The sequence below is a fragment of the Bidens hawaiensis genome, unplaced genomic scaffold, assembly GCF_021521415.1.
Source record: "Bidens hawaiensis isolate Kalapana, Puna unplaced genomic scaffold, B.hawaiensis_p1.1 tig00000888_1, whole genome shotgun sequence".
Classification (NCBI taxonomy): domain Eukaryota; kingdom Viridiplantae; phylum Streptophyta; class Magnoliopsida; order Asterales; family Asteraceae; genus Bidens; species Bidens hawaiensis.
Genome location: NW_027491051.1, coordinates 1,959,530 through 2,031,618, shown reverse-complemented (window position 1 = coordinate 2,031,618; position 72,089 = coordinate 1,959,530).

Sequence of the window (72,089 nt, the reverse complement as noted above, 5' to 3'; positions counted from 1 at the left end):
TGGTCTTTCCTTCTTTCTTTCCTAACCCAAGTCCATAACCCATATTCATTTACCCAACACTAGCCCAACTCGTATTCTATTTATCTAAACCGATAACGACCCACTAAGAAATAAAGAAATTTATTTTTATTATAATAACCGAAAGTAGGATGTTACAAATAGAGTACATCAAAAACATATTTTCAACAACCTTCACACTAATTAGTTTAAAGTTTAAACTTACTTTATCCCCAAACAAACACAACTCTCACCCAAGAGACCCGGGTTCAAATCTCGGCAACAAAGCCTTCTCACACAAAAACCAAAGAAAAAAAAAGAACTCACACATTATTGTTGGAGCTCGTATCAATAACAATAAACAGATCTCAGATCTGTATCTATACTATCAATACGTTTATGGATCTAGCTCATAATTAACCTTGATTTAATGTTATATATATGTGTATATATTATCAATAACGTTAATGTGAAGCTTGAGAGAGAGTAATTGCACAAAACTTTTCTGAATAAGCTTATTACTCTCCAAAACTTTTCTCAAAAACTTAATTACAAGTGAACAGTTGTTCACTATATATAGAAGGCGACCTGGTTCGCTAACATCCCCTAGCGAACCAGCTTCCCCTTCGTTACATAACTTAACATAACGAACCACCCCCTGATTCATTAACATCCCCTAACGAATCAGGTGGGAATACATTAATATGTCTTAGTTCGCTAACATACCTAGCGAACTAGACTTAACCTTAACGAACTTGTCTTAGTTCGCTAACATCTCTAGCGAACTAGACTCAATCTTAACGAACTAGTTAAGAATAAACATTAAATATTACATTAAATATCAAATAAACATTAACGATAAATACAAAGACTCTAGACGCAAAACCGTGCACTAACAGACACCCCCTCGTCTTGAGCTCTTTGTCTTTAACTTATTTGAAACGCTTGGACTGCCAGTCTCTGCAACTATGAATTCCATGTTCGTGACACACACGAACGACTCGTTGGAATTGCATAGCCAGGTCGTAATCTTCTTGGCGTTCAAACAAAATTTGCTTCCCGTGTAGCACGTCGTTGTCTGTCTCTGATAAATTAACCAACCACATCAGGTCGATTATCTTGATGAGCTAAGTCTGCAGTCCTCGACCACGAACGATAACGGCCTCGCCAGTACGATTGTCATAGTACCAACGGTTGAAAGACAGATAAATATCTTGAGGCATTGTCTTCAAGGAACCCTTTTCATTGTCTTTGGCGGCTTCACTTTCAAGACAAGTTTCTTCCAGCCGGTCCTTGGATCTATCTTGTCAATGCGTTTACGTCTTGGAACCTGGGGCTTGAAGAATTTGAAGCCATGATTGACCTCGAACATTAAGTGTTGATGAAACCACTCAGCCGTTTGGTGACCCCCACGATTGATAAATGGACGTCTCGCGAGGGTACGTACATCCCAACGCGGTAGAGTTAAAACATCCATTATCCTCTCGTAATACTGGACACCCTTTTCCCACTTAACAATACATACCTTAAGGTCTGAATCATAGAGCCAGGAGACAATATCACCATGTACCTTAGAAACAGTCTTGAAGGTAGTCACCTGATTTGCCTCAATCCAAGCAGCAGCGGTATCCTTTCTTTCTTGATCAACATACCGATAAGCACTGATGATCTTACCCACTTTCTGACGTTTGAACCATCTTTCTATGTCATCATCAGTCACTTCTTTGAGTGAAGGAACTGTTCGCTGCACAATCTTCTCAAGTTCATCCTCAGTCTCTTTAATTACATCTTCGTGAAATACCGGAGCACATTGATCAACGTTTGCATGTTGTTACAAGTCCGGGTACTCTTCAGCTGTCACATCCTCCATCTCAATCTCTTCATCCTTATAAATAAAATCCGTATCCATAAATAGCGGATCAACATCCATTTTTTCCTCATTGATCACTTCAACATCGGGCTCAGTCTCTAAAGCAGTCAACTGATCGTCATTTAGCCCAAGCAGAATCGAAATCTGCTCCCGTGTCAAAGATCTAACCACAAACTCACCGACCTGTATCTCATCTCTGTTCACCACACTTCTAACCATCCCTGATCCATCAATAAATATCACTGTGCTAGCCTCAATCATTTCTATTGGCTTGGCAGCTGTTGGATCTTGATATGAAATTATTTGCTTGTTTGAATCATCAGCGCCACTAACACCAGCACCAGAGGATGAACCATGCGATTGTTTAGGCTCACCTCCTGCATCAGATTCGTCAGGATCATTATCGTCATTTTTGAGTTTCTTGAGGGCATCTTCTTTACAAGTTAACTGTAAAATCAACTCTTCTTGTTCCTTTAATTTCACCCCCTGAGACTCAACAATCGTACGTAACGACTTAGTCTCCTTATGACAGAAAGAAATATAACTCATCATTCGTCGTTGATTCTCCATGAGTCGTTCTTGAGTTTGACGGTCAGCTGCCATTTGATTTTCATATAGATGTAGCAGATTAAGCAGCATTTCTGTTTGACGACCTGGTGGCAAATTGTATACAGATGGATGAACAGGTTGAACAGGTCCTTGAGGCCGAGTGATTCTCATGAATGAGACATCACTAGGCGGAGGTGGAGGAAGAGTAGTTGTTGGCAGAGGAGGAGGTCTCATTGAAGTTTTGGAAGATACTGTCGACAACACAGCAGGAGGCCTTGGTATCTCAGTCAACGCCATTTGAGGAATTAAACCGAGCCTCTCATGTGACACCATCGTCGTTGTCAAGGTAAGCATCGGAGTGCTAGTAGTTAGTGGCACCGCCGAGCTTTGAGTAGTTGATTGACGAGGTGGTGATGTTCCAATAATTACTCCAGCCCCAGCAGACACACGGGGCTTCTTTGGTTGTTCACTAGTAGCTACAGCTTTACCCTTTCGTTTTCTTTCTAGCTGAGCTTTCATGGTGGCAGCTAGAGCAGCATCGACTGCATCTTGTTGTTCTTTAAGAGCTCGTTCACCAGCTCCACCATCACCATCACCATTGTCACCATCATCATCTCCACCATCATTGTTCCCACCTTCTCCCCCTTCACGCTCGGAATCCGAATCATCATGGATCCAGCGCTCATTAGGAGGACATACGTAATCCGGATTGATTATATGACCAATCATCCGTTTGTCCTGTGGTTTGTCTTTTCTATAAATTAACATACGATGCACCGTTTCAGCTTTCATATGTTTCATATCAAGAACATCGTTCACCAACGATCGATCAATCACCAAATTCGGTATCAAATCCTGAATGATTAGTTGTAAAAAGCGAGGATACGTCAAGAACTTCTTTGACGGTAGAGTTTGCTGAACTTGATCTTTCAGATGATCAAAGATGAGTTCGGAGTAGTTGAAGGGCTTGTTCAGGATTAGAGAAACAAATGCCGATTGCAAACTTAATCTACATTCATCAAAACCACCGCGACGTCCACTCATACAGTGAAGCAAAACATGCAGCAGATACTTGTATGGTGGACACAACCCATTCTTGTTCAACATAGACCGACGAATATCACCCCCATAATTTAATCGTGTGAATAAACCCCTAACCAACGTCCTGTCCAATTCACTCGGGTAATCATCAGTATCGTCAAATTGAAGTACCCGACGAATGAACTCAACATCAATCGTAATAGGAATCTGATTAATTGTAGCTCGAACCCAGTTATCTTCCTCAACATATTCCTCCGTGTTCCAAAATTTTCTGATTATACTAAGATACACTTTCGGTTTAGCAGTGATTGCAAAGTGTATCTTTGAACGGCGTAAGAAATTCAACATAGCTCCAAACGTTCTTAAATCAGTCACATCTTGATCAACATAAGCACATATGTTGTGCTTCTTGTCGAATGGTAATAAAATCATTTCAGCTTATTGATCTTGTTTTGTGGTTGTCCTTGTGGAGGTTGTTCCTGTGACGGTTGTTCTTGTGGCGGTTGATTTTGTTGTTCTTGATCAGCCATGATTCACTGTATAAATAAAATCGAATATGAGAATAGAAATTAGGATATATAAACAAAAATATGAGTAATTAATCTTATTTACATATTTTAAACGATTTAAATTGATATATATTTGTATTATTTTTTTTAAATGTCATTCGTTAGGAATCACACTGATTCGTTATACAAAGATAACAAATCAGGCGATTCGCTATCAAGTAAATAACTTAACGAACTGAACCTAATGAATCACCAATTAATTTTAATGAACTAAACTCTAGTTCGTTATATTTTAAGCGAATCAAAATCTGATTCGTGTAACATCTTATTCGCTTAGCTAGTTCATGTAAAATCTTAACGAATTGGACACGAAACAGTTCCAATTCGCTAAGACTAACGAATGGTCATAAATAAGACTTGTTCTTTGACTTCACAAAGTCAAGGTCAAAATTAGAATGAACAACAATAGTCAACATTATAAACCCAGATACAATTGGGCCATAACCATCGTTGAAACATCAGGATAATCAGCTCGTTGAGCTCGGAATCATACTAGTAAGCTTAGGTAGATGAGATTGAGGCTCAATACCTAGATGTACTGAGGGTTAAACGAACCAACTTTTAACACCAAATAACATGGAACAATAATTAATCCGGCAAACAACAATCAAATCTTGATTGAAGCCCACCAAGGGTATCGGAATGTGATTCCGATCATAATGACATCAAAATCATACAATTATGAACATAAATTATACACAAATGGGTTTCAAAAGTTCAAAAACCCTTAAACTCATGAAATTATATAATTTAACTATCAACACATATCCATTTTTGACGAAAATGATATCGCCAAGATCGGCTATACCTTAGAAACTCAAATATGTCCTTGAAATAATCAAACGAAAGGGTCGAAATTTCAAAGAGAATTTGAATAGGTTTCTTAAAGATGAAGAAAGAAGGCGAACAGTGGAATACTATTCGTTTTCTTGTCTTATATATCAGTGCACGTAACCCTAGGTACAACTTGTACGAATTAGACGATTCGTGTAATTTAAAGTTAGCGAATTAGTCCATTCGCTAACTCAATTCGTTACCTTATGATGGCGAATCGCTACTTGATTCGTTAAATTAAAGGTAGAAAATCGAGACATGATTCGTGTAATGATTCGTTAAATATGCATAATGAAGGGATGATTCGTTACGGAGTGCGGAAGCGAATTAGGTTAGCGAACCAGAAGCTAGTTCGCTAAAGAATCACCTAGTTCGTTATCCATAAATAACGAATTGGATGTTAGCGAATTAAACTCTTTTATTTAATTTTAAAATAAATAATTAAATGAATAAATTAATGAATTAAATAAATAAATTAAATTATCGAGAAACCCTTTTATCCCGACAACCAGATATGTTAAAAATGTTTCAGATTTCCGAAACATAACTTAAAGTTATTTAAAACTTTTGTATAAAGAAGACGAAAATATTTTTGGTATTTTGTAAAAATTTAAAGAATTAAAGAATGTATTTACAAAAGAATATCCAATCCTTTAAAAATAGACAATCTTTTTGTGTTTTTTTTTAATGATTTTATCAAAAGCAGTACATATTTTTGTATTTTTGTTGAGTTTGAGCAGAGAATCATATTGACCAACTTGCCCTTCCATCACAGTTTTATATTTCAGCGATATTATGATTGGCGATAAGTCGGTCATTGGTATTGTTGTCCAAATAAATCTAATAACACACATTCAAGTATTTTTGTGATATGATTAAATTGTTCAATTAAAGCACAGAATATCAGAAACTATCAGCCTCTAATCTCGGTTCAAGCTTAATTTGATTTTTGCCAAATCACCCCAACTTGACTTAAACCATTATATTGTTGATCAAATTTTGATACCAATTGTAGAAATTTTGAGCAATGCATCAAGTTTCCTTTACTGTGAGTGAGTATGCACGAGTCCATCTGTCGGCTTACATACATTGTATCCCCTGGGGTCCGTTTCTTAATGGTATTAAGACACACTCAAGGGAGGAACAATTGTATGACTAACAGCGGATTTTGATCAAGTCAGTAATTTAAATTGTACGAAGTACAGCGGTGATCAAGTTTAATGACTTTGGGTTTGCTCTAGAAGGCGAGTGAAATATTCATGCTTATGAATACCCAGACGGTTAAGCCGCATAAAGACTCACAATGTCCAGAATCTTAACGCTTGTTATTTGCTTTATTTTATTTTTGGGTGATCAACAAATATAAGGCTTGAGTATGACTGGTTATTACATTTCTGCCATCCTCACCAAGACTTTTACTAGAGACTAACACCCCTTTCAATTTGGCGTTTCTTTATGTTTATATCACATACTTTACTCTACTGGGTTGTTTTAAGACCCACCAATGCACCAATGCAATTAAGCACACAGTCTTTTAAGCTTACTTTTTGCTGAATTTGGGGTCAAGATAATCAATGTACTATCATGTTCTCTTTTTGCTTCAAAAACACAAAATTTTGAGGAGCATAAAATAAAGAAAAGATAAGTTTAATCGCCCCAGTTAACTTAAGTTTATAAATAAATGGCTAACCATCAATTCACAAGTGAATCATAGGACCAAGACATGCAAGCATGCTTCACAAACTTAAATAACCGACGTAATTTTCAGGGAGAAAATAATCTAAAAACGTCTGTAAAAATCTTTTTGGATTTTCTCTGTGCATACACTCAAACACAATATTTTTGTCTTTTTCAATTTTCTTATAAACAAAATAAATTCACAATCTTTTTGGATTTTCGAAATATTTAAAATGTTTTTGGTTTTTCTAAATATTTAAAATGTTTTTGGTTTTTCTAAATATTTAAAAAGAAAAACATTAAAGAACGGAAATCACAATATTTTTGAATTTTTAATTTTGGAATTTTTAATGTTTTTGGATTTTATCTATACAAACGAAAACATATTCTTTTTGTATTTTCTAGAATTTCCTCCCTAAAACCTAAAAACATAAAAAGTGAAGCTAATAAAGCAATTTAAAGATAATTATCCTAATTTTAGGATCTCATCAAGGGTCTTCAATCCATTTAAACCAAGCAAAAAATTAAAACGTGTTTTATCAAACGCTTTGGTAAATAGATCGGCTTTTTGAAAATATGTGTGCACTTTCTCAAGATCAATTAATTTATTTTCATAGCAATCCCTTATAAAATGATATCGAATTTCGATATGTTTCATTTTAGAATGTTGTACGAGATTCTTGGTGATACTAATTGCAGCAGAATTATCAATCAAGATGGGAGTAGTAAGAAACTTCAAACCGTAGTCTCGAAGATGTTGTTGTATCCACAAAACCTGGGAACAGCAACTCGAGGCTGCAACATATTCAGCTTCGGCGGTTGAAGTGGAGACCGTTGTCTGCTTCTTACACTGCCAGGAAACAAGCCGGTTTCCTAAAAATTGACATCCTGCAGTCGTTGATTTGAAGTTGATCTTGCATCCTCCATAATCTGAGTCTGAGTAAGCAGTAAGAACGAAAGTATCATCCTTGGGGTACCACAACCTTATGTCTGAATTTCCCCTCAAATACTGAAGAACTCTCTTGACTGCAGCTAGGTGAGTCACTCGTGGACTTGCTTGATACCTAGCACAAAGACAAACAACAAACATAATATCAGGGCGAGAAGCCGTTAAATACATTAATGAACCAATCATGGCACGATAAAGGGTAGGATCAACGGAATCCTCCAATTCATCCGGTGATAAATTGTGACCCACTGAAAGAGGAGTAGAAGGGATTTTTCCGGCAAAAATCTTGAATCGGCTCAAGACATCGTTCACATATTTAGTTTGGTGAATAAAAATACCATGAGCAAACTGGTGAACCTGTAACCCTAAAAAGAAATTCATCTCTCCCATCGAGCTCATCTCGAACTTTGTTTTCATGGACTTCTCTAACTCCTTACACAATGTGTCGTTTGTAGACCCAAAAATAATATCGTCAACATAAATCTGGACTAGAAGAAGATCATCACCAACAGTTTTATGAAATAAAGTGCAGTCAACAGTTCCTCGTTTGAAGCCATTATCAGTCAGATGGTCGGCGAGCGTGCCATACCAACCTCTCGGGGCTTGATGTAGACCATACAGGGCCTTGTTTAATCGGTATACACGGTCTGGATAATCAGGATCTTCTAAACCAGGTGGTTGTTGGACAAACACTTCCTCGTGCAATTCACCATTGAGAAAAGCACTTTTAACATCCATTTGATAGACCTTGATATTCTTATAAGCTGCATAAGCCAGGAAGATTCGAATCGACTCTAATCTTGCAACTGGAGCATATACATCTGTGTAATCAATACCCTCTTGCTGATGAAAACCTTGCACCACTAGACGTGCTTTGTTTCTGACAATCACCCCTCGATCATCCTTCTTACACTTAAATACCCACTTAGTCGGAGTGGCTTTCTTGACTCTAGCAGGTTTGTCTATTAAATCCCAAACACCCAAACGTGCAAATTGCTGTAATTCCTCTTGCATAGCTTCTACCCAAGAAGGATCTTCAAGTGCCTTACGAGCTGTCATTGGCTCAACTTGAGATAGAAAGCAATTGAATTTAGCAATATTCACAATTCCCGAAGAATGTAAATTAGTGTAAGCACACAATATGTTATTGTCACTTGACGAAGCAACTTGATGACGTGTACGAACGCCCACATCAAGTTCTCCAATGATATTTTCCTGTGGATGTTATCCATGAATCCGAAGAGTAGGATTTTCAGGAACAACAACATTATCAAATAAGTTAGTGTAATGGTCACCCAACTCGGGAGATGAAGCATTATCACTGTCAAGATCAGTAACTTGAATTTCAGCTTGATCATCATTAGAAGAAGTAGAAACACTATCAATAGTAACTGGAGAGGTACTTGAGAGTCTTCAGTTGGAGCATCTGGTTGAACTTCAACTGCATTTGAACTTGCAGATCTTGGAATTGTCAAATGATCTTCAAAATATGCTCGAACCAGATCTTCATCGATGTGTTCAGTCGAAAGAGTAAAGGAATTAAATAAACTATCGTAGTCAAACATCCAGTCTGGACCTTTCCCTTGAGGAGGAGTTGTGTACTTTTGACAGTCCACATGGTACCATTCTTCAACACAACCAGATGTGAAAGTAAACACCCGTTTCTTTGGAGATGAATATCCCAAGAAATACCCTTCGATAGCTTTTTCTTCAAATTTACCCGAATCCTTCTTCAACATTGTATACGGACACCCAAATGGTTCCAGGTACTTTAAATTAGGTTTTCTATTATTTAAGATCTCATAGCTTGTCTTCTTGAGTCGTTTCACTGTTAGAACTCGATTAAGCGTATAACAAGCTGTATCCACTGCTTCATTCCAAAATTGAATAGGAAGCTTTGAATCAGCGAGCATTGTACGTGCAGCTTCAATCAAAGTTCTATTTTTCCTTTCAGCAACACCATTTTGTTGAGGTACATAAGGTGCACTATATTCTCGGTGAATTCCCTTTTGAATACAAAAGAAATCCAATATAGTGTTTTTGAATTCAGTATCATTATCACTTCGGATCCTCCTCACCTTTTGTTTGTACAGTGATTCAATCTTAGTAATAAGGTTTTGTACCAAAACAGGTTTTTGATCTTTTGAACTCATAAATAACACCCATGAATATCTTGAATAATCATCTGTCAATACAAGTCTCCAGAAATACTTGCATGATTCACTGGACCAAACAAATCCATATGAAGTCATTCAAGAGGAGTATCAATGGAATTCAATAACTTAGAAGGACATGTCTTCTTCTTCTGCTTGCCCTTTTTGCATGCAACACAGTGAACAGATAACTTAAAATTCTTTAACGAGAGACCCTCAACTAAGTCATTTGCCATTAAATAATTCATCTTTCTGACATGTATGTGACCCATTCTACAATGCATAGAATCGAGTCTTTCTCGTTTGCTTTCGAGACAAAACATGTTTCGATCGATGTTGATATCTTAGAACTCATATTTAAGACATAAATATCATTTGATTGTGGTGATCGCATGACAACCATGTCCTCGGGAATAACATAACCCAGTTTCAAGATAAGACACTCTTTGTCAGTAAATATCGTAGTGTACTTGTTATCACAAATCTGCGATACACTCAATAAGTTATGATCAACCTTGTCACAATAATTCACTTTCTCAAACGTAATGTGACCATTTGAAACTTCACCCTCTTGTGTGATCATGCCCCCAGAATTCCCAGCAAACGCTACATAACCCCCTTGAATATTTCTTACGTTGGTTAATAGGTCGAGATTCCCAGTGATATGACGAGAACATCCACTATCCATGATCCAGTTTTCACCAGAAATGGTCTTGGATGAACCCTACACACAAACAAAAGTGATTAGTTCAAAAAGGCAGCCCAGGCCTCAGTCTTGGGCACCTTTTGGTTTTCTCTTTGATCATTAACTTTAACAGATTTCAATTTTTGTTCAGCCACTTGTGAATAAGTTACTGGCTTCTTAGACTTTCGTCTTAAGTACGCTGCCTGAACAATGTTTGAATTCTTGTTTTGATATATAGGTTCAGTTGGAATGAATTTTGGTTTCACTTGACCGTGTGTCTCATTGATATGAAACACCTTCCGAAGATTCATATCAGAGAACAAAATATGAGTATCATCAGTATACGACACAGGTCGTTTCAGAATCTCCTTGACCACTGGAATTGGCTTAGATTTGTCCTTGATAAAAGGATGAAGATTCTGATAGTTCTGCTGACTACAATTCCTTACAACATGACCTTGTTGACCGCATAAAAAACAAGTTCGCATGTCCACATGATGATGTTTAGAAGAAATTGGAATAAATGATGCAGATGGTTGATGATGACCCACATTTTTAGTCATGCTCTTAGCAAACTCATCAGACAATTCAGATTTCTTCTTTAAATAAAAATCTAAATTAGAACAGTTCGAAAAGCTTTTTAGTGTATCTGTTCTAGTTGACTTCACAAAGTTAATCTTTTTATCTTGTTTTAAAAATTGTTTTGCCTTAGTCAATGGATCAGATCGAACTGATGTTTTTGTTTGAGCATACACACGTTCAAGTTCTTGAATTTTTGAAGTTTCATTGACAAAAACACTCTCAATAAGTTCAGGTTTGATAATACTTATTGGAATATCTTTTTCAGTGAACATCGTATCCATTCCCTTTAACTTAAAAACTCTAGCAGCAGATGGCTTAGAACTAGAAGGATTAATAAACCACATTAAATCCTCATCAGAAATCTTCGGTTTTTCCGACTTCTTTGCCTTCATAGAGTTCACTTTCATTGACTTTTCCTTTTTCACTTGAGGTTTGTGTGAACCATACGCTGCTTCCTTAAATTCGTGAGGCTCGCACAGAATATGATTAGAACTAGGAATGTTCTTATTCTTGTGTATAATCTCAGGTTCAAACACATCCTCGATAATGACTTTGTCAACATTTTCAACAAAGACCTTTTTACTTTCCACATGAGGTTTTTGAGAAGCAACTTGGGGTTTGACAATTTCAGGTTTAACCAATTTAGATTTTTCAGAAATCATAGATTCTTTTTGAATCAAATCCTCTTCTTTTCTTGCAAAAGGATTAATTTTATAATCATTATGAAATGGTGGTGGGATTTCAACAAAACCAATACCTTTCTTGGAATCCTTTTGTTTTCCAGATACCTCAATAATTTCATTCAACAGAAAAGATGAATTTCTAAATTTCCCCAATTTGTTCTTCAACTCAAGAACCTCATTCTCAAGCTCAGTTATCTTAGAACGATGTTTCAAAATTTCCTGAAACTTTTGATCATTAATGGTCATTTTCACAGATAACTCGGCTTTGAGATCGTGGTTACTTGTCGACAATGCTTCAATATTTTCTCGAGATCTCATTTGAGATTCAATAGATTGTCGATAAGTATCCTTAAGAGAAGCAATTTCTCTTATAAGATTATCATTTTGATTTTTCAATACTTCTAACTTAGATTTGTTAGATTCACAGTCAACACATGATGTTTTAACACATGAAGCAATAGAAATAGAATTACTAACCTCATTGATCTTGGCCATGCAAGCAAACATTGATTCAGAAGGCTTGTCGCAAGAGTCGTCAGAATCAGATCCAGAATCATTATCGGAAGACATCTCACTACCAGTAGCATCTTGACAATCTTTATGTAACCCAAACATAGCCAAATTTGCTTGAACATCATTACATAGTAACCGTTGTGACCAATCAGTTCCATCTGCTAACATTGCTTGTGTTTTAGAAGGAGATGGTTTCTTTTCAGCATCACTTCCTCGTGGTGTAGAAGCATTTTGACTTTGACCACGAGGTCCAGTGTATTCTTTCCTTGGTTTCACATTCCTTCGCGAAATGCCCAAATTCTTGACAATTATAACACTTTACCTTTAATTTGTCAAAACCCAACTTCTTGTTTAACGCTGGAAGATCTTTTCCAGTTCTCTGCATGAATCTTTTAACTTTACGAACGATCATCGCCATGTTCCATTTCAAATCCATGATTTCTAGATCATCTGGATCTATCTGATCATAGTCCTGATATGTTAAATCACTTGTGGCAATTTTACTACTCACTAAGTTTTCATATGAAGACATAAAAGCCGTCAGAAAAGCAAAGTTTTGCTCAGCTTCCTTCATATTAACACTAGGTGGTGTAGCAAATGGATTGGTACTAGTTGAACTTCCAGAACCACCCGAATTACCAGCAGAATAGAAACAAACTTTTGGATCATTAAACGTAGTTGATTCTTGTTCAATTGCAGCATGAGTAAAAAAAGCAGTGATTGGAGAGATCGTTGAACTAAGAGGCATACTTCCACCATAGAAAGCTGGATCTTGATTTTCTTTGGAGGATTTTTGACACTTAAGATCATATTCTCTAGCTTCGATCTTTTGTAGAAATTCAAGTGCCGTCAAGTCTTCATTCAGAAAATAATCATTCTCTTTCAAAACCATTAGAAATGTTGAGTAGGAACTTGGAAGCACACTTTTAATAGTGTCAATTTTGTCTCTTTCAGAAATTTCCATTTTCATCTTGTCCATTTCAGCAATTAAATGACTAAATCTTGTAGTCATCTCTTCAACTGTTTCTCCTTTCAATAGATTAAAGTTTCGAAACTGAAACTTGAGCATCACTTTCTTACTCTCAGCTTTGTTTCCCATGCTTCTCATACGCAGATGTTGAAATAAAGACGCACATCTCTTGATACTACCAACTTGATGAAAGATATTTTCTGGTAATGCCATAGCCAAAGTAGAATATGCCTTTATCTCGATTTCTAAAGCTTTCTTCTCTTCTTGTGAGTATTGAAAAACGGCTTTAGGAGTATACCCAATAGTATCATCACCAATCATTGGTGCAACATAAACTTCATCAAGACAATATGAGCAGTCAGGATGAACATATCCTAAGTGAGCACGAAACCGAGGTTCCCATTTGGCAAAGTCACTGAACTTCATCAATCTTGGACATTTAGAATGTGAACCTTTCTCGGTATCAAGTTGCAACATCTGTTGCATTAACATGTTTTGAGACGCTAATGCATACATATCAGCCATCTTTGAAAAGTTTAAGTGTTTAACGAATCAAATAGTGAAATAGCTTAACGAATCAATGAACAGTTTTAGTGAACTGTGAACAGTAATAGCGAACTGTGAACAGTGTTTAACGAATCAACCCTTAACGAAGTTAAGATTGATCAGTAACGAATTACCTTAACGAATGAGGTAAATGTTTTAGCGAATCAAAAGTCAACTTAACGAGTCAACTTAACGAATCACAAATAAGGTTAACGAATCACCCAAATGACGAAACAGATAACGAATGAGATGAAGGTTTAACGAATCACAAGTCAACTTAACGAATTGATCAAACGAATTGACCAAGTCAACTTAACGAATTGATCAAACAAATTGACCAAGTCAACTTAACGAATTGATCAAACGAATTGCAAAGAATTAGTTTAGCGAATCAGATGATAATCAGCAACGAATCGCCAAAATAAAATTTGCAAATCACTAAGGAGTGCTTAGCGAATCAGCTACAGTGGATTAGCGAATCACACTATAGCGAATCAGGTTGTTACAACCGTTTGTAACAAACTCTGACACCTTATGCCACGTGGCAAAGGTTGTTATGACACAAATCCCAAAAAGAACACGTGTCACACGAATCGGTTAATCTAGTTAACGAACTAGATACCACGAATCAATAACTCACACGAATTGGCTAACGAACAAGGTAGCGAATTAACACTGTTGATAACGAATCACCAAGAAACATATAGCGAATCACCAGGAAGAAGATAACGAATTGCATTCATCTTCAAATCTCAAATCTTCAAACACATTTTCCAGAAAATTTGAAGTTTAAACCCAGAAACCCAACTATACCAAATCTGTAATACTACTTCGTTTCTCAACCAAATTGCACAAATAAACTACCAAAATACTCGTAAACCAAATCCGAATCCAATACACATTACCTCGTAACCGATTAACACCAATAACCAAACCAATTTGATAAAAAACAAACCCCTGTTTCGGATTTAAACCAAAACCAAAACCAAAACACACAAATCCAATCCAAATCTCAATTCCTCTAATCCAAACCTCTACAATACCTTAACCAACACGAATTCAATTCAATTCGTCCATAATTCAATCAATTCAAACACCAATTGATTCAAAATCAAACAAAAACTGAAAAAATTAATAATAATAACAATTAAAACACCAAATCAAGTGTAAAGAGCCCCAACCTGGCTCTGATACCACTTGTTGGAGCTCGTATCAATAACAATAAACAGATCTCAGATCTGTATCTATACTATCAATACGTTTATGGATCTAGCTCATAATTAACCTTGATTTAATGTTATGTATATGTGTATATATTATCAATAACGTTAATGTGAAGCTTGAGAGAGAGTAATTGCACAAAACTTTTCTGAATAAGCTTATTACTCTCCAAAACTTTTCTCAAAAACTTAATTACAAGTGAACAGTTGTTCACTATATATAGAAGGCGACCTGGTTCGCTAACATCCCCTAGCGAACAGCTTCCCCTTCGTTACATAACTTAACGAACCACCCCCTGATTCATTAACATCCCCTAACGAATCAGGTGGGAATACATTAATATGTCTTAGTTCGCTAACATCCCTAGCGAACTAGACTTAAGCTTAACGAACTAGTCTTAGTTCGCTAACATCTCTAGCGAACTAGACTCAATCTTAACGAACTAGTTAAGAATAAACATTAAATATTACATTAAATATCAAATAAACATTAACGATAAATACAAAGACTCTAGACGCAAAACCGTGCACTAACAATTATGTAAATTTTTTTTTTTAAAATTTCCTTCAGTAAAAAACTATTACTTAAAAAATCTAATAACTAAATAACAAATCAAAGTGTGTTCTTTAATTAAGTATGTTGCATATATTTCGAGTTTCAGAAACAAAACCAAACTTAAGAAAGAATATAGCAGCACATTGCATACACGGGCAGAAAGTCTGAGCAGCTGACAACTTGTGCTGATCATCTCGTCTCATAATTTGACCACATCTACAAGAATCGATAACGTAAAAAAATCGTTAGTAGCATTAAAAACAGTTGACAATAATAATGGATGTATTCGACATAGAAATAATCTGTCCAAAAGTAAATAAGAATAAAATAAAACTCAAAGCATACACAAGGCCTGTTTAATTCTGGATGAGATAAACACAGTAACAAACAAACACTTACCGTCGGAAGAATAAGTAGGAAAATTCCAATAGCCACCGGAATTCAAACGATTACCTCCACGGTTCCAGAGTTTTGGCCGGAATTGAGGTCTAGGGTTTTGTTAATTTGGGGTTATATTGCAGGGTTCGAAATCGAGCAATAATGCTTGAAAAAGGCAACGATGAAGACTGTCTTTGGTTGCAGAAGATGGCGAGCAAAGATTTGGGATTGGGATAATAGAAACCGCGACAATGATTTGGGATAAGGTGTTTGAAAATGGCCATTGTATGTGTGTGTGTAGAGAAGAAAGGATTAATGATGTTTTCTGACCCATTTAACCCATTTAACTATTTAAGTGTACCATGACCCACGAAATTTAAACTTTAAACGGGTCAAAACCGGGTTAAATTAATGAGAAGTCACCATTTAAGAATGAAGCAAATCTGGTGGCTCCAAAAAAAGGGGGAGCGATCACATCGCGACACCTAAGATTTTTGGATCTTCGTTTATATATATTATAGAAGATAGTATGGACTATCGAGTTTAATTCTTTTGTAATGAATATTTAGGGTATGCTTGGTTGGAGGTAATAGAATGAAAAAAGAATGGTTGGAGAAGGAACGGAATTGACAAGAGAATGAAATTGATCATTATCATTCTTTTGTCTTGTTTGATTAACCTATTGGAATAAAAACATTATTTTATGTTGTTTGAAATCCAAAAAAAATTGTATGAATGAAATAGAAATAATAAAACACTCATATCTCAATTTTTTTTTACCAAAATAAAAAAAATTGCAACGGCGACTGTGGCGGTATCTTTGGCAACGAAAATAGTGGTGGTCGGGTGGAAAGGGCGGTGGTTGTGGTGGTGTGGTGGGGGTGGTAGGGTGGCAACAGTGGCAATTGTTGCGGTGGTTACGACGACAATGGTGGCGACAATGGTAGCGTTGCTGGTGGTGGTGGCGGAGGTGGTGGTGGCGACGACGACGGTGGCGATTAAGTGTTGGTGGTGGCAATGGTAGTGGTGGTGGTTGTTTTTAGGCGGCGCTGTTGTAGAGAATGTAGGATGAAGAAGGAATGGAATGAAAAAAAGAAGGGGGATAGGAAAGAATGGTTTTGATGGAATTGGATTCCAAATGTAATGGATGATTCCATTCCATTAAGCAACCAAACACCATATTTTTCATTCTCACGCCATAAATCATTGCATTCCTCCTATCATTCCTACATACCAACAGCTACCTTAGTGTTTATGCATTTAGCTCAAACTAAAAGATTATATATATAGTGAAAATCCTAAGAGAACTCTTTGAAAATTGAGAACTATTTTAAGCCACAAAAAAACCCATTAAAATTATAAAACAAAAAAAAAACGAAATTTTTAAAAAGTAAAAAAACCAAAAAAATTTATTTTTTATCCCGGTTTCATTCAAAAACCCTAGTTATACACATATGTATATCTTTATTTAACCTTGATTTACATAATGTAAACATATGTACATTATCATTTTTTCTTCATTGTACATATGTGTATAAAGAATAACTTGTATAAAATTAAAAAAATACGTATTATACATTTATGTATAATATTTCTAAATCGATATATTTTTTTATTTTTTTATAAAATCGGGATGAAAAATAAAAAATTTTGGTTTTTTAACTTTTTTTTATTTTCGTGTTTTATTTTGTTTTTTTAATTTTTTTATTTTTCTTGAAAATAATTTTTTTTTGTGGTCCAAAATAGTTCTCAAAGTTCTTAATTTCAAAATAGTTCTCACATGATCCCAATCACACACACACACACACACACACACACACACACACACACACTAGCCTTTTCTTTTAAATTATTCGTTTATAATATTTATATATTTTTTCAATTTTAATTTTATTTATTGCACAGAGGTTAATAATATACTTAGTATTTAATGATAAAAGTGTTTCACAAATAAATGAGATGTTATAACCCGGTTTAATAGCTATTTAGGTTTGGTGAGACCCATAACCTGCTTATTTTTTTACTATAAAAATTGTTTTTTTTAATTATAAATAAAATATATATTTTTTAAAGAAATCATATATTAATTTTTGGTATATCCCTATTTTATAGGATTTTCATATCAAATATTTGGTGAGATTAATTTTTAATTTAGTGAGATGTTATAACCCGTTTAAGGAATATCTGGGTTTGGTGAGACCTATACCCGTGAATTCGGGTCAAATGCATGAGAATCCGTTACGGGGGTTGTGTTTTTTCTTTGTCTAATATTTATATTTTTTTGGATTTTAATTTTATTTAATATAAGAAAGTTAATAATTTACTTAGGGTTTGATAATGAAATGGATTCACAAATAAATAAGATGTTATAACACGTTTAAAAGCTATGGGTTTGGTGAGACCCATGACCCGCTTATTTTTTTTACTACTAAATTGTTTCTTAATATAAATAATATCTTTTTTCTTAAAAATATTGGATATTAATTTTTAGTATATTCTCTATTTTATAGGATTTTCATAACAAATATCCGGTGAGATTAAATTTTAATATAATGAGATGTTATAACCCGTTTAATGTTATATGGATTTGGTGAGACCTAGTCCCGTGAATTCGGGTCAAATACATGAGAAATCTTCATTTACAAATAAAACAATATGATGGCTTGAGAGAATATAAGAAGCAACCAGAGAACTTTTAAAAGTTTAATTTATATATATTTTAGATTAAAATTCTTAGTTCTGTAGTTGTTTTTTCTTTCCTTTTTTTTTGCACGCAACATGTATTGTAATTAATTTACATCTTCATATGTTGTTTTATATTATTTGTTTATAATATTTATATATTATTTTGAATTTAATTTATTTATTCTAAGGAAGTTAATAATATATTTTAGATTTGATGGTAAAAGAGTTTCATAAATAAATGAGATGTTATACCAATTTAAAAGTTATATGGGTTTAGTAAGACCCATAACCCGCTTATTTATTTATTTTACTATAAAATTGTTTCTTAATTATAAATAATATCTTTTTTAAAAAAATGGATATTACTTTTTAGTATGTCCCTATTTTATAGGATTTTCATATCAAATATTTGATAAGATTAATTTTTAATATAATTAGATGTTATAAACCGTTTAAGGGCTATCTGGGTTTGGTAAGACCCATACCCATGAATTTGGGTCAAATGCATGAGAAGCCTTCGTTAAGAATAAAGTCATCTGGTGGCTTTAGAGAATTTAGGGAGCTTTCATCTATATACACAATATTAAAATACATATAGGAATGATGATATGGTAATTTACCAAAAACTCTTAAATAATAGTTTTACCATTATTCATACACAATGTACAACATTGTAATGCAGTCTCCCTTAAAACCAAAATATCATGCGTCTGTGGATCTGTCGTTGATTTGAAATTCAAATAGCCAGCCCCTTTTGAAATAGTTTGAATACATAGCATAACTTTTCTCACCTTAAATCAATCGCCGTCTATTCTATTTCTCTCTCTCTCTCTCTCTTTGGTTGCCTCATATGATTCATCATCTTCACCCCAATAAGGGTTAAAGTTGCTCGATTTGACAGGTAGCCGCTGGTTAATTCTACTGTTAGGGTTATTTTGGCGAAGCGGAAGTCGAAGGTAAGTTAATTCTACCGTTAGGGTTACAGTTGATAGTTAACACCATTTCAAATTTTCTGAAATCGAAGGTAAGTTAATCTCTACATGATCTTCATCTTGCTAAACAACCAAGCTGATAACCTGCAAATGCGTATAAATTATATTTTTGTCAACAACACATGACACATGTTACGTGAGTAAAACACCAATTTAAGACACAACAGTAATAATATATAATAAATAAAGAAAGATGCAAACTGTTCCTGAGAGAATAAACAGTTAAAGCATAGCATATAAACACTCAACCAAACCATTAAGAAAGGGCTAAACAGTTGCCATGCGAATGGGCATTGGTTACCAAGAATGAGATGTCGGTGTTTGTCAATGCCTCGGACACCGGCCACTACGACGGTCGTATGATCATACTAGACTGAGATTATGCTGGGCCTCTCCGAAATGTATTCAAATAAAGCAAGTAAGCAAATAGCAAGTTAGGTATAAACTGATATACACACAAGGATTAAACAGTTGCGGTTTTGAATACTTGATAATAGATAAATACTGTAAATACGCATATGTCCCTAAAAGGATTTAAAATAAGTAAAAAAGTGAGTGATTACTCACCTGATCGGATGAACAAAAAACAAATGATGATGTGAGAAAGATAAATCCTTCGGGATACTCTGATAAGGATTCCTAGTTAAATAATAATATGAATTAATTATAAAATATATACAAGATTTAATAAATTAAGATTTCGATGTGATTAGAGTTATGATTGAGATTATAATATTATTGACCGAACGATTTATTTTCTGTATGGATTATTATTGTAAAGAATGTTACCGTTTCATGTTTATTCAGTAGAGTCATTATGTTTAATAATTATAAAATTTCCCTCATTTACTAGATAAATATATAAGATAATTTATAAACTAATAACTTAAGTAACTAGATTTTGATATAAAATATTGTTTGATCTCGTTAATCTGATACACATATCTCAGATCTTGTATGTATATAATTAACCTCTTAATGAAGGATATAGTTCATAATTAATCTTGATTGTATGTTGTATATATGATATATTAGTTGTATGTATGTATGTGTATAATATTTAATATGTTGATTGAAGCTTGAGAGTGAATATGGGCAGCAATTCGATAATATAACTCAAAACTTAACTTAAACAGTGGAATAAAGCCACTATTAATAGAAGATGGATCTAAATCGTTATACAATCCGTAACGAACTAGCATCCACTTCGTTACATACACTTAACGAATCGCCCCTGATTCGTTAAACATCCTTAACGAATAGGGAGAAATATTAACTTAAGTCTAGTTCGTTAAACATCCTTAACGAACTAGATGCTAATCTAACGAACTACATTAATAACTTAATATTTTATTACATAAATAAAACGATACATACATAAACGATAGATACAGAGACTCGAGACGCAAAACCGTGTACTAACAGACACCCCCTGGTCTTGAGCTCTTTGTCTTTTACTTTACTTGAAACGCTTGGACTGCCAATCTCTGCAACTATGAATCCCGTTCTCATAACATACACGCACAACGCGTTGGAATTGCATAGCCTGATCATAGTCTTCATTGCTCTCGAACAAAATCTTATTCTTGTGTAGAACATCGTTGTCGTTCTCGGTTAAATTAACAAGCCACATCGGATCAATGATCTTGATCAGCTCGGTCTTCACCTTTGCCCAGGACAATGACGGCCTCGCCAGTTCGGTTATCGTAATACCGGCGGTTGAAAGACAGATGCATGTGTTGATTCAAAGTCTTCACTGGTACCCGCTTCAAGGTCTTTGGCGGCTTAACCTTGAGGATCAACTTTCTCCAACCCATCCTTGGATCAATTTCATTTATACGTTTTCGGGTTGGAACCTAAGGCTTGAGGAACTTGAAACCAGAATTGACCTCGAATAACAATTTTTGATGAAACCAATCTGCTATTCGATCACCTCCTCGGTTGATAAATGGACGACACGCGAGGGTACGAACATCCCATCGTGGTAAAGTGAGAACATCCATCATCTTCTCATAATATTGAACCCCCTTTTTCCCATTACTATACATACTTTAAGATCATAATCAAATAACCAAGAAATGATATTACCATGAACCTTTGACACATTCTTGAATGAAGTTACTTGGTTAGCTTTGGCACGAGCGACAGCTTCGTCCTTCTGTTCTTGATCCACATACCGATATGCATCTATATTCTTACGAGCTTTCTTGCTACGATACCCAAACCACCTTTCAATATTAGCATCGGTTGGGTTTTCAATCGAATTGAATCTAGTATCGACCACCTTTTTACCCTTAGATACCTTCTCCAGATTATCTTTAGCTGCTTTAAACGTTTCCTCATTAAGTACTGGAGCACCCTGATCAACGTTGGTGTGTTGAAAGAAGTCAGGATACTCCTCAGCTGTGACGTCTTCAACCTCGACCTCCTTATCTTCATAATAAAATCCGTATTCATTTGAATAGTCGGATCATTCAAAATCTCCTCATCGTTCATCACTTCTACATCAGGCTCCGTCTCTAACACGATTAACTCATCGTCATTCAAAACAAGCAGTAGTGAAATCTGCTCTCGTGTTAGAGATTTTTGCACAAGCTGTCCCTCTTCGATCTCATTCCGATTCACCACACTCCTGACCACCCCCAATCCATCCGCAAAGATAACTGTATCAGCTTCAATCATCTCAATCGGTTTAGCAGCAGTCGTATCATGATAAAAAATGATATGCTTGTCCGACTCACCAACTCCACTAGTGCCTGCACTAGAGGAAGAACCATGAGATTGTTTCGGCTCATTTCCTACAGCACCTGAAGCATCAGGGTCCTCCTCCTCATCATTCTTCAACTTTTTCAAAACATCATCTTTACACGTGAGTTGCAGAATGAGATCCTCTTGTTCTTTCAATTTCACCCCCTGAGACGTGACAATCTCACGAAGAGCTTTCGTTTCCTTTTGACAATATGAAACGTAGCCCATCAATTTCTTATGATTCTCCATTAACCGTTCTTGATTGAGGCGGTCAGCAGACATTTGATTTTTATACAAATGTAGAAGACTTAACAACATATTTGTCTGCTGAGTTGGAGACATTGCATGAAAGGAAACAGGAATAGGTTGCACAGGACCCTGTGGTCGACTCAATCTCAAGAACGAGATATCCATTAGCGGTGGAGGAAACATCAACGGTGTTGGAGAAACCACTGTAGTTGCAGTAGAAGGCATTGGCAATGTCAATAGTACTGAATGTGGAATCATGCCAAGCCTTGGATCTAAAGTGAGCGTAGTCGTCAAAGTAAGCTCCATAGTGCTAGTAGTAAGCGGCACTGTCTGGCGTAGAGGAGTGGACGACCTTGGAGGTTGAAATCCAAACGAGACGCCAGCACCAGCTGACACTCGACGCTTCGCTGATCCCTAAGTTGCCAATTCTTTACCCTTTCTCTTTCGTTGAGCTGCAATTTTAGCAGCCAACACCGCTTCAACCGCAGCTTGTTGTTCTAGAATAGCTGCATCACCATCACCACCATTACCACCGTCTCCACCATCATTACCATCATCATCACCACCGTTCCCACCAGGTCCCTTCTCATGCTCAGAATCCGAATTGTCATGGATCCAGCGATCATTGTCACGACATTCATAATCAGGATTCACAATATGACCAATCAAACCTTTGGTCCGAGGCTCTCCTTCCGATAAATCTTCATTCTACGTACTGTGTCAGCCTTCATGTGATCTAACTCTAATACGTCCTCTACCAGTGCTTGATCGATGACCAAATTTGGAATCAAGTCTTGAATAATTAACTGAAGGAACCTTGGATACATTAAAAACTTTTTCTTCTGAACCGTTTGCAGACACTGTTCTTTGAGATGGTAGAAGATCATCTCTGAAAAATTAAACTGCTTATTAAGAACAAGTGTCACAAAAGCCGACTGCAACATGACACGACATTCCTCAAACCCACCTTTACGTCCTCCCAAGCAATGTATCAACACATGTAGGAGATACTTGTAAGTAGGACACAACCCATTCTTGTTGTACATAGATTCTCCGATGTCACGACCATAAAATACACGACGAAACAGTCCTTTGATCAACTCCTTATCAAATTCACATGGATAATCATCAGTATCACCAAAACAAAGTACTCGTCGAATCACACTAATATCATTAGTAATAGGCGTTTAGTTGATTGTGGAAGTTATATGGTTCTCAACTTCAATGTATCTTGCTGTACTCCAGAATTGACGAACTATACTGAGACGAACTTCAGGATTAGCAGTGATTGCATAGTGAATACGTGAACGACGAAGAAACTCTAATAATCCTCCAAACAGATTTTCATCTGCAAAATTTGTACCAACAAAGGCACAAATGTTGTGTTTCTTGTCATAAGGTAGCAAAGACAAATTTTGTTGCTGTTGTTGCTCAGCAACTGGTGGATCTTGCTCCATATTATCAGCCATATGTCTAAATAAATAATATTGAGAATCAGTAATCATCAATGTTATAAAGGAAATTTTGTACATTTAAATAATTTAAACTATTATAAACATATTTAAAATGTCATTCGTTAAAGAATTAGTCTGATTCGTTACAAAAATTTATAACGAATCAGCTAATTTGCTATCAAGTAAATTATTAACGAATAAGAAGTAGCGAATTACTATTGAAAGATAACGAATTAACAACTAATTCGTTATAATTTAACGAATACACATCTGATTCGTTAATAAAATGGATTCGCTATTCTAGTTCGTGTGATTTACTTAACGAATTGGACACGAATGAGTTCCAATTCACTAAGTATAACGAATGGCCAAAAATGGCTTAATCTTTGACTTTTCTGGTCAAGGTCAAAATTGCCAAGAGCACTAAAAGTCAAAAGTGCAAATCTGATATCGATTACTCCATAATCATCGATGGATATCCGAAGAAATGATCATAAAGATCTCAGAAACTCATTGCGACTCAAATGATATCGATTTAAGGTTCTAAAACATGGAATAAGTTTATTAAGTTAGGGTTATAAACAAAGTATAAAAACCCGATAATAACCATAAACGCTTAACCCATCAATCAGTAATTAAAACATGATCAAAGATCACCATTGATCTCGGAAATCCATTCCGATGATAATAATAACAGATTTATGGTCCATTACATGTAATACAGCTTATAGGTTAAGGTTTAAATAAACCTCAAACACCCGATAACTAAACTGTAAGATTAAATATATAATTATATATGGTCATTATAATCATTTATATTATAATAGATCAAAATATTAACTATACCTTATTATATATTAGTTTGGTAATTGTTGATGGACCATATTACCTATAATTAACTAATAAAGGGTTTCTGTAACACCCCGCAACCGCAGCGGAAACGTAAACGGGGTGCGACAGACTCGTGTGATATCAACCACATTGTTTATAAAGAAAACTGAATACATTAATATACTTCAAATTACATTATCTTGTATTTCATTACCGTCTAGGTGATACACACATCATACAATACGATACATAATTCTATTTGTTATAATGTATCCTAATATCCTGCACGCAAATCTTACACACATCAAGCACTTAGCACGTAAGCAATCACTTCATCTTAATTGTACCTGAAAAGCATGTGAGAAAACGGGTCAACTACGAATAGTTGGTGAGTTTCACAATTTGAGTAAACCATGATAAATCCATATCAAAATATAATATTATCTGGGGACACTGTTAACCCAGTACCGTACTCATTCCGGGGGCAATGTTAACCCAGAATTACGATGTAATTATGCTGAGCCCACAAGTGAAACCTCTGACTATCACATACAACCCCCTTGGCATATCCACCGTCCACGGAACTGCCCCAAACCGCTATGTCTAACATTACATAGCAAAATAAATATCAACAAAATAGACATGTGCAACTGGCTGGGAAACATCAGCAAATCCATGCCGGACCAGTTGGGTTTGTCAGACCAATAGTACTATCCACACTCTACCGGCTTTCAGTTAATCACTCGTGTTCCGGGGCCTTAGAATGTTAGCAACTCAGACAATTACCATCTTAGTACATTTCCGTACGATTCCCGTACAATAAAATATATAAATCCACGCAAATCCATGCGTTCAGTATGTATTTAAACATTTCAGTAAAAACATGCTTCCGCCCCGAGAAAATATTAGAAATCAGTTCAGAAAATGGGGCTCGTGAAACTCACCTTAGCACATGCAAGCAGGTAACAACAATCATTATCAGTTAACACGTCCAATCTGTAATATGATCCCTACGATCGTTACTATACACTCATTATTAATATAACTTTAACCAAGTTAACCGGTACATCTGGGGGCACTGTTAACCCAGCACTGTACCCGTTCTGGGGGCAAGGTTAACCCAGAAACACTTCTCCGGACTCAGATTGTGATGTCGTTTAGAGTTCCAAGGTCACAACTACTATTAGTCGTTTTTCTCGTTTTGCGTGCCTAGCACGGTTATCCGTTTTTATGTTTCAAAAATGAGTTTGGTCACACACGACCCGAAAATAGTGGTTGACTGATAATTTAATTAAAGATGTGAAATTATAGCTCGGTTTAGACGTCCCGATTGGCCGCGGGACCCGTTTCCGTCTTTGGCGTACCGGAAACTGTTAAAATAGATTAAAATTACTCAAATCATCCGAATTATTTTCGGATGATTCATTTTTACTTGTTTAACTCATTTATATGAAAATAGTCCATTTTTTTAGGGTTTTTATACACCAGTCAGCTCGATTAAGCGACCTTTACCGGTTCACTCGTTTTAAGCTTTAAAAGTTTGTTTTTGCACAAATAATTATCCGTTTAATCTCGGATCTTGAAATTTTGCACAAAAGACTTTTTGATAGTGGGGAATTTATAAAAATATTTCCAGAATTAATTTTCATATATAAAATTTATTTATCTATTTTTAAACACCGTTTAAACACTAAATATGTCGTAAATACCAAACGATCTTAGAAAAATCCCAAATTTTTCCTGGATGTCCCCTGCCATCCACATAGTCCCCTGTAATCTTTCCAAAACCAAAATATTCTTTTACATGACCTTTTTACTAAAACCGAGCTAGAAATTCCTAGAACTCGTTTAACCGAAAAGCCTACTTAGACTTCTCCAACGGACCTCAAATTTTGTGTGTGACTTATAAATGATATGAAAAGCTTATCTGCAATTTTCCAGAATTTTTCACGATATTTAACTATTTTTCACCATTTTTGGCCAAAACCGAGCATTAAATTCACCAAATATTCATCCTTTGTCCAAAAATTACCAAAAAATTACAGAACTCTTATTTTCATGTGTAGAACATCCCTGTAAAATTTCATGACTTAACTCTAAACGACCAACAATCTGTTCAAAAACACATACACCGACATAAACCAAATATACCTTTCGTTTTCCGCCACTACAAGCTACAAACTCCTCTTTCCGCCTTATTTACCACTAAATACAGAACCTACAACCAACATACCACAATACCAAGCAAGTTACACTCACGATCAAGCCTCTTACACTATAGTTTCGGTTATGATTCAAAAACAAAGATTTAAACCGTAAAAATTCGTTTTTGGTTCGATTAACTCCTTTCTTGGACCAAGATCCCTTGTATAACCCGTATACATCACTTGATCACGCAAGAATCGGTTTTCATCTTTGAAACCTCATTTTCTTGCAAACAAACTCAAGAAACGAAGATGGAAACGTAAATAACTCGACTTTTTACCTCGGTTTTCTTGATAAAATCTCGGTTTTTATGATCTTGATGTGGAGTGGATTGAAGTTCCTAGAGATTTTTGTTGTAAAAAAAAATTGAAAGGGCTAGGGGAATCCCCCCATTTCCGATCGGAGTTAGTAGAGGGGTGGGGTGGGACCCACCTCTCCAATATTAGCCACATATTTGGATTCTCGTAATCCGGATAATGTTTTGGATAATCTGGTTCAGTTCGTTTTTCGGTTAAATGTTTAATTCGGCTTAAAACGAGGCTAAAACGGTCGTTTTTCGGCTTAAAAATGAAATTTCTATAAAATCGATTTAAAAACTTTAAAAACTTAAACCATGACATTTATTAACTTAAAACATCATATCATTAGTTATCGCGCATTTTTTCGGCTTGATCGATCGTCTCTTGCTTGGTTTGGTATTAAAGGTTTCGTTTAACGTACCGACGTACATTAAATCGAAAATTCTTTTTCTTTGCTTTAATTCACTTATCCCGAAGCTTTAATACTTCGTAAACATCAATAAATATTATAGATATCGTCTATAATTGAGCCCTCGATTCGTTCGGGTTTCAATAACTATCGATCGATTGATCGCATATTCAATACGATGAATTATATATTCACGTACAATCAATACAGTGAACCATGTATTCCTGTATAATCTGTGGTAATTCATGTACCTGACATTAGGTATGACGTAACTATTGTCTACCGGTTAGGGTATACCGGGTTTCGTCGGAATCGTTACATTCTCCCCCCGTTAAGAAATTTCGTCCTCGAAATTTTACACGCCCACTATCCCCTTCTGAGAGAAAGGTGGGGGGGGGGGGTTTCCTTCGGAATTACCCTCGCGTTACCAGGTATAATCTGGTCCTCGCTGTGAATTCCACTTAATCTTAATCAATAAAGCTTGGTGTGTCCAAACTGTTTAGTTTTCCCATCTACTATCTCTATGGAATTATTTATGATATCAAACATGACTTCTATGAGTACCTCCATTACTAGTACTCTCGTTGCCTCATCGCTTAGGTACTTTTCAATCCGTATACATGGAGAAACATCGTGTATAGTACTTAGCCCCTGGAGTACTTTAATCGATAAACTAAATGACCAATCATGGAGATAGTCTCATGAGGTCCAATATATTTAGGAGCTATTTTCGGTTTTGCCAAACCTCATATCACCTCTCTAAGGTGGTGCCTTAAAAATATCTTGTCACCTCTTCCCAGCGACAATGGTTTCCTTTGAATGTTGGCATAAATCCTTTGCCAATCTCGCGCTGCTTTCAACTTGTCTTAAATATTATAAATCCGATTGGTTGTTTCTCGAACCAATTCAAATCTTATGGCTTGATTGACTCCCATTTTCAATTTAACAAATTGGTGATAATTACTTCACCCGTAGAAAGCTTCAAGTTCTTGATGTTTCCTTCCCCACCTCCCAATAATGGAAGTAGAACGGCTATTTCGATCTGAGATCATTGAAAATGGTACTCCACGACGAGATACCATTTCACCATCAGGAATTTGAGCGAGAATTCATTGTGGTAATCGTCATGGATTGGGATGAAATGCGAGGATTGGTTAATCGATCCGCGATTACCCAATTTACATCATGCCTTTGATATATCTTGGGAATTTGCGTCACGAAATCCATTGTAATTTTATTCACACTATCATTGGCGAATTTTCTGTCGTTGTGGCGTTCCCTAGGGTCTTCGGTATGCAGCCTTATCTTTTGCATAACTTAAATATTCACCAACATACGTAACCATAGCTTTCTCCAAACTCGGCCATTAATAAAATCCTTTCAGATATTCGTATCATCAATAGTCTAATCCGATTCCGGATGTATGGCATATTTCGATCTATGCGCTTCGTCCATGATTAATTCACGAAGGTCATGGAGGGTCGGGATCCAAACCCGATTTTCGAAATGGAGAATTTTGTCCACACGCTGTTTGAAACTCTTATTATTGCCGTAAAGTCCCTCCTTTTCCAATTGTTCCTCTTTCAACGCCTCGCGTTGAGCGACTCGAATCCGGTCCGAAAGGTTCGACTGGACTATCCTCCCCAACGCTCGCACTCACAATGGTTTAACCCGATCTTTCCTACTCAAGGCATCGGCTACGACGTTAGCCTTGCCGGGGTGATAACGGATGTCACAGTCATAATCGCTTACAACTCGACTCATCTTTGTTGAATATGAGACTGCGGTCTCTTATCATCTATAGAATTTGTACATTTGCGTCGTACAAAGGATTATGAGTTGGGTAACGCTAAAAATTTCTTCAATAAACCGTTGGTAGTCTCCGGCTAGTCCTAAAAATTGGCGCATTTCCTTTGGCGTCTTGGGTGACTGCCAATTTTAATGGTTTCTATCTCATTTGGATCTATGTGCAATCCTTGTTGCTTTGCAACATGACCAAGGGATTATGCTTTCTGTATTCAGAATCACATTTCGAAAACTTCGCGTACAACTCCCCTTGCTTTAACACTTCCACAATTTTCCTTAAACGTCGTTCGTGCTCTTCTTTACGTTGCAAATATCTCAAAATATCATCAATGAATACTATGACAAATTTGTCAGAATAAAGTTTACAGACTCGGTTCATGAGTTCCATGAACATTGCCCGCGCATTCGTTAGCCCGAACGGCATAAATAAGAATTCATAATGGCCGTAACGAGTCCGAAACGCTGTTGTTGCAACGTCCTCCTCTTGGATTTTTCATTTGGTAGTAACTATATTTAAGATCAATTTTTCTAAAAAAATAAATCGTCCCTTGCAGTTGGTTAAACAGATCATTCACTTCGAAGAAGTGAATACCTATTCTTGATCGTCACTTTATTCAATTCTCCCTAATCCATACATATCCTAACACTTCCGTCCTTCATTTCCCCAAATAACACTGGTGCACCCCATGGTGAATGACTAGGACGTGTAAGTCCTTTATCCAACAATTCTTGCAACTGATTGGATAATTCTTGCATCTCGTACGGTGCAAGTCGGTAGGGTGCTTTAGTAACAGGGCCAGCGAGGCATTAAATCGATTCTGAATTCGACCTGTCGGGTTGGCGGTAATCCAGGAAGTTCTTTTGGGAAAACTTGTGGATATTCGCGTACCACCGGGATATCTTCCATATGTTTTCTTTTAAATCTGTGGCAATCATGTTTGTTAAATACACCACGTCTTCCTGACGTAAATATTATAACATCTCAAGATGAGATTAGAGTGGTATCATAATACCGTACACTTCTCTCTGTATCTAATCGCTTCATTGTCCGAAGGAGAGCTTCTAATCATCTTCTTTTCATATTTGATTTCAGCTTCATGTTGAGTTAGCCGATCCATGATAACTATTACGTCAAAACTTCTTAACTTTACTGGTCGTAGGTCAATAAGGAAAGGTTAATCGTTCAGAATAATAGGACAATTCCGAACAATTTAGTTAACCATTAGGGATTTACCGTTAGCGATTCTACAGTATAGGGTTCTATAGTTTCACTAATCGGTATCTTTCCAAATGATAGGAGGTTAACAGGAATTAACTTCTATCGACGACTGTAAAAATATCGCTGAAGCCTATTGATTTAAAACTACAACATACTTAATACCACATTTGGATCATGACGTGCTTTATTCGAATTACTCACAAAAGCACGGCTCCTTGCTTGATCAGAGGTTGATGCTTGTCGTGAGGTTCATCTTCCAATGACACCTTGGTTCAACTTTGGGCAATTTCTCTTGAAACGTTCTGTACTGCCACATTCATAGCAAGTACAACTGTTTGGCGTAATTTGATTTCTTTGGAGGGATTGTTATTGGAGCTGTTGGGTTTAGAGTGGTTGTACACGAATGGGTTGGGGTTGTCGGTTCACATGGCTATAATTGGTTCTACAATTATGGCATTACATCCAGCTTTGCCACACCTGTGGCCTACTATCACTCGACATTCTTCTTCCTGCCGATAACCATATTTTCCACATTTAGGGAAGGACCCTTCATGCGGTTCATGTTTTCACACCAGAACTAGTCTTAGTATAATTCTGGGTTGTAGGACATACCTACTTATTCACAAGTTTATCTTGCACTATACCTTTATCATTTCTCTTTTTAACACTCGACGTCTCACCTAACATCCTTCCAGTCCGTTTCCCATAAAGTCAAATATATCAGTGCTGGCTTGTGACACAACCCTCCCAAAGGTTGTATATTTTACAGGATTGACTATACTCCTTATCGATGGAGTTAGTCCCCTATATAGCGCTCACTTCGCTTAGTTTCAGAAGTAATTAGCCATGTTACCAGACATGACAATTCCTTCAAACTATTAGCGTGTTCTAAGTGATCAGCACACAACATTTCTATCTTTCATAGCTCAGTTCCCAATCTCTGAACTTAATTACTCGAATAAAAGTGCTCTAGCACAAGAATTTTTAAATCCTGACCATATCATCTGAGTAAAAATTTCCTTACTATACTTTTGTACCATCGTGTTCCATCACGATACAACATAATCTACCAACATATCTGTAGCATATTTCACTACACAATGTTCTAGACTCTTACCAATATCCTTAACCATTTCGATCTTTTCTATCCACTCGCTAATCTATTCCTCCCTTTACCATCAGTAAACTATTAATAATTTCCTTAACACAACCAACAAAATATCCTACATACCGGATCTAATTTATTACGACTACCATTCATGTTTAGTTTATAACTAATACTTGTAGTCATAATAGTATTCGGTGGAACATTATCACTCTTAGTAATAACACTAAGAGTTGAAATATTCATAATCATGTGATTGCTCGATCTATAATTCTGCGATCACATTTGCATCAACACTAGCAGTGATCTGTGATACAACATTCGGTATCATCATCTGCTATCCTTGAGCAATCAACTGATCATATCAATCTCCATCATTGGAGTTACTCTTTTTATGTCAATCTGCCGTACTCATCCCGTACGCAGTAATCAATACTAATCTCACCATATAACTCGTTACCAGCCCAATCATAACAACAGATACACATACACACCAAATATTATCATATGTATTACACATACCGGCATCTAGTATATATGTCCCACAAATATAATAACATATGGACTTAACCTGACGTCGGTTAACGTCAAAATGTGGTTCATAACCCTTGTCACCATCTGACATATAGATCTTTCTCAACAAAAATCAATGTTTAATATTCATGATTTCAATATCCTTCTGCATGTCAGCATAACCGATACATGCTCACCGTGAGCACCAAACGATTACATACCACGGAGTTATAATATCCGTGTTTATTCGTATATCCGGCATACACAGTATACCACCTACGAACGAACAACCAACTATGCTATAATGATTCCAACACTTCTTTGTGTATGGGTAATCATTCTATTCGAGTATACATGGGTATAGGCATCTAACGGATGTAAAGTTAACATAGGGAGTTGCAAGGTTCAAGGTAATCGCGCTACATGGGTTGCCTTCAAATATTATTAATTACTATTATGGGAAACTCTATCACTTGCTCAGCCAATGTCCTCAGGCGTTCTAGGTTTGCTAAAATCAATAATTCTCGATCTGGAGGTGGTATGTCTCATATGTTGGAGAGTGAGCAATACATATATATATATTTCTATATATTATTTTTATCAGCTCATTTATTATCCATTTTATTATTATTATTTTATTTTTATTTTAATGGAACAAGGATGGGTTCAGGTACAGGTCCGTCCGTACGTGAGGGTCGACGGTTCAGGTGAACATCTGGGGTTATTAGAATATACGGTACCGGTATTGGTAGGGTAGGGGATTTATCAATTTCAGTTGGGAGGGATGGTTATTAGATATTTCTGGTTAATGTCAAACGAGAGATCTAACTTGGTACTATCATAACTATGGCCCAATAAGTCAGACTTATCATCAACCGATGCTCTAGAAATTTCAGCATCCTCGGTACTTTTTATTATTTCCTTCCCCGGTTCCTTATCCGGCTTCCGCCCCGAGAAAATATTAGAAATCAGTTCAGAAAATGGGGCTCGTGAAACTCACCTTAGCACATGCAAGCAGGTAACAACAATCATTATCAGTTAACACGTCCAATCTGTAATATGATCCCTACGATCGTTACTATACACTCATTATTAATATAACTTTAACCAAGTTAACCGGTACATCTGGGGGCACTGTTAACCCAGCACTGTACCCGTTCTGGGGGCAAGGTTAACCCAGAAACACTTCTCCGGACTCAGATTGTGATGTCCTTTAGAGTTCCAAGGTCACAACTACTATTAGTCGTTTTTCTCGTTTTGCGTGCCTAGCACGGTTATCCGTTTTTATGTTTCAAAAATGAGTTTGGTCACACACGAACCGAAAATAGTGGTTGAGTGATAATTTAATTAAAGATGTGAAATTATAGCTCGGTTTAGACGTCCCGATTGGCCGCGGGACCCGTTTCCGTCTTTGGCGTACCGGAAACTGTTAAAATAGATTAAAATTACTCAAATCATCCGAATTATTTTCGGATGATTCATTTTTACTTGTTTAACTCATTTATATGAAAATAGTCCATTTTTTTTAGGGTTTTTATACACCAGTCAGCTCGATTAAGCGACCTTTACCGGTTCACTCGTTTTAAGCTTTAAAAGTTTGTTTTTGCACAAATAATTATCCGTTTAATCTCGGATCTTGAAATTTTGCACAAAAGACTTTTTGATAGTGGGGAATTTTATTAAAATATTTCCAGAATTAATTTCCATATTTAAAATTTATTTATCTATTTTTAAACACCATTTAAACACTAAATATGTCGTAAATACCAAACGATCTTAGAAAAATCCCAAATTTTTCCTGGATGTCCCCTGCCATCCACATAGTCCCCTGTAATCTTTCTAGAACCAAAATATTCTTTTACATGCCCTTTTTACTAAAACCGAGCTAGAAATCCCTAGAACTCGTTTAACCGAAAAGTTTACTTAGACTTCTTCAACGGACCTCAAATTTTGTGTGTGACTTATAAATGATATGAAAAGCTTATCTGCAATTTTCCAGAATTTTTCATGATATTTAACTATTTTTTACCATTTTTGGCCAAAACCGAGCATTAACTTCACCAAATATTCATCCTTTGTCCAAAAATTACCAAAAAATCACAGAACTCTTATTTTCATGTGTAGAACATCACTGAAAAATTTCATGACCTAACTCTAAACGACCAACAATCTGTTCAAAAACACATACACCGACATAAACCAAATATACCTTTCGTTTTCCGCCACTACAAGCTACAAACTCGTCTTTCCGCTTTATTTACCACTAAATACAGAACCTACAACCAACATACCACAATACCAAGCAAGTTACACTCACGATCAAGCCTCTTACACTATAGTTTCGGTTATGATTCAAAAACAAAGATTTAAACCGTAAAAATTCGTTTTTGGTTCGATTAACTCCTTTCTTGGACCAAGATCCCTTGTATAACCCGTATACATCACTTGATCACGCAAGAATCGGTTTTCATCTTTGAAACCTCATTTTCTTGCAAACAAACTCAAGAAACGAAGATGGAAACGTAAATAACTCAACTTTTTACCTCGGTTTTCTTGATAAAATCTCGGTTTTTATGATCTTGATGTGGAGAGGATTGAAGTTCCTAGAGATTTTTGTTGTAAAAAAAAAATGAAAGGGCTAGGGGAATCCCCCCATTTCCGATCGGAGTTAGTAGAGGGGTGCGGTGGGACCCACCTCTCCAATATTAGCCACATATTTGGATTCTCGTAATCCGGATAATGTTTTGGATAATCTGGTTCAGTTCGTTTTTCGGTTAAATGTTTAATTCGGCTTAAAACGAGGCTAAAACGGTCGTTTTTCGGCTTAAAAATGAAATTTCTATAAAATCGATTTAAAAACTTTAAAAACTTAAACCATGACATTTATTAACTTAAAACATCATATCATTAGTTATCGCGCATCTTTTTCGGCTTGATCGATCGTCTCTTGCTTGGTTTGGTATTAAAGGTTTCGTTTAACGTACCGACGTACATTAAATCGAAAATTCTTTTTCTTTGCTTTAATTCACTTATCCCGAAGCTTTAATACTTCGTAAACATCAATAAATATTATAGATATCGTCTATAATTGAACCCTCGATTCGTTCGGGTTTAATAACTATCGATCGATTGATCGCATATTCAATACGATGAATTATATATTCACGTACAATCAATACAGTGACCCATGTATTCTCGTATAATTACTGTGGTAATTCATGTACCCGACATTAGGTATGACGTAACTAGTGTCTACCGGTTAGGGTATACCGGGTTTCGTCGGAATCGTTACAGTTTCCCCTTGGGTGTATATAAAGAGAGATTAATATTAACATCATAACCTAATTACACACATTATAATTTTGTGTGCCTCCTCTCTCCTAAACCGGGTTCCTCTCAAGAACCCTAACCATCCTTAACTATACATTCTAAAGGGGAACTCGATCAAGATGACAACTATGTCGCCTACATCCTTCTCCGATGCGATTAGTACTCTCTATGCTATAAACAGGTACACATATAATTATAGGTTTATCATATTATTCATGTTTTCCATTATCACCATGAGGAATTGATCAACATGTGGTATCAAGAGCGATGTTGTTTAATCAGTTCTTCATGGTTTTCCATTAAATCTGGATTTAAACCGGAAAACTTGAATCTAAAGTTTTGATAAAACCTAATTTTGAATTTTTTATGCTTGTACTCATTGAAATCGGTTTATAAATAAATTGTTTAAAACTTTTTGGTTAAAAACCTGTTAAAATTTATGGTTTTTCGGTGATGTTCTTCGTGTTCATCATGGGTTTTTTTGAAAATAATACATATTTTGGTTAAAATTTAGATTATGATTGTGTTTTTCCTAAAATAATTGAAAAACACATCTCCAAAGATTTTTTGAAATCTGAATAATTATTAAGAATATAAATTTCAAAATTAAACAAATCTTGGAGATAAAATTAATCTCTAAAAATTTGAACCAAAATATTATTACCTTAAATAATTTTTGGATTTTAATACTTACCGAAATCTCGGTCAAACTAAGATTTCATCAAAACCGAAATCTCATTAAAACCGAGATCCCATTAAAAACCGAAAACCTGATAAAAACCGAGAACTCATAATTTGACCGATAACTCATTACTAGAATCGAGAACTCATTACAAAATTGAAAACCAAAACTTTTCTAATCTAAACAGGTTATTATTAACTAATTAAATGTTTTGTAAATACTTATAACTTAAAAATCTTTTACAAAACATAAAAAGCTTAACTTGAGTGAATTTTGATGTATCACTTCTGCCCAAAGGTGATGTGTTACATCTACCATATCATTCAAGTCAAACAAAAGCTTTTGTTAGTTTTTGCCTAAGATGATACAAATGTCTCACTTCAGCCCAAAGGTGACGTGTTACATTTTTATCTAGCAAAACTAGCACGCGCATAATTAAAATAATTGTCTCACTTCTGCCCAAAGGTGATGTGATACAATTGTTATGCACACATACTTAAATAAATTTTAATTCTGCCCAAAGGTGATTTATTTTTTGTTTAAGTAGAACTTTTAATTATAGTCTATTAGTTTGATGTTAATAATAGACATATCACATCTTCAATAAAATATAATTATCCTTACATTAATGATCCTTCATTAATCTAATGATCATAAATATTAATTTGTGTTATTTTAATATTCCATGACATTACTCACTATAATTTTCTTCTATAAATAACTATCTCATTCAAATCATCCACTCTAATATTAAAACATAATATAAGTTTTACATCACAAAGAGTTTCAATAATATTTAGCTCTTCTCAGTTTTAATTATCCATTAAGACATGATATGACTATCCTACTACTCTTTCTAATAACAATCATTCTATTAAAAAACTAGAGCATAATAAATGGGATAAGTCAATCATTATGTATCTTATGATAATGATAATCAAGAACTTATTTAAATAAATGTCATCACTAGAGTTATTCTTGATTTAGTTTTTCCTAAGACTAATCAAAATAACTCATACGATACATGCATTCCTTCTAAATTCTAACTATAAGGTTAAATGGTATTCCTGAATAAATCATAATGTACAATTCCATGACCCATAAAATTAAGGGTTCGCACATGAAAATAAATACAATTTTATAGTACATCACATACTAAATTTTCAATAGTACAATTTGGTGCATTACGAATCAACTATAACACTCAAAAGTACCAAAGGAAAATGAGTGTGTTGATCAGCAACATATGTACACGAAAATAAATGTCTGGTACTAGAAATAAGATGTTATTCAACTCACTATCACTAAAACCTAAAAGAGGATAATTCTAAGGTTCATAGACAAAATACAAGTATTACTTCCAGCTCTAAGTTCTCTAAGGATACGTCTCATTGCAAAAATATGTCATTACATTAGGCATAAGCAACAAGACTATCCATAATACAAAAGAACATATGGCTAAAACAGTAGTCGTATATTAATGATATTTAAGTCTGCTAATCCTAATATTCCAATTAACACGTGATAGGTTGAGTCTAGTTCTATGAGTTTCTTTACTAATATCAACAAATAACTAACATGAGTGTTGGTGACCAAATTTAAATGTTAAGATTATTAGAGCCATGATAAACTGTCTTCTAATTACGCTTTATGATACCTTAAATATTCTGGAGACTAATCAGAATTTAGTATCATACTTAAGCTACAATATGACAGTTATGAGGTTTGCATAGTCAACATAAAGTCACTCTTACCTTAAACTCTCATATTATTTGTTATCAATATCTAGATTGAAACATTTATAAAATAGAACTAGATGATATTATATACTTTCACAACTTTTGTTATCATGAAAATAAAAATTTAACAAAAGACAAATGAGACCTATAAAATTCATCCATTAAAACCAAATTTCATGAGAAATCATGATACTGTTGACGAGGGTGATTTTTCATAATCTCATTCTTAGTGATTTAAATCACGTGTTAGATGCCCTAAACATTATTTGGCTTAAGAAATAAGTATGGGTCCACCAGAAGTTATATTTCACTTACATTCATGGAACTTATTCAAATGGAATATTCTGACATAATTCTTTATCATTTAAAAGGCTATTTACATGTATCCAATCGATCGTCTATGATCCACGGTCTTAAAGAGATCCATTCTTATATACCTAATAAGATTTCTTCTAAATATGTCCCTAAGTTTACTATGACATCTGGACGTTAATAAAATCAAATCAAGTCTAACATATATATAATAGATTCCCACGTCACGTACATCATTGAAACTTCTCTTGTATTTTTCGTAGAGATATTAAAGATCAGTGGGAGCCTTAAGTGTCTTAATCATAACTTACAAGATTTGCAAGAGGTGAGGGAGTGAAAACTTTATATTATCTCAATTACACCTCTTGTACAAGACACTGCTCCATCACAATACTATTCTATCATAACTTATCTCTTTAGAATTTACAATCTTTTACAAAAGTTTCATTGTTGCTTAAAGTGGGAAAATTTGGATTTCTTACTAAACTAATCCTCAACAAGAGAAACTCCAACAACTTATATTATTAACTTGTTTCTCTATTAGAATATATTGGTCTTTAAATATTGGCCATAAGCATGTAAATTTCCTAAAGGTTTCTAAGGTCAGTGGAAGCAGTAAAAGTCTTTACAATGACTTGTTAGAAGTACAAGAGGCGGGGGGAAGAGAGTTACTAAATTTGACTCCAAATTTAACTCCAATTAAACCTCTTGTACACCATACTGCATCAACTCTTACACACTTAGAATCCTGAAAGTGATAGCAACCTAACCAAGAGCTAATCCATAAAACCGAGACTTTAAAATTACCCAATAATCAACTTAGGAGGCCATCTAGGTTTTAAAACATACTAAATTTGATGCTTATGTAACCTCCCTAACTAAAGTTGAATTGGATGTTGGAAAGTTTAATGATCATACCCCTTATAATTAAACCATTATCGTCAATCATAATTGACTCCATAAGTCGCTAACGTTTTGAGATTTGGTTGAATCACCTAAAGGTGTTCATAACTAAACTAAATCCTGACACAAACGTTAAGACACTAAGAAACATAATTGATTATTAAAGGTTAGATTCAAAAGGGAATAAATCATCAAAGAATCTTATAACCTATATTATAAAACATTTATTTGAGGATCAACACTGTTCAAGTAGCTTATAATAGTTAAAGAGCTACTTTAGAAGAACATTAAAACAACTTTCCCTAATAACTGACTTACATATCTACATGCTCATAAAACAACCTAAATGTTATAAACTGAAGGTTAATGAACATTTAGTCTATAAGTCAATAAAATCCATATATGGGTTAATGCAAACATCAAAATTTGATGAAATATTTATACAATTATTTTCATCAAAAACCACGAGAATTAATGTACCTACCTCAAGATGAGTGGGGGCAACTAAAAACAAACTTGTCCTTATATAGATGGCATTCTTCTGACAAGTATATGTTACATAAGTCAAAGCATTGTTCACACACTTTGATATGAAATATCTCAAAGATATCCCTTACATAATAGATATCATAACATTCTGAGATAGACCCAAAGGGACATTAGTTTTGTTCTATAAGTTTTATCTTAAATGGGTCCTTACACACGTAACAAACAATATTGCTCTATTTAGAGGATAATAGGATCATTGAGATTATTACCTTATGCTTCATTAAGTAGAAACCTTATGTAGGTTCAAGTCTATACTCGTTCAGATATTACTCAAAATTGTAACACACTAGATATGCCTAGATTAATGTGACACATCTAAAAGAGTATTAAAATATCTTTAAAAGAAACGAAAGACTATAATTTAAAAGAAGAAGTGAGAATTCAAACCGGTAGATTACTCTAAACTTTGTCATATTCAAAGATAAGAAAATGTAATTTTCGGGATATATTCTTTTGTCAGTAGACAAATCTATCTCATGGAGGAGTCATAATGAACTGATAACAACAATCTAAGTCATAACAACATAATGTGTTGATTAATTACAACGTTGTTGTCAATAAATGTTGTTGAATATTTATTACTGGACTCATAAGTTTTATTAAACTCCAAATAACTTATATATTGAAGACTAATTGTGATAACGTCAGCTACCATGTTTTCTCAAACAGTAACAGTTTGATAGGTGCTGCATTAAATTTTGATATGAAATTAATTATTCGTTTATGAACGAATTGAGGAATCTAAATTTTCATATCGAATACATTCATGATATGCTTAAGGATCCTATAACTAAAGGTCTATTACCCATAAGTATTATGAAAGCACTTATAATCATGAGGGGTTTATTAATGACCACGTACAACTGCATATCGTACTATGAATGATTAACTATTAAATTTCCTCATCAGTTTTGATTTTGTACGCCTCTTAATATGTTCTGCATGCATAATGACATATAGACGAATTAAATATACAAATCAAACGTTCTGAAGGGCTTACTTGAAAATTTTGATCATAACTACTTAGGTTTTGAATAAGAATTGCAGTATGATTAATGGGGGTCTTAAGCTGATGTTCAATTCAATGACTGTATTTCTCTGCTCCAGTTCAAGTTTAAAGCTAAAATGAGTGTTAACTCCTGATCAGGCTTATCTAATACTCATAATAAATGATTACTTGGCCAAGTGGGAGAATGTAAGATTAAATATATAATTATATATGGCCATTATAATCATTTATATTATAATAGATCAAAATATTAACTATACCTTATTATATATTAGTTTGGTAATTGTTGATGGACCATATTACCTATAATTAACTAATAAAGGGTTCCCCTTGGGTGTATATAAAGAGAGATTAATATTAACATCATAACCTAATTACACACACATTATAATTTTGTGTGCCTCCTCTCTCCTAAACCGGGTTCCTCTCAAGAACCCTAACCATCCTTAACTATACATCCTAAAGGGGAACTCGATCAAGATGACAACTATGTCGCCTACATCCTTCTCCGATGCGGTTAGTACTCTCTATGCTATAAACAGGTACACATATAATTATAGGTTTATCATATTATTCATGTTTTCCATTATCACCATGAGGAATTGATCAACATAAACCTCATAATTAACCAATCAAACTGTCATTATATATGACAAAAATCACGAAGATATGATCGGGTATACCTTAGAAACAAGAAAATATGATCATAAATTGATTTAATGAAGAACGAAATTTCTGAGAAAAATGGCCAGAGTAAGAGTGCTTATGAGGGAGATGAAGTGTGAATAGTGAAGCAAACTGCCTTCACAGTTCCCTAAATAGTCTGACACTACACGTTTTTCAATGTAATGAATCATCTGATTCGTTTGAATTTTGAATTAACGAATCAGATGATTCGTTAGAGTAACATAACACGTGTCATGACGAATCAGATTTTAATTATTGTCTAATTCGTTAAAATATGCATAGCGAAACGAAGTCATTCGTACAGAGTGTAGAAGCGAATTAGAGTAACGAACTACGATGTAATTCGTTAGAATAACCTAATTCGTTATTCATAATTAACGAATTATACTTTATTTAATTTTAAATGAATAACTAAATTAATAAATGAAAATAAATATTTATAAGAATTAAATCATTATAAAAAAATTAAAGAATTTAAATAATAAAGATTGCTAATTTTAATTTAAACTAATTACTGAAGTTTTTTATCACGATAATCGAACACCTTAAAACGTTTCATATTTTGAAACACTTTAACTTAAAGAAATAAATTATATGTAAAAATGAAAAACGCAAAACCTTTTTGTATTTCGATCTTTTGATTTAAAATACTTACATAAGAAATATCCGAAACTAAAAACATAGAACACAAAATGTTTTTGTGTTTTTGTATGGTTTTTCAAAAGCAGTACATATTTTTGGATTTTTGTTGAGTTTGAGCAGAGAATCATATTGACTGAATTGCCCTTCTATCACAGTTTTATATTTCAGCGATATTATGACTGGAGTTAAGTCGGTCATTGATATTGTTGTCCACTTAAATCTTATAACATGTCTTCAAGTATTTTTGTGATATGATTAAGTGTTCAATTATCGCACAAAATATCAGAAACTATCAGCCTTTAATCTCAGTTCAAGCTTAATTTGATTTTTGCCAAATCACTCCAACTTGACTTAAACCATTATGTGTTGATCAAAATTTTGAGAATTTTATAACTTTGAGCAATGCATCAAGTTTCCTTTACTAAGACTGAGTATGCACGAGTCCATCTGTCGGCTTACATACATTGTATCCCCTGGGGTCCGTTTCTTATTGGTAATGAGACGCGCGCAGGGGAGGACAGATGCATGACTAACAACGGATTTTGATCAAGTCAGTAATTTGGATTGTACTAAGTACAACAATGATCAAGTTTAATGACTTTGGGTTTGCTCTAAAAGCGAGTGAAATATTCATGCTTATGAATACCCAGGTGATTAAGCCGCATAATGACTCACAATTTCCAGAATCCTAATGCTTGTTATTTGCTTTGTAACCCTTTACAACAAGTTCCTCTTCACCAGAGCCATATATTAGAAACATATCCTTAGGCCTTCGAAGGTATTTCAATATGCTCTTAACTGCCATCCAATGGCTACCATCTACATAATTTAACAAAGCTCAGTTTTAGTATTTCCGATATCGATTAACTAATTTTAATCTTTAATATCCTTTGTGTCTTTAAGACAATTAATGATTAAAATCTAGAACCCAACGTTACATTCACATAGTAGTTAGGTGACCTTTATCCTACAATTGAATAAACAAGGTAGTCAACGTCTGACGATTGCAACCCTTTGCAACTTCTAGTTCTATTGGATCGGTTAAACATCATATGTTTAGCTGGCATGTTTAATCCATCAACACCTTTGTACGCCACGCTTCGGTAACGTATTCACATGGTTTCCAAATCAAGTAATCCTACTTACACACACATGTGAATTTGCACATACAAGTGGTTAGGTGACCTTTATCCCACAAATTTGGCAAAACCACCTCAAACTCACTCCGATGTGGTTAGGTGACCTTTATCCCACATCGAGTTCCCAAGTGATTCGAGTGTTGTATAAAAGGATGGTGTTAAACTTGTTTTAAAAGGGATTTAAGTTTTCTAAATTCTATAACGGAAAACTATTTATGTACCTTGCATTTGACGTCTCACTTTTGGAAAAGCTTCCAACAAGCCTTAGGTACAAAGCTAAACCTTAGCACCGCCTATCATCCACAAACCGACGGGCAAAGAGTAAGGACAATTCAAACGTTGGAAGATATGCTCCGCGCTTGTGTAATAGACTTAGGTGGAAGTTACCCATAATGGAATTCTCGTATAAGAATAGTTATCACACAAGTATTCAAGCCGCACCCTTCGAGGCGTTATATGGTCGAAAATGTAGAACGCCCGTGTGCTGGTCTGAAACCGGAGACAATCAATTTTCTGGACCCGAAATAATCCAAGAAACCACCGACAAAATCTTACAAATCCGAGAAAGACTTAAGAGGGAACGTGACCGCCAAAAGTGTTACGCCGATGTCCGTCGTAAGCCACTGGAATTCAATTTTGGTGACAAAGTTCTTTTGAAAGTCTCGCCATGGAAAGGCGTAGTTCGCTTCAGAAAGAAAGGAAAGTTAAGTACTCGATTCGTTGGACCCTTCGAGGTACTTGAAAGAATTGGTACTGTTGCATACCGATTGCGACTACCCGAGGAAATGAAAGGGATACACGATGTATTCCACATCTCAAATCTGTGAAAATGTTTAGCCGACGAATCTCTATCTATGCCATTAAAAGATGTTGAAATAAATGAAAACTTAAAATTTGTGGAAAGACCAATTCAAATACAAGATTCGAAAACAAAGAAATTAAAGAGACAAACCTTAAAAATCGTGAAAGTAAAATGGGACTCACGAAGAGGTCCCGAATACAGTTGGGAACTTGAATCTGAAATGAAGAAGAAATACCCCCACTTGTTCTAGGAAGCAATCTCGAGGACGAGATTTATCTCAAGGTGGGGAGGATGTAACACCGTGAAAATATTAGATCAAAAATATCAAGTTTCTAAAGTCAAAAGACCAACACTGTCAAAATCTAAACCATAGGATTTAAAATGAAAATTATGGTTTTCCTGACCCATCGCGAAACGCGATGCATCAGAAGCGAAACCCATCGCATATCGCGATGGGTTGTCTGACACATGGAGCACGTGGTATGCCACATGTCCACACGTGGCATAACGTCCACCACGTGGCAGCACGTCCGCCATGTGTCACCATATGTCAACACGTGGTACAACGCCTGCCACGTGGGAGGTCTAGTTGGTGACTGGCCAAGCCTAAGTCGCGATACGCGTATCGCGATGGGCCCCTGAAATTGTCTATAAATAGCAATCTCGGGTTCAAACCATTTCACACCAAATTTTCACATACATATCATCTCTCTAAACCCAAGAATCATACCCTCGATTACCTCGAAGTTCGTGCCTTGATTCGTCGATTTCAGTGTCCATTCCTCAATATTCGTGCCGCTTACCACCGACGTTTCAATCAAGAAGGTGCTACCATCCCGACGGCCATTTTGAAGAACGTGCCGTGAAGAGTTGGTTCCTTGATAAACGTGTCAAAAGATAGTGTTGACCAAGGAGAATAAGAAAAACGAAGCGGCGTCGAAGTGCTGATCGATTGTATAGGGTTTTCATAAGCCAACCAAGGTAGGCATAAAGGCGAATAAAATTTTATTAAAGACTTAAAACCCTAAGTCAGGGTTATACTCGATACCTCGATAAAATAAAAGAACATATAACAAAGAAAAGAAAAGAAAGGAAAGAAAGAGATATAAATGATTATATAAATATATATGTGTGATTATATATAATTCTTTGTTGTAGAATATTATTTAAGTAATAATGACTATTCTTAAATAATAAAGAAAAAGAAAAGTATACGTTTCTTAAAGAAGAAGAAACGCAGGGTTTAAATAAAAATAAGATTAACTATAGGTTATCTTATAAAAGAAAGAAAGACATTTTTAAACTAAAGGTTTAAAAAGAAAAAAGAATACTTTTTAACTAAACGTTTTAAAATAAAATAATCGAGGTAAAGATTATAAAAGACTAAAGGACTTGAGCTGGATTGTATATCCGACTAACAAAAGGTTATACTCATACTATAGGTGCGAGATAGCAATGGGAAAGACCCTCGGACGGTGTTTGAAGCCGATCCAAATAAAAATGGTGAATACGCCCCAAACTTTACAAACTTGTTTAAATAAAGTCAAATGTGTTAAGTGAAAAGGTTTACATGAGACTACGTGTCTCTTAAACATTTATAAACAAAGGTATAAGCACTAGCCCTCAGGATATCGTGTACGTTTGTTTGGATCCTTACATATGTGGTGGGCACACCACACCTGGTCACAATTACGTTGTCCTGCGGGAAACATGACCTTGTGTATACTTATAGGTACTTAACTAAGTCGAACGCTGCGGTGTTTGCTAGGGTATTTAGTGTAGAGACTCGAGTTTATAAATTCTGTTGTTTTATAACTTCGTAATTCCTAAGCCACGATGGGCCGAGACCTACCTAGTCTCGAGGGGTAATAAATTAAAAGAAAATATTTTGGCGTAAGCATATTCACCAGCATTCGTTGTTGACGTATTTTCTAAACATTTTGCAGGTAATCAAGATTAGAGCTTGGGAAGACGAAGTGCTCAAGACATCCGATGGCTCGGATCTTTTTTAAAGTGTAATATTATAACAATGGTGTTTTTGTAAATAAAACAAGTAATCTTAAATGATAACTTTTGATCCCGTCTTTTGTGAATGTAAATATTATATTTTAAATCCATATGTTTTCAAGACTTCCGCTTTAAATACATTAACTCTGATATATTTACAAATGTGGTACCAACTGTTGGTCATGCGCCCAGCCCTAAGATGGGGGTGTGACATATGCGACATCTGGGAGCGTCGATCTACACCTTCGATTCAGTTGCGATCAGTTGAGAAGATTCCGTATATTTTCAGCGAGAAGGGTACAATTGTCTCTTTGATTCGTAATCTAAATTTGGTAATTTGCTTATAAATTGTTACGATCCTAATATTTAGTTTAGTCAAAATCAATTTCTTATATACGAACCAATTTTTGTACCGAAAACAAATCAATTGAGTATACTAACCAGTTTTCAACCGATTTTTGATCTACGGTTTTGAAACGGAAGACAATCGTGAATCTAAATGTTTTCTCTGTTTGAACTAATCGACAGTAGATGTATACTATGTTTCTAATCGGATAGTAATCTTTATGTTAGTGTCTATGAGAATCACATGATAATTGATTAGTTTAGTTTGCGAGCGTGTTACAAGCGTGTGCATATTAGGAGTGTTTAACTTGGTTGATTTTTGGTGTTTATAGTATGAGCGTATCATGAGCGTGTTAACATGTTTTCTGCATATTCCTCCAATCTTGGTCTACTCCTGTCTAAAACTGGTATTTTACCCATTGGTATCCCCAACACTTCATGAACTTTTGTTGGTGTTATCTTATAACACGGCTGACAATGTTCAATTCATTACAACATTGATCATAGTTCATCAACAACCAATGTTCCAACATTGATGGAGTTTGGTTTACTTGTACTTAACATTGACCCAAATCCCATTGCTTCCAAACCAGCTTTTTGTTCAAAGTTCATTGCACTCACTGCGTCAATAATGTTAAATGGTGCACATCTGACTCACAACTTTTTGTTTATAAATTCAAAAAAAGTTTTCCTTTGTATCCTCTCAGCTGGCTTCTTTTCTTTAATGACTTTCTTCTTAAGTTTTTGAAAGTCCGAGTTAGAGGTACTGTCTTCTACATCTTTCCGCTTCTTTGTTTAACAACTTGTTGATTGAAGCTTCAAAGTCTGAATAAGAGTTTGCTTCAACATGTTTTGTTTTAACCTTTTTCACTCTGGCATCAACTTGTTTAGTATTCTTATCAACACTCTTTCGTTTAACATCATTCTTTTTATCCCCTGCCTTCTTAGCTTTAACTGAATCACACATAGAACGCTTAATAAAAGCCTAAGACTACATTAAGTTTAAGTGCATACATCAAGATGATATAATAATCCCAAACGATTACAAACATATCTAGAATTAACACCATATCCGGTATTAATTGCATACATAAAGATGCTATAATCATCCCAAACGCTTACATACATATCCAGAATTAATTACATAAAAGCAGGTGATAAAATTATAATAAAACGCTTTGCAAACACTTAAGACTATATCTGATGTGCGAATATATATATATATATATATATATATATATATATATATATATATATATATATATATATATATATATATATAAAACACGAATAGCAACTAAGCTTTAAAAACCAAACAACTTATCCTAGTTCACACAAACGGCAAGTGTACCGGTCGCGTATAGCAAAGATGAGGAAAATCCGGATATCGAACTCGAAGACACGTGAGCACGGCTCAGATTATAAACCCTAATCCAAGTCCTACCTAATAATATTTAATTGATTTTATTTTATTTTAATTAATTTAAACTAACTTAACTTAACTTAACGAAACTATCTGGAAAACTTAACGGCACTAACAGAGCTCTTAACAAATATGGAGAAACGACTACCTAGGCAAGAATCCTATTGACAGCTCAACAACTAACAGAATTAACTAATCACATGACACCAGGATCTTGAAATAATCAACTACGGCTCATTAAAGTTCGCTAGTTCACCTCTCTGTCTCACCAACTAACCCTCACAAATCTTAGAAGATTGAATAAATGCACTGGGAAAAATATTACTAAGGTACCATAATGACGCATCTCCTCTTAGACTCAACGACACAATGAAGGGGTAACAATATCTAACCCGATCTAAGTCACATATTTGCACGTCAAACTAAACTGGACAAGACCAAAAGTCACTCTCGCGCAATTCTAACCTAACCGAATAAAAACGCGAGACAAACCGACTCCCTATTACCTCTCAGACACAAGGAAGGTGAACCTATTGAATTTTAATAATTAATTGCACTCAAGATTCCTATGGTAGTACTAACCATGACAAGATCAAAAACACCAAGTCTATGACCTAAATGTAGAACCCTAACCGAACGACACACAATCAATCAATCAAAGTAATACGCAAAATCACACACAATAATTAAATAAAAACAATATTTTAACACACCAAAGATCAAATCAAATAAAGTCTTTCAATAATAATACGTCATGTGATAAATCAAACCAAATAAACCATCAAACAAAATCAATATTCATCTGAACCTAGATAGTGCAAATACTTAGCTACTCATAATAATAAAACGAAACAATTTCAGTAGCAAAACTCATGCCTAATAATTCTTGAATGAACAAATCAATGTTTAACAAGTAGGACCAAATAATAGACAAATCAAATACTGATCCAATCTTGCTCCTCCTCCTCTTTTCACACCTTCTGTGTGTGGCCTTAGGGTTCTCCCTCTCTCAAACTTTTGCGGCTGTCAATAATTATTTAATTGTTGTGCGATGACTTTTTTTTGCAAGTTGCCCCCCACTGCTGCTGCGTAAGAAGGCCTTTTATTATTTTGTTTGATTACTTAATCCATTCCCAATCATGGGCTTTAATTCCATATCGTGGCCTTTTAATCCCTTCTGCAAACAAATTAATAAAGATATTTTAGTACATATATATTCATAGAGTAAGACTCTAAATCAAATAATTCTTTGTACCAACATCAAAATTTACTACAGACTATTATTGGATTATACGTAGTCAAAATAAATAATAAATCACTCGTTGGTCTCAAGTTTAGTTTTAATTACTCTATTTAGCTCGTTGGCTCATAAAACCATTAGAATTTGAATTATGAGTCACTTAGAAGTATTATTCAATAAAAACCATCTCAATAACTACTCAAAAGTGTAGGAAATAGTTATAATATTTATATATAATTTAGACCACATCAAATATTCCAACACTTAAACCTTTTTTGTCCATGAAAAATAAATCTACACAGGATCATAACCAAGTGAAAGCAACAAACACCCAGATTATTTAACATTATTAAAACAATATAACAGCTCGACATATTGACCGCGATTGCCGGTATATTTGTCCACTTTAAACCCAACCACTAACCAATCAAGCACCCAATTGCATTAAGCGTTTTAAGTTCAAAAGCTACGACTACATCTACCCCATCTCAGACAAAGAGAGCTAGAAGAACTTGAGTCGAAGCAGAATGGTTCGACAAATCACCATAAGCCAAGGACTTATTGATGGTGCTAAGTAGATGCACTCGGTGAAATTTGATGGATGAATTGTCATGTGGAAGCTGTATGAGCTATTCCTAAATATTATTTGACTTTGTCCTATAAATCCCTAGTTTGATATTTATTGACAAAGAACTTTCAAGCACCAATAGCGATAACCTTAGAGTCATCATCCCCTTGGCAACGTGTAAACTCTCAGCCCTGTCTAGTTTGGAAAACTTTGGCCTCTTTTACTATTTTTGGATGCTTTTTGCATCTTTTATTTGTACTTTCTTTTTTTCTGTTATCTTTCATGCTTTTGCAAGATTCTTTTAAACATAAATAAATATAACTATTTTCTAAGCTCGTAAAAAGATGGACATGTGGTGGTGTGCTGGTTTGAGTGCATCTAAGTCTTACCATCTCAAAGTTATTAGATTATGGTAATCCTCCCTAATTATCGAAATTCGGTTTCACCGTTTCTCAAATTATTAGGTATATTAAATATGCTAAAGAGGACTATCAAAGCTAGTTGGGCCTACCGACACATCCCAAATCAGATATGCAAACAATATCTTCTATTACTATTATTATTATATATTTTTCAAAAGTTCCGAGAGCTTGTTAACACAACGGTAATAATATCATTTCCTGCTTAACGTAGAAAAAAAAACAATTTCCAAGGGACATTTTTTTATTATTATGTTTTAACTTTTTTATTCTTTATTTTTTTTTTCAAATTCAGTCGCCTCAGTCACTTTCAGTTTTCGGGTCAATGGCTATCCCGTATGTCTACAGGTAGATAACGGGACCAACCATATACAAGTATATGTCCCTCGAACTTAAGTAGCCGACATAATTTTCAGCGAAAGAACAAAACACACAATAGTCGCCCCAGTCACTTTCAGTTTTCAGGTTAATTACTATCCCGTATGTCTACAAAAAGATAACAGGACGAAACATATACAAGTATATGTCCGTCAAACTTAAGTAACCGACATATTTTTCAGCGAAAGAGTGCAAAAATGTTATTATTAATTTTTTTTAAATATTTTAATTTTCTACTACTAAGTAAAATAAACTCCCATCCCCACACTTAGAACGAATTCGTCCTCGATGAGACCAAGGAAAAGAAATAAAATAAAATAAAAACTAAAATTAAAATATTCAAGAATAAAACAGAGAACGAGTTACTCCCTTGGTTTATATGCAGAATCTTCACCAGCTGTGTATCAATTGAACGACCGTATAGCATTTCATTCACGACCGCAATCTCAGGAGAACCAGTTCCAAAACGCTATAAAAGCTACCAAGCGCATAATAATACCTGCAATAACTCAAACTCGCTCGCATGTAGCGGCGTACAAAACAGAAAAAAACATAAATAAACATATTTTTGTGTTTTTGTATTCTTATAATTTTATATTTTTATTTATAATTTTTTTTATTTTTGTATTATAAATTAAGACAAATAGAATACCCTTAAATCAGCTGCTCGAATAGAGATTGAGTACGAGCGGCTTCAATCGGAGGATCCTTTGTAACAAAAATAAAACAGATAAACGAAAACTCGGGCTGCCTCCCGAGAGCGCTTGGTTTAACTGTTGATGCATGTTTTGTAACAGATGATCTTTCGTGTTTTGTTAGAATTGAGAGCAACGGTCAAAGGGGATACTGTTGGTGCATTTTGTGACCGTCGCTATGCAATTCTGACCAGCGGAACGCCACAGGCGAAGTTAGCACAACTTCGCCTTAGGCGAAGTTAGAACAACTTCGCCAACGGCGAAGTTGTAACAACTTCTGCCTTAGGCGAAGTTATCACAACTTCGCCTTAGGCGAAGTTAGCACAACTTCGCCTACTGAAGCCCAGGCCCGAGAATGTTTGGTCTATATATTGTTGTGTCATGTCTAGTTTTAGATTAATCTAGAAATCAGTGTGTGTTTGAGCAGCTTGTTTATTGAGAGAGAGTAAGAGACTAGAGTCGTGTGAGACGACCCGAGGTAGAGCTCACCTCGGGTCAGTCGTGTTTTCTGTTTTTGTTACGGTATGTAACGTGATTATTTTATATATGAATCTGCAGTTTTGTTTATCTCGTTCTAGTATTTGTTTGTGTATTTGGTCGTGTACGTGTTTGTGTTATTCGCCTGTACACCATAAACGAGTCTAGGAGGATTCCGCACTCCTAGACCTCGTGCGGGTCTCGTATCGATCGCCGACGCCCCCGGGGGGACCTACAAGTGGTATCAGAGCCTTAGGCTCTTACGCTATGGTTCGAGATCTGCGTTTTGGTGTTTTTGGCACGTTTCTGGCCGAACAGTTCTTCAGGCGAAGTTATTGTTCATCAGGCGAAGTTGCCGTCACTGTTCGTAGGGTTTCAACGAAGATATAAGGTCAGGCGAAGTTATGTACAGGCGAAGTTGACTTTAGGCGAAGTTGACTTCTCGGCGAAGTTATGGCCAGGCGAAGTTAGCAGCCAGGCGAAGTTAGCAGCCAGGTGAAGTTAAAAAAAAAAAAAAAAAAAAAAAAAAAAAAAAAAATTGGAGTTTTCGTCTGTATGGCCGGGTGTACACGATTATTGTGAGACCGAAGATGTTGTTCCGTCAACGAGTGATCTTGTTATCTTTTGGTTTTACGTGTGAACAAATACGTGTCAACTCTGATTTGGAGTTGAGGTTGTGAATGGGTTATTGTTTGTAACTGGATATTGACACATATTCGGGTGTTTGTGGGCAATGAAATTGTTGTTGTTTGTGGTGACCAACCGAAGAAAGTCAAATTGAACTGAAGGTTTTTCGTCATTACTGGATTGCGTTCAGAGCATATTATTTATGTTATCTTCAAGGCGTTCGAGAATTGGATCCTGAAACGTGATGCTTATTTATTAGAGTGAAGATTCTGGAACAAGTTGGATTTAACCGGGAATTAAAGTGTTTATGTTCCTGATCGTTATCCCTGGTGATTGAAGATGCTTCAGATTTTTTAATGGTCGTGTGTTAGATTCTGTCAGGGTGGTTTTGTGATGAAATTGATCACTTGATGTTGAGTAGTTGAAGATTAAAAACTTATCATATGCCGACGAGTTGGTGAAGTTGTGGAGGAAGCCCAACTTCACGTGTTGGTGAAGTCAGATGGACTCACGTGATTGGTTGAGATGATCTATTGGCACGGGGATGCATGCATTACAAAGACCTCAATCGTTAAAGTCGGAGAAGCTTACACTGAAGGGGAGATCTGATATGGAAGACGCTGGGTGATTGGTAGATTTGTGAAGCTACAGGACAGTTCCAGACACGGCTGGTTGACTGCAAACAGAAGATCATCAGTTAAGAGGGAGTCTGTTGATGCATGTTTTGTAACAGATGATCTTTCGTGTTTTGTTAGAATTGAGAGCAACGGTCAAAGGGGAGACTGTTGGTGCATTTTGTGACCGTCGCTATGCAATTCTGACCAGCGGAACGCCACAGGCGAAGTTAGCACAACTTCGCCTTAGGCGAAGTTAGAACAACTTCGCCAACGGCGAAGTTGTAACAACTTCTGCCTTAGGCGAAGTTATCACAACTTCGCCTTAGGCGAAGTTAGCACAACTTCGCCTAATGAAGCCCAGGCCCGAGAATGTTTGGTCTATATATTGTTGTGTCATGTCTAGTTTTAGATTAATCTAGAAATCAGTGTGTGTTTGAGCAGCTTGTTTATTGAGAGAGAGTAAGAGAATAGAGTCGTGTGAGACGACCCGAGGTAGAGCTCACCTCGGGTCAGTCGTGTTTTCTGTTTTTGTTACGGTATGTAACGTGATTATTTTATATATGAATCTGCAGATTTGTTTATCTCGTTCTAGTATTTGTTTGTGTATTTGGTCGTGTATGTGTTTGTGTTATTCGCCTGTACACCATAAACGAGTCTAGGAGGATTCCGCACTCCTAGACCTCGTGCGGGTCTCGTATCGATCGCCGACGCCCCCGGGGGGACCTACATTAACGGGTTCTCAGCCTGACCCCTCCATCACGCCTATTCATCAGTAAAGGCATTGAGGTACAAGACCTCTATCGTCTGCACTGCAACCGTTTCTCCTATGTAGTGCTTCAACCTGTGACCGTTCACCTTGAACTTCCCACTTTCGTCTTCAATCTTAATTGTGCCATACGGGAATACTTCAGTAGTGGTGAACGGGCCTGACCATCGCGAATTCAGCTTCCCCGAAAAAAACCGTAATCACGAATTTTATAGTAAAACCCGATCCCCACACTTGAACTTCTTATTTCCCTTCAACTTACGATCATGCAGTTCCTTCGTCTAGTGCTTATAACTATATGAATGCGGATATGCATGATCACGCAGCTCCTCTAACTCATGCAACTGATGGAAACGATTCTCGCCCGCGGATGAAAGATCGAGGTTAACTGTTTGAAGCACCCAAGAAGCACGGTGCTCCAACTCAACAGGCAGATGGCAGGCTTTCCCATAAATCATCTGAAACAGTGTGGAACTGGTCTGAGTTTTGTAAGCTGTACGGAAAGCCCACAAAGCATCATCTAATTTGTCAGACCAGTCCTTTCGGTTTAGCCCAACCGTCTTCTCAATATTGCGTTTGATGCCCCGGTTACTCACTTCCACCTGTCAATTGGTCTATGGGTTGTAGGAAGTTGCAAGCCGATGGATGACCCCATAACGTTGCATCGCCTTCTCAATCTGCGCGTTGCATAAGTGAGTACATCGATAGCTGATCAAGGCTTTCGGCACGCCAAAACGAGAGAAAATATTTTTCAGAAATCTCAATACAACTTGGGCGTTGTTGGTGGGCAAGGCTCTGGCCTCGAACCACTTGGAGACGTAATCAACTGCCGCAAGTATATACTTGTTCCCTCTAGACGATGGGAACAGGCCCATAAAAACAATACCCCAAATGTCAAAAACCTCGCAAAACTGAATAGAATTTTGGGGCATCTCATTTCGGGATGAGATGTTACCGACACGTTGGCATCGGTCACAGCTTTTAACGAATGCATGAGCATCTTTGAAATTCGAAGGCCAATAGAATCCTGAATCGAAGACTTTCTTAGCAGTAAGAACAACATCATGGTGACCTCCTGTCAGTCCTTCATGACAGTGGCTGAAAATCCACCACCCCTCTTCAACATCTACGCATCTCCTCACCAGCTGATCAGCACCTATACGAAAAAGAAACGGGTCATCCCAGTTATAGAACTTTACGTCAGCAAAGACTTTCGTCTTTTGCTGGTGAGAAATCCTCCTAGGGAGGGAACCATCGACGAGGAAGTTCGCTATATCGGCGAACCACGGGTAGCCGTAATCCTGGACTTTGACAAACAAAAGATTCTCTATCGGGAAAGTGATCGGCTGATCTCGGCTCTCTCAAGACGTGAAAAGTGATGTTCATTGATGTTGACCCCAACATATCCAATCTCGGCTCTCTCAAGACATGACAAGTGATCGGCCGCTACATTCTCGGCCCCATTTGATTACAGATTTCAATATCAAACTCTTGAAGCAGCATGATCCATCGGATAAGACAAGTCTTAGCATTCTGCTTGCTGAAAAGATAACGAATGGCAGCATGATCCGTGTAGACGACTGTTTTGGACAGAACAAGATATGACCTAAACTTATCAAATGCAAACACCACAGCTAATAACTCTTTCTCCGTGGTAGAGTAATTCTCCTGAGCAGTGTTAAAGGTCCGGCTCGCATAGTAGATCGGGTTGAAGTGCTTCTCCTTCCGTTGTCCAAGCACTGCTCCTACGGCATATTCGCTCGTGTCGCACATCAATTCGAATGGCAAAGACCAAACGGGAGCAATCATGATCGGGGCGTTAACGACTTTGTCTTTTAGAAGATCAAATGCCTCGATACATTGTTTAGAGAAGACAAATGGAGGGTCTTTCTCTAGTAGCTTAGTCATCGGTCGCGCAATTTTTGAGAAATCTTTAATGAACCGGCGATAAAAACCTGCATATCGTAAGAAGCTACTAATGGATCTCATAGAAGTGGGCAGGGTAAGATTAGAAATGGTTTCAATTTTAGCTTGATCGACCTCGATCCCCGCACTCGAGATCCTATGTCCTAGAATGATGCCCCCGCGTACCATAAAGTGACACTTCTCCCAGTTGAGGACTAGTTTGGTGTCGACACATCGAGCCATAATCCTATAAAGGTTGGAGAGACAATGATCAAAATAATACCCGAAGACAGAAAAGTCATCCATGAATACCTACATGGAATCCTCGATCATGTCGTGAAAGATCGCCACCATACATCCGCCACCATACATCGCTGGAAAGTAGCCGGAGTATTACAGAGTCCAAAGGGCATACGTTTATAGGCAAACGTGCCATAGGGGCATGTGAATGTGGTTTTATTCTGATCATCAGGAGAGATCGGGATTTGGAAATACCTGGAGAAACCATCCAGAAAACAGTAGTACTGCTGACCCGCCAAACGCTCTAGCATCTGATCAATGAAGGGTAGAGGAAAGTGATCTTTCCTAGTGGTGTTGTTCAGTCTGTGGTAGTCGATGAAGACTCTCCAACCAGTCACGGTCCTAGTTGGAATAAGCTCGTTCCTTTCATTGGTGACGACAGTTATGCCACGCTTCTTCGAAACCACTTGGACCGGACTCACCCAGGTGCTATCAGAGATGGGAAAAATGATTTATGCATCAAGGAGTTTAATGATTTCTATCTCAACGACCTTTAGCATTTTTGGATTAATCCTTCGTTGAGGCTGAACGACGGATTTCAAATTATCCTCCATGAGGATTTTATGAGTGCAGAACGAGGGATTAATCCCTTTGATGTTGATAATCTTGTATGCTATCTCCTCCTTATGCGCTTTCAGCACCTTCAACAACTTCAACTTCTCGACCTCCGCCAAGGCAGACGCGATGATGACGGGTAGCTTCCTCTATTCGTCCAGAAATGCGTACTCCAAATGATCGGCTCTCAACAGAGGGTCGGTCCCTCGGATCGTCTCGTACGATCTCAACAGCTATGTCTCTGAATCTAGGGATGGTGATACGGTGCCATCTATCAATGGTTGAGTGGTCATGACAACCAACTCGACTTCTGAAATCCCCCTATCGAGGATATATGGGTCCAAGGTAGGTCCTCCACAAATGTCAGCGAAAAACTCCCGCACATGTGATACGATGGTGTCAACGAAATGCAGGGAGTCGTGTGCCGACTTGGGGTGCTTGAGTGACTGTCTTACTATAGGAATTGGTCTGCCCAAGACACATATTAGTGTTGATGTGGCTAGTGCGTTATGATCCAAGTCGGGTCATACTCAATAACAAGCTAGACAAACACCATGATATTTATTTAAGATATGATCTAACAAATAAGTGTCAACACTTAGAATATTTAGAAATGGGTTTCTAGATATTTTCACTTGTTTAATATATTAATTATATGAATAATTTATATTTTGAGAAAAGACATTTCATATTGGTATTTAAGTTGGTTAAATATCAAGTATGAAAGATATGTCACATAATGCATGTTACTTGCTATGCCATGTTACATTATATAACACACATAGCATAAGTAACAATAATAACAAAATTGAGATTTGAATTGTTGGTGGGAAAACAAAGGGGGGGGGGGCTTCCCCCCTCTCTCTCTTGTCTTTATTACTTTGTTATTATCAAAGACATGCATTACATATTGTTGGTTTAAGAATTATTATTCAATAACACTTTCTCTCTCACACACACAAGAAGCAAAAACTCTGTCTTTACTCTTCCATTTTCGGCCAAGGAAGAACAAGATCAAGAAGGAGATTTTCTAAGAACAAATCTTAGCAATACAAGGTGTTTGTTGAAGGCTTGGATGGTATACAAGCTTGAGGCTCTTCTCTATTGAAGGCTAGCCGTTCAAACCTTCATCTTCTTGCATCTTTAAAGGTTGTATTACATAAACCCCATATGGTTGTCGGTTTGGTAAGCATGTAATTTTGTATATGGATCCGGGGCTTGGGTTTTACATATAAAATGGGTTTTATATTAATTTAAATAACAAGATTTTAAACTAATCTATCCAATACGTTTTTCATAAAAATGGGTTTATATGACTTTGATAATCTTGTTAAAACCCAAAAATGGCATCAAGAGCCGCTTATACAGATACATGCTTCTATAGATCTAAAAAATTTTCAGGTTTTATGGTGTGGTTCACCATATGGCCAAAAGTTTTGGGGCTTTTGGTTACCCCTTGATTCTTCAAGATTATACTTTACATGCATGTGGTAATCTTTAAGAATTAAGTCATTTGGATGATTGGTTGTTTTGTTTGGACTAAAGCCGAAACTTTCGGTTTTCTTATCCTTGGCCGAAAGTTTGAGGTTCTAAAGGGGAACCATTGTAGACATGTAATACTTGCATATTTGTATGTGCATTTGGATGTTCATAACCTAGCCATGACCTTGTGTTTGGATGTGTGTCTGTGTTGTGATTTATTCAATATTCAATTTGGTTGTAATATTCTTTTATTTGGGTTTGTAATCTATTTATTCATTTCCAATTGGTTTGTAATAATAAGTAGATTAGTTGTATTTCTTTTACTAGAGAAAAATGTATTAGGATATATTTTTTTTGTAAAAGAAGAAGCAACAAAGTTAGGGTTTTTAGTTTTGGGCCTTAATGGACCTCATAGTCCAAGATGGGATTCTAGCCCAATAACCAAAGCCCAAACTTGGAGGCCCGTGAAGCTAGGAGCTGAAGTTGGAGCCCAAAAGGAAGCCCAAATAAAGTGGAGAAGTCACAACACAAAAGTGGACACTTGAGGCATTTGAATGCGGAATCAAGTGGGAGTTCACCGACACATGCCTTTGTTCACTTGGACAGGCCTTTGTTCACCTGGATATGCCTTTGTTCACCTGGACATGCCTTTGTGCATTTGGTCCCTAGGAGAGACTTTGGCACACTTATTTCGGTCAACAAGTGTGGCCAAGATTAGGAGGCTATGGTTATGAACTTGTGGTTGTTTATTTATGCTTGCATGGTTGATTTGTTTATTTTGTTCTATCTTATTTGAATAAGGATAATTAACAAACATAATATCAACAACTTGCATAAAATTGGTTCCTTAGAAATTATTAGGTAATAAAATTGGTTTTATTAAAAGATAATGATTTCACAATAAAGTGGGTTTTATTAAAAGGAACTTTGAAAATTGGTTTTCAAACAAAGTACCATACATTAGAATGCATGGCCGCAATCAACAATCCACCTAAAGCAATTATCCCACCCGTGCATAACCTATCACTAAGAGCTATACTTGATAAGGATCGTCTTAACTATAACAATTTTATGGATTGGTATTGAAATTTGAGAATTTTTCTCAAACAAGAAAATAAATCCTACATATTGGACGATCCTATTCCCGATGAACCAAACATTGACGATTTAGATGCCTATAACGATTGGTTGAATTACCCCGAGGATTCGGTGCAAGTTTCTTGCCTCATGTTGGGAACTATGATTCCCGAGATTCAAAAAACGAATCGGTATTGACCTTTTCCTTTTTGTAGCTTGACGATAACGGTGGCAGTCAAGGTGTCATAGAACCAGGACCTCATGTTATCAAGTGTGCCATCTGGAATTGCATCAGGAACATGAATGTGAGTGGCTTTCTTTGTAGTAGGCCACATAACATTGACCATCGTCTTTCTCGTCCTTGGATCCTGAGCCCCCTTTGCTTTCTTCAAGATTCTGCAGTTTTCATGTTTGGAAAGCCTCTATCAACCTCACGTTTCAGAAAATCCAGAAGTCTATACCATGCTTGTCATTTGTTGGATTGGTGAATGGAGAATTTATTAGGTCACTCAAATCTACTTTAGTCTAGGAACCAAAATCTTTCATATTCTTATAATATTCGGTGGTTCCTGACTTCCTCTTTACCCACCACATATTCTTATTCGCATCAAAACCCCATGATAGAACTCCCGATCGATCACCGTATTTATCCAAAAATCCCTTTTGAAACGTAACAACGAACCTGTCGGGATGATCCGATGGTTCAACATTCTGATATGAGTTCTTCATCACCAGCAGTTTCTTATTTCCTTTTTCAAGCAATTTCTTCTGAATTCTGTCTGATTTCTGCTTGGTGATTGGGGGTGCATCCATGTATTGCTTCAGTGACTCTGACTCATGAATGTTGTCGGCTGGACGAATAGGAGAGTCTTTGCCTTGATCAATAGTGGGAGTTTGATATACCACATCATCATTTCTTTTAAACTCATCTCCAAATTTTTGAAATAACTTTTTTTGAAGATCAAGATACATTGCTGTTAAAACTCTCATACCAGACTGCAACTCTTTAATCTTGGAATCCTTGTCTGAGTTGCTTGCTTCAAGTTCCTGAATACGAACATCTTTAACTACCGAATCTTGTTCGAGTTCAAAGACTCGACATTGTAGTGCATGAATGTCTACAGGGGCATTCTCAAGAACCACACCTTTACCCTTGTTCTGAAAGTAACTGTCTTGCATAGCAAGGATTTGGGCAAACTTGCTTGATGTAACTGGGCTTGACTGACCCTGAACAGCTGGGCCAGATGAACCAGAGGGAATATTTGTAGTGTCGGTGTATGGAATGTATGTCCCAAAGTCAAATTCACTAATAAAATCACTTGACAACAGATCTTGAAATGATGGCTCTGCAGTAGATGTATCAGGTTCAGCTTGTGTTTCTGGAGCATGTGACTCTGGTTGAGCAGTTTGTTGTTGTGGGCTGGTGGTTGTTGTTGGTGTTGGTGTTGCGGTTGTTGTTTCGGCTTCACTATCCAACTCGCTAGATCTCGGATCAATCCTTTTTCGTTTTCGATGGATGAGATCAGCAGTTGGTTCTTCACTCACGTCTTCCTCAATGTTTTCAGTAACTGTCTGAGGAGGTTTCAGCGCAGTTGACTGAAATAAAGTTTTGGCAGCTTCAAAAGCACTTAACTTTTCAGCATCAGAAAGAGTGTCTGTCTGATGGTGTTCTTCTTCATCTTCTTCGTCATCAGAGATTTCAAACGTTGCAGCACGTGGTTGAGCTGGTGCCATGTGCTTATCAGCAACTTGAGCTATGACATGCTCAGCTTTAGTCTCAACAAATCGTCCAAATTTCACCAGAGCATTTAAGCCCCGATATTCCACCTTGGCCCCCTTTCTGGACTGTTTCATCAACCCAAAGGTGTTGGGTCCCATTGACTTCATATCCAAAGTATCAATGGATCTTACCAGGTCAGTGTAATGAGAATCGAAAAATCATCTGTAAAAATCTTGGATACATAAGGAACATCTCCTTCTTCTTCGCCTTCAAATTGCTCATCATTTATTGAAGACAAACTTGGAATAATTGTAATTCCAATCCATGATCAGAGCAACGATGGCAGACATTTGAGTGTGACTGATTTCGTCTGAACCTCCCTTCTTCCCCGAGATACATGTAAAGAACGTGTGTAATAGGTATCTCCAATACGGGTGAAATAACTTCTTGATTGCTGGAGGATAGTTGCCTTCGTAACCCATTATGGTGAGAACCTTAGTAACTTCAGCAACAGAGTACTCTGTTGGGTAATCAGATTGATCGCCAAACATAAGAACCTCTCTAATAATGGCCTCTGTGACAACAACTGGCATCTTTTGTACTTTGGAGTCTATAGACATGACTCCATCTAGCCCTCGTGGATTGATTAACGCGTTGTCCCAAAATTCGGTGACCATCTTCTTACATATGACAGGGTTCTCTCGTAGTACATGAGAGATCCTGCAAGTGTTAAGTCTGACTATCATCGACTTGAATTCCTTGTGGGCCACGGGTTGATCAAATAAACGACCAGCTATGTTATGCGAGTCAACAAACATTAACGGATTCTGATCAGCCATTTCTGCACCAAACGTATCAAGTTAGATAGTAAATAGATTAATTTGATAATATTTAAAAAATGGTCAATGACTTATAAGTGATTTGGGCCATAAAGTTGAGACAGGCCCAATGAAATTCATATGAGAGTCCAAAAGATACATAAGATGGCCCAAGTAAACAACACAATATAGTATTGGGCCCATCAGTGAGTAATAACTCCAGCAGGAGAGATCTCGGTCAACAGGGAGGGTTCTCGGTCAACGAATGAATTTTCGGTAAACAAAAATCAATGAAGCAGTTCTCGGTCAACATTTAACCGAGAACAGGGGTTCTCGGTCAAGACTTCACCGAGAACGTAAGTTCTCTGTCAAGACAAGGTATTCTCGGTCAACGAAAGTCAACCGAGAACTCCTTGACATCTAGGGACAGAGAACCCCTGGGGTTCCTCTTTGGGAAGTGTGCAATCATTTTCAACCCACCGAGATCTCTAAAACCTCCATTAAACCTGCAACTAGACCATAATAAACAACCGAAAAGACTTAATTAAACCCTAAGAAGTCCACCAAAACTCCTAATTACTCAAGAATCCAGTTTTAATTCATCAAACTATCCATGAAATCAGTTCATGGCAACATCAATTAAGCCGCTGTCGGTACAAAGATGCCATATGACTTTGTTCAATACCTGTTAAGCAAATAAGTGCACACTGAAAGATGATTAGTAACGAGGATTTAGATTTGGGCTTGAACAATTTGAGAGAAAAGTTAAGTCTTTTTAATCGGATGAGGGTAATAAGTGTTAAAAAAAACTTTGAGATCATTTATACTACAACCAATGTAGGCCGAAAACCCTTAATGGGCTCAACACAGAGGGCAGCCCAAGTAGGAACATGACCACACAGTAAGGTGACCCAAAACTTTCAAAGCCCAAATTGAAAAATAAGCTCAATTTATACAAACGTTTCAAGGAGAGTAGTTTCGAGGAAAAATAAATAAATAAAATAGATAAAACAGAAACAAAATAAATTTAAACAAGAACAAGAAAGATAACTCCACATTAATATACACATGTTCTTCCTTGAATTTTATAAAGTCGGGATCAAATTTCAGTTTTAGTAAAAACCCCGCCCTTTTATTAAAAGATCCGAACATGGAATCATATCATTTAAGAGGCTGTCACTAGTATTCATGTTTAGCGTTATTACGACATAAGAGACAGGTTGATAGCAGGTATAACACACTTAGCATGATTTTCATTGCATCAGTGATATGATTAAGGTTCAGTTCGGCATAAAGCTTAGATGGACATCACTCATGGATCTATGATGCCTCCTATCTCTTCTCAAACCGTATTAGGCTTTCCCCAGATCACCCCAATTTGACTCCAACCCCCTAGTGCTTGATCAAAAGATTTTATGGATAGTAAGCAGTTTTAAGCTTTAAGGTTGAACGTTGGACTAACAGGCCATTCCGGACTTACAGGCCTTTCATTCGAGACATGACATGACTTATTTTTGTGCCCCCACGGATTTTGTTGGTAACGACTTGTCATGCTCAAAGCGCATGACACATCCGGTCTAGTGCATATCACGGCATATATGATAGATCCTATAGCCGAAGCGTATGGGATTCCTTTCATTTTCTCTTGCTCATCCTTTGAGATTGGACATTGAGTCGCACTCAATATCGTTCCTCTTTGAATAGGTACCAAACCTTTCTTAGAGTTCTCCATCTTGAACCTTTTCAATACTTTATCAATGTATGCACTTTAGTTTAAACCTATCAACCACCTTGATATATCCCTATAGATCTTTATTCCCAAAGTATAGGCGGCTTCACCAAGATCTTTGATGGAAAAACAACTCCCAAGCCAGGATTTTACACCTTCCATGGTTGGAATGTCATTTCCAAACAATAGTATGTCATCAACATACAATACTAGGAAAGTAATGATGCTCCCACTATATTTCTTATACACACAAGCCTCATCAGCGTTCTTGATGAATCCATATTTATTAACCTCTTCATCAAAACGGTGATTCCAACTTCTAGATGCTTGTTTCAATTCGAAGATTGATTTCTTTAACTTGCATACTTTATTAGGATGTTGTGGATCGACAAAACCGTCGGGCTGAACCATATAGACATCTTCTTCAAGTTGTCCATTTAGAAAAGTGGTTTTGACATCCATTTGCCAAATCTCATAGTCCTAATATATGGCTATGGCAAATAATATCCTAATAGACTTTAGCATTGCCAAGGGCGAAAAGGTCTCATCATAATCACACCTTGAGTTTGAGTAAAACCTTTTGCTAAAATTTGTGCTTTAAAAGTATCCAATTTTCCATGAATATCCGTTTTCCTTTTGAAAACCCACTTACTTCCAACCGGTTTGGAGTTAAGAGGTGGTACAACCAAATCCCATACTTGGTTGTCATGCATTGATTGCATCTCAACGTTCATAGCTTCAAGCCATTTGTCACAATTGGATTGTGACATAGAATCGTGGTATGTGGTGGGTGCATCCGAATCTACCACGTTGCATATCCATATCTTTCGGGTGGATTACTAATTCTACCAGATTTTCGAACGTTTTATGTGTCGTGATCAACTATTTGATCATTCTCAATAACCTCTTGTTGAGTGCTAGTATCAACCATCTTTACTCTAACAACTTGTTGAAGACCTATCAATGTACCAATTATTAAGAACTCAGTCTTTTAAGCTTATTTCTTACTGGATTTGGGGTCATGTAATCAATGTACTATCATTTTCTCTTTTTGCTTCAAAAACTCAAAAATTTTGAGGAGCATAAAACAAAATGAATTTAATCGCCTCAGTTACTTTGAGTCTATAGATTAATGGCTATCCTATCAATATACAAGTAGATAACATGACCAAAGCATGTAAACATGCTCCACAAACTTAAATAACCGACATAGTTTTCAGCGAGAAAATAAAATAGAAAGTCTAACGAACGCCCCAAATACTTTCCATTGTCAGGTGAATGGCTATAACGAATATTTACAATAAATTATCAGGACCAAACATATACAAGTATATATCCTTCAGATAGAAGTAAATGACATAATTTTCAGCGAACTTAAACAAAAATCTTTTTGATTTTTCTATTTACATACATAAAAACACAATCTTTTTGTCTTTTTCGGATTTTTCTATACAAACGAGAAATTCACAGTCTTTTTGTCTTTTCAAAGTTTCTTATAAATAAAGATATAAAATTAAAATTTCACAATCTTTTTGATTTTTCAAATTTTAAAATGTTTTTGTTTTTTTTTTAAATTTTGAAACTTAAAGACATGAAAACTAAAGACATGAAAACACACTACATTTTTTTAAGTTTTTAAATTGTTTCAATGTTTTTGGATTTTATCTATACAAACGAGAAATTCACAATCTTTTTGTATTTTCTATTTTCACCACCTAAAAGCCAAAACCAAAATAAAATTTAAAATAAAACAAACTAAAATTGAAGATAGTTATCCTAATTTTAGGATATTAGCAAGGGTCATTAAGCCATTTAAACCAGGCAAAAATTGAAAACGTGTTTTATCAAATGCTTTGGTAAATAAGTCAGCTCTTTGAAAATCGGTATGTACATTCTCAAGGTCAATTAATTTCTTTTCAAAGCAATCCCGTATGAAATGATATTGAATTTTGATATGTTTCGTTTTAGAGTGTTGTACGGTATTTTTGGTGATGCTAATGGCAGCAGAATTATCAATTAAAATTGGAGTAGTAAGAAACTTCAAACCGTAGTCCCGAAGATGTTGTTATATCCACAAAACCTGGGAACAGCAACTCGAGGCTGCAACATACTCAGTTTCGGTGGTTGAAGTGGAGACCGTTGTCTGCTTCTTACACTACCAGGAAACAAGCCGGCTTCCTAAGAATTGACATCCCACTGTGGTAGACTTGATATTAATCTTGCATCCTCCATAGTCTGAGTTGGAATAAGCGGTAAGATCAAAAGTATCGTCTTTGGGGTACCATAACCCGGTGTCAGGATTGCCCCTCAGATATTGAAGAATACGCTTGACCGCTGCCAGGTGAGTCACTCGGGGACTAGCTTGGTATCTAGCACATAAACAAACAACAAACATTATGTCGGGTCGAGAAGCAGTAAGATACATCAAAGGACCAATCATAGCTCGATAGAGGGTAGGATCGACAGTATCCTCCATTTCATCCAGTGATTAATTGAGACCCACGGGGAGAGGAGTAGAAGGGATTTTTTGGCAGTAATCTTGAATCGGCTCAAGATGTCGTTCACATATTTTGTCTGGTGAATAAAGATTCCTTTCGCAGACTGATGAACCTGCAACCCTAAAAAGAAATTCATCTCTCCCATCGAACTCATCTCGAACTTGGTTTGCATTGATTTCTCGAAATCCTTACACAACGCGTCGTTTGTTGACCCAAAGATTATGTCATCAACATAAATCTGGACGAGGAGAAGATCATAACCAATATTTTTATAAAACAAACTGCAGTCAACAGTCCCACGTTTAAAACCATTATCCGTCAAATGGTCAGCGAGTGTGCCATACCAAGCTCTCGGGGGCTTGATGTAGACCATATAATGCCTTGTTTAAGCGATAAACTCGGTCAGGATAATCAGGGTCTTCAAAACCCGAAGGCTGTAAAACAAGCACTTCCTCATGAAGTTTACCATTGTGAAAAGCACTTTTGACATCCATTTGGTAGACTTGTATGTTCTTATAAGCTGCATAGGCTAGAAAGATTCGTATGGACTCCAATCATGCAACAGGAGCATATACTTCAGTGTAGTCAATACCCTCTTGCTGATGAAAACCTTGCACCACTAATCGTGCCTTGTTTCTCACAATCACCCCACGATCGTCTTTCTTATACTTATATACCCACTTAGTCGGAATCACCTTCTTGACTCTAGCAGGTTTGTCGATAAGATCCCAAACACCCAGACATGCAAATTGTTGTAATTCTTTTTGCATGGCTTCTACCCAAGAAGAATCTTGAATTGCCATACGAGGAGTCGTTGGCTCAACTTGGGATAGAAAACAAGTGAATTTAGCAAGATTTACAATCCCAGACGAGTGTAAATCTGCATAAGCACATAATACATTATTTTCACTTGTTGAAGCAACTTGATGACGTGTTTGAACTCCCACATCAAGTTCTCCAATAATGTTTTCTTTCGGATGATAATTATGAATCCTAAGAGTAGGATTCTCAGGAACATCAACAGTTTCAAATAAATTAGTGTAATGTTCACCCAGGTCGTGTGATGATACATCACTATCAAATTCGATAACTTGATCAAAAACTAGAGTGTCATCAGACGAAGTAGATGCATTATCAAAGAGAACTAGAGAATCATTATCAGGATCTTCAGTTGGAGCATCGGTTGGAACTTCAACATCATTAGAACTTGAAAATCTTGGAATTACCAGTTGTTCTTCAAAATAAGCACAAACTAAATCTTCATCTGGTTGATCGGTTGTTGGAGTAAATGTATTAAATAAGCCATCATAGTCAAACATCCATTCGGGACCTTTCCCTTGAGAAGGAGTAGTGTACTTTTGACAGTCCACATGATATCATTCTTCAACACAACCAGACGTGAAGTTAAATAATCGTTTCTTAGGAGAAGCATAAACCAAGAAATACCCTTCAATGGCTTTTTCATCAAACTTTCCCACATCCCTTTTAAACTGTACAAGGACACCCAAATGGTTCCAGGTACTTTAAATTAGGTTTTCGATTATTCAACAGCTCATAACTTGTCTTCTTGAGTCTTTTAACAGTTAGAACACGATTGAGTGTATAACAAGCCATATTCACCGCCTCATTCCTAAAATGAATAGGAAGCTTTGAATCAGCAAACATAGCAGCTTCAATCAATGTTCTATTCTTTCGTTCAACAACACCGTTTTGTTGTGGTACGTATGGGGCATTGTATTCTCGATGAATTCCCTTTTGTAAACAAAAGAAATCAATACAGTATTTTTAAATTCAGTACCATTATCACTTCGAATTCTCCTCCCCTTCTGTTTGTATAGTGACTCGATCTTAGTGATTAAATTTTGAACAAGAACCGGTGTTTGATCTTTCGAACTCATAAATAAGACCAATGAGTATCTTGAATTATCATCAGTAACTACCAGGCAATACCAATCTCCAGAAATACTCGCACGATTCACTGGACCAAAGAGATCCATATGAAGTCGCTCAAGAGGAGTATCAATGGAATTTAATAACTTAGACGGATGCGACTTTTTCTTCTGTTTGCCCTTTTTGCAAGCAATACAGTGATCACATAATTTAAAATTCCTCAAAGACACACCTTCAACTAGGTCATTTGCCATTAGATAGTTCATCTTACGAACATGTATGTGACCCATTCTATGATGCCATAGAATAGAATCTTTCTCGGTTGCTTTTGAGACAAAACATGTTTCGATCGATTTTGATACTTTAGAACTCATATTTAATACATAAATATTATTTGATCGAGGTGATCGCATGATAACCATGTCCTCGGGAATCACATATCCCGGTTTCAAAATCAGACACTCTTTATCTGTAAATACTGTAGTGTATTTCTTGTCACAGATTTGCGACACACTTAATAAATTATGGTCTACTTTGTCACAATAGTTAACCTTCTCAAAAGTAATAAGCCCATTCGAAACATCAACTTCCTATGTAATCATACCCCCAGAATTCCCAGCAAACGCCACATAACCCCCTTGAATATTTCTTACATTTATTAAGAGGTCGAGATTTCCAGTAATATGGCGAGAACATCCGCTATCCATAATCCAATATTCACCAGAAATGGTCTTGGATGCACCCTACACACAAACGAAAATGATTAGTTCAAAAAGGCAGCCCAGGCCTCAGTCTTGGGCACCTTTTGGTTTTCTCGAGAAAAGTTAAACTTAGCTGAATTCAACTATTGTTCAGCAACTTGAGAATAAGTTACAGGCTTCTTAGACTTTCATCTTAGATAACCAGCTTGAACTACATTTGAGTTCACATTTTTGGATACCGGTTCAGTTGGAACAAATTTTGGTTTAACAAAACCATGAGTTTCATTCGCAAGAACAACTTTTCTAGGATTCACGTTTGAGAACATGATGTGAGTATCATCGTCATGCGATACATGTGGTTTCAGAATCTCCTTTATCAGAGGAACCGGTTTGGAATGGTCCTTGACAAAAGGATGAAGATTTTGAAATTTCTGCTGTCTACAATTTCTCACAACATGACCATGTTGACCGCAAAGAAAGCAACTTCGCATGTCTACATGATCGTGTTGAGGTTTAGCATTAACATATGACAAAGACGGTTGATGATAACTCACATTCTTGGTAAAACTTCTAGCTAAATCATCAGATAACTCAGATTTCTTTTTCAAATAAAAATCTAAGTTAGAGCAATTTGAGAAACTTTTCAAAGTATCAGTTTCAGTTGACTTTACAAATTGAACTTTCTTAGCATGTTTTAAAACTTTCTTAGCTTTAGTCAAAGGATCATATGAAATTGATTTTTTAGCTTTAGCATACTGACGTTCAAGATCTTGAATCTTGGAAGTTTCATTGTGAAACACACTCTCAATCAGTTCCGGTTTAATGATACTTATTGGAATGTCTTTCTCAGTGAACATCATGTCTATCTCCTTTAATTTAAATACACGACTAGTAGATGGCTTGGAAACAGTTGCATTTATGAAAGACAACAAATCCTCATAAGAAATTTTGGGTTTTTTCTGGTTTCTTAGCCCTCACTGGTTTGACTTTAACATCATTATCTTGTTTCACCTGAGTTGTGTACGAACCATACACAGTCTCCTCAAATTCATGAGGTTCACAAAGTATATGATTAGAACTTGGAATGTTCTTGGTCTTGTGTATGATTTCAGGTTCGAACACATCCTCAATGATGACTTTGTCAACATTTTCAACAAAGACTTTGTTTCTTTGAACATGAGGTTTCTGAATTGAAGGTTGGCCTTTAAGAGTTTCAGGTTTAATTGGTTTTGCTTTTTCAGGAATCACAGATTCTTTAACAATCACATCCTCTTCTTTTCTAGCAAAAGGATTTGGTTTGTAATCATTTTGAAAAGGTGATGGAATTTCAACAAAACCTATTCCTTTCTTTGAAACTTTTTGCTTACCAGATACTTCAATTATTTCGTTTAGCAAAAAGGAAGAGTTTCTGAATTTGCCCAATTTGTTCTTTAAATCAAGAACCTCATTTTCAATCTCGGTTATCTTTGATCGATGTTTCAAAATTTCTTAAAACTTTTGATCATTTATGGTCATTTTAACCGATAACTCAGCCTTAAGATCATGATTACTTATAGTTAAGGCCTCAATTTTCTCTCTTGAATTCATTTGAGATGTCAAGGATTGCCTATAAGTGTCTTTTAACGAAACAATCCCAACTTAACATCATCCGATGAGAAACCTTGACCCCCAATCATGTTGCATACAAAATCATACGCCTCTAAATGAAAGTAAGGTTCTTCAATTGCCAAACCTTTATACTTCGGTAAACTTTGGAGTGAATTGGTTCTAACCTCAAATGTTCTTCCCTATTGGTTTTGAGGAATAACCACTGGAGAAGGGTTATTAATGATGATCGGTAGAAAATGAGCTTCAATTTCCCTCACAATTTCTCTATTATGTCTTCTTGGTAACCCCAGTGGTACTCTTGTTATTTCCCTTGTTGTGGAACTTGTTGTTGTATAGTCGGTGGTTGTTGTCTATTAAATTATTGAACCGGTTCCGGTTGTTTCCTTTGATCATATGAAAAAGTCCTTTGATTCCCCATTTGATTGCCATCACCTCCTGTGTAATAAACTTCCTCTTCATAATTTTCAAACTCCCTTTGAAACCCATCACCATAACCATCACCTTATGTTCTCAAAGATTGCACAAAATGAGGTGGTTGATATTGAAACCTTGATTGTGGTTGTTGTTGAAAGATCAGAGTGGTATGAACTATTGGTGGTTCTTGTTGGTATGGAACTGGTTGGTTTTGTTGGGATGATGATTGACCAAAAGTAGGAAAGAGATTGGAAATAGGTGGCAATGTTGATGAAGTTTGGTATGCATATTGACCGAAAGTGGGCATAGTTGTGTTGGTTGATTTCACTTCACTTGATGAAGTAGGTATGGTAGTATGAATTGGTGGAGGTGTGGTTGGCAGTGGTTGACTCATAGTGGGAATTGATGAATCCATTGTGTTGTTCGATGCAGTAGGAGAACCAAGAAGTTTGTTCTCCTGAAGTAAGACTCGGTTTCTTCTAGATGTTCTTTCAATTTCGGGATAAAAACTAGTGGCTATTATGTCACACCCTCAAAATCCACTAACGGAGTTTTACCGTCAGAGGGTGTGAACTAACAGGATCGGAATCATTAGTTATAATCAAACCATAAAAACGTTTAAATGAAATTAAGTGCGGAAGCGTAAAAACCAAAAGACAAAAGTTGCGTCACGCAGAACGACTTAAAACCCAAGTAATAATAGTTAAAAAAAAACATGTTTGCATATCAGAATGTTCAAAAACCATGCATGATCCTATACCGCGCGCCCGCCTCGGCTACCTGAGAATAACATACTAAAAGTGTCAACACGAGGTTGGTAAGTTCACAAGTTTATATAAAATAAAGCGTTTAGCGTTTGCGTTCAGCGTTTTGCGTTCAGCGTTTTGCGTTCAGCGTTTTGCGTTACCAGATAGTGTTATGTCAATTATATATCTATAGGTAGCTAGCCTATAAAACAAGTATTACTAAGTGTTCGACACCGAAGCTGACTGTTTATCATTTGCCTTGCCACCAGGTCTATCCCGACCATGGTATGTGTTTAGCCAAGATTACACCCACTCGACCTCCAGTCGAGTTTAGCGTTGGGTGGGGTTTGTCAAACCCAGTAGTACTACTCAACAATGACTCGCTATTATCCAATATTAAACGGTTCGATGTGAATGAAGGACTTTAGTTATTGCGTTTGCCACTTAGTTTTTACAAGTGATATATAATTTATATTAACAAAATCTTAAATGCGTTTTCGGAGTATGTTATCTCTCTAAGTGAAAAGCGTTTGAAAATATTTTAGAGGGGTAAATGAACTCACTGTTTGCGAAGAATTCCCAAAATAAATCACCAAAGGATACGCGTCACAGAAAAACTCTCTCTAGCGTTCTAAAACAACAAAGAGATTTTCTAAGTGTCGGAACTATTATCGAGTCTCTAGACTCGGTACATAATACCTATGCACACAAAATGTTTCGAGTTTCGTTTGTGAATCGTGTGTGACTTTACAAGTACATTCGTGATACATTACATGTGTGAGCAATTATTTACGTGTCATGTATTAATAATGTACATCACTAGCAATTACTCCCCGTAAGGGCAATTTGGTCACACATAACAATTAACTAGCAATTATTACCCGCAAGGGCAATTTGGTCAAAACACGACAATTAATTAGCAATCATTCCCTTCAAGGGAAATTTGGTCAAAACACGACAATTAATTAGCAATCATTCCCTTCAAGGGAAATTTGGTCAAAAC